Source organism: Dendrobates tinctorius, unplaced genomic scaffold (genome assembly GCF_039654945.1).
Source record: "Dendrobates tinctorius isolate UK_male_01 unplaced genomic scaffold, ASM3965494v1 ptg000003l, whole genome shotgun sequence".
Taxonomy (NCBI): domain Eukaryota; kingdom Metazoa; phylum Chordata; class Amphibia; order Anura; family Dendrobatidae; genus Dendrobates; species Dendrobates tinctorius.
In genome coordinates, this window is record NW_027361671.1 from 18,827,579 (window position 1) to 18,899,667 (window position 72,089).

Sequence of the window (72,089 nt, forward strand, 5' to 3'; positions counted from 1 at the left end):
GCCTTGGTATGACTATACTAGGCCGTGGTATTTCACATATTACTATACTACTAGCCCCAAGGCCTACTATACTCATATTTGAAATACCACGGCCTAGTGTAGTCATTACAAGGCCTAGTGTAATAACTCGAGTTTTACCAACTAGAATCTGGTTTCATGAAAAACAAACTGTTGAAACTTGTCAAGTTTCACCAGTTTTTTTTTCGTGAAACAAGATCCTAGTTGGCAAAAATCGAGTAGGCCTTGGTATGACTATACTAGGCCGTGGTATTTCACATATGACTATACTAGTAGGCCCAAGGCCTACTATACTCATATTTGAAATATCACGGCCTAGTATAGTCATTCCAAGGCCTAGTGTAATAACTTGTAAGTTGGAATGGAGCAGATTACATTCATCCACTCAATGCTGACTTGTATTCCCCATGGACTTTCATTGGGGTTGGGTTTTGAGGGTTGTGTTTTGAGAAAATCACATACTTTTTTTTCAACTAGTTGCACAATTTTCTCTTGAAAAAAATTGGTTTCCTGATTCATGGCCTGCAGCTTTGCTCGTTCCAATATATTTTTATTTAATTGGAGTTTAAAAAATATAGTGCACTCAGTAATGGTATCAAATAAGGTTTTTTATTACCATAAACAAACAAAAACATTACACCATTTCATCTTGCCAGTGCATCCGTCCTACATCAGAAATAAAGTAGGCCGCAAATTGGTCCCTCATTTGGCCAACTTCAACGGATGACCTGAGAGTGTGCTGAGTGAATTCAGGCAATGGGTTAGGAGCATCATCGTCCAGTTCAAAGGTCGGGTGCTCTTTAGCCATCACAAAGTTATGTAGAACCACACAGGCCTTCACCACCTCATCGACTGTTTCAAGTTTAAGATTAATGGCCGTGCCCAGAATTCGCCATCTGGAGACAAGAATCCCAAAAGCACACTCGACAGTTCTTCTGGCCCTGGTCAGCCTGTAATTAAATATTTTTTTGGTGTGGTCCAAGTCCCGACTGGAGTAGGGTTTCAGTAAGTTTCCGCACATTTGAAAAGCCTCATCGCCAACCATTACAAAGGGCAGTGGCGGAGCTTCGGTGTGAGGAAGAGGCCGTGGCATAGGGAAATTAAATTGGTTGCCATACAACCTCCGGCCCATGTCTGAGTTTTTAAAAGCCTGTGAGTCATTACCACGGCCAAATGCTCCAATGTCCACTGCTACAAACATACATCCGGCATCCGCAATCGCCATGAGTACTATTGAAAAGTACTTTTTGTAATTATAGTACTCAGATCCCTTTCTTTGGGGTTTGATGATCCGTATGTGTTTACCATCAACAGCTCCCAAACAGTTGGGAAAATTGCATACTGTCCAGAATTTGTCAGCAATTTCCATCCACTTTTCAGCGGTGGGCAGGGGCATAAATTCTGGACAAAGAACATTCCAGAGAGCCCGGCAGGTGTCAGCAACAATTCCAGACAAGGTAGAGATTCCAATACGGTACTGGAAGTGTAGTGAAGATAGGGTTTCTCCAGTCGCCAGGAATCTGTGAACAGACAAAGAAGTAAAATTAATATTTATGTATATTATTTTAAAAAACTATAAAATAAAATATTAGTACATTCACGAAAACTAATTACCCAAGGTTTTGAATACTAAATTTAAAAAAAAAACATCAGACCGCACCCCTTGGTTTTTAAAACATACCGTAATGTCACCAGTAGCCGTTCCTCAGGAGGAATCGCACGACGGAGCTGTGTGTCCTGTCTCCGGATGGATTGTTGGACACGAGCAAGCAAATCCATGAAACTTTCGTGGGACATCCGGATATAATCTGTAAATTTCTCCGGGTTTGACTGGAGCTCGCTGTAGAGGGTGTGGTATGCCCCACGGCTCTCCCGGAGTTCAACAATCGGATGTATCCACATACGCCGCCGTCTTCGCTGCCTCTCTCTCTTCCTTTGTTCATGGCAAGCAACTGCATACGCCTGAACCATCGCGATGTCCAAATCCAAGTTGAAGTGAAAACTCTTCCAGCGCAGATCCATGGTCACGAGAAGAATCAAGCAAATGTGAAGAATACTGTAGACAGGGTCTATATATTAACATACCACACCCACAATCAAGTCCCATTGGTCTTGTGTGTTGTTGAATGGTTGTTTTTTCTTTTTTTTGGGGTTTTTCCAAAGTCTGTAAAAAAACGCAAACGCACAAAAAACGCATACAAACGCACAAAAACGCTGCGTTTTTTTCCTGCATGCGTATAAAAATGCTTGAAAAAAACGCAGCGTTTGTATGCATTTGTATGCGTTTTTTTGCGGGAAAAACGCGCTGCAAAAAAAAGCAAGTGTGAAACTAGCCTTAGTTAGGGAAAATGAATAAAATTTAAAAAATGTATTTATTTCCATTTTCCCATTAGGGCTAGGGTTAGGGCTAGGGTTAGGGCTGAGATTAGGGTTAGGGGTGTGTTCGGGTTAGGGTTGGAGTTAGAATTGGGGGGTTTCCACTGTTTGGGCACATCAGGTGCTCTCCAAACGCAACATGGCATCTGATCTCAATTCCAGCCAATTCTGCGTTGAAAAAGTCAAATGGTGCTCCTTCCCTTCCAAGCTCTGCCATGCGCCCAAACAGTGCTTTGCCCCCACATATGGGGTATCAGCCTACTCAGGAAAAATTGCAAAACAACTTTTTGGGTCCAATTTCTCCTGTTACTCTTAGGAAAATAAAAAATTAGGGTCAAAAATATCATTTTTGTGGAAAAAAATGATTATTTTATTTTCATGCCCGGGTGTTATAAACTTCTGTGAAGCACGTGGGGGTTCAGAGTGCTCACGACACTTCTAGATAAGTTTCTTACCGGGTCTAGTTTCCAAAATGGTGTCATTTGTGGGGGGTTTCCACTGTTTAGGTACATCAGGGGCTCTCCAAACGCAACATGACACCCGCAGACCATTCCATCAAAGTCTGCATTCCAAAACATCACTACCTTCCCTTCCGAGCCCCGACGTGAGCCCATACAGTAGTTTTCTCCCACATATGAGGTATCAGCGTACTCAGAACAAATTGGACAACAACTTTTGCAGTCCAATTTCTCCTGATACCCTTGGGAAAATAAAAAAATTGGGGACTAAATTATCATGTTTGTGGAAAAAATACGATTTTTTTATTTTCACGCCCCGGCATTATAAACTTCTGTGAAGCCCTTGGGGGTTCAAAGTGCTCACTACATATCTAGATAAGTTCCTTAGGGGGTCTAGTTTCAAAAATGGTGTCATTTGTGGGGGGTTTCCACTGTTTAGGTACATCAGGGGCTCTCCAAACGCAACATGACACCCACAGACCATTCCATCAAAGTCTGCATTCCAAAACGTCACTACTTCCCTTCCGAGCCCCGATGTGTGCCCATACAGTAGTTTTCTCCCACATATGAGGTATCAGCGTACTCAAGACAAATTGGACAACAACTTTTGTGGCCCAATTTCTCCTGGTACCCATGGGAAAATAAAAAATTGGGGACTAAATGACCATGTCTATGGAAAAAATACGATTTTATTTTATTTTCACGCCCGGGCATTATAAACTTCTGTGAAGCCCTGGGGGTTCAAAGTGCTAACCACACATCTAGATAAGTTCCTTGGGGGGTCTAGTTTCCAAAATGGTGTAATTTGTGGGGGGTTTCCACTGTTTTGGTGCATCAGGGGCTTTCCAAACGCGACATGGTGTCCGATCTCAATTCCAGCCAAAAAAGTCAAATGGCGCTGCTTCCCTTCCGAGCTCTGCCATGCGCCCAAATAGTCATTTACACCCACATATGGGGTATCAGCATACTTTTAGGGTTCTGTTACCTTTGGGAAAATAAAAATTGGGGGTGAAAAGATCATTTTTGTGGAAAAAATATGATTTTTTAATTGTACTGCTGTACGTTATAAACTTCTGTGAAGCCCTTGTGGGTTTAAAGTTCTCACCACATATCTAAATAAGTTCCTTGGGGGTCTAGTTTCCAAAATGGGGTCACTTGTGGTGGGTTTCCACTGTTTAAGTACATCAGGGGCTCTCCAAACGTGACATGGCATCCGATCTGAATTCCAGCCAATTTTGCATTGAAAAAGTGAAACGGCGTTCCTTCCCTTCTGAGCTCTGCCATCCACCGAAACAGTGGTTCCCCCCACATACCAGGTATCAGCGTACTCAGGACATATTGCACAATAACTTTTGCTGTCCAATTTCTCCTGTTACCCTTGGTAAAATAAAAAAAATTGAACCTGAATTATTTTTTTTGTGAAAAAAAGTTAAATGTTCATTTTTTTTTTTTAAATATTCAAAATATTCCTGTGAAGCACCTGAAGGGTTAATTCACTTCTTGAATGTGGTTTTGAGCACTTTAAGGGGTGCAGTTTTTAGAATGGTATCACTTTTGGGTATTTTCTATCATATAGACCCCTCAAAGTGGCTTCAAATGGGATGTGATCCGTAAAAATAAAATGGTGTTGCAAAAATGAGAAATCACTGGTCAACTTTTAACCCTTATAACGTCCTAACAAAAAAAAATTTGGGTTCCAAAATTGTGTTGATGTAAAGTAAACATGTGGGAAATGTTACTTATTAAGTTTTTTGTGTGCCATATCTCTGTGATTTAAGGGCATAAAAAAGTTGAAAAATTGCGAAATTTTCAAAATTTTCACCAAATTTCCATTTTTTTCACAAATAAACACAAGTTATTTGAATGAAATTTTACCACTAACATGAAGTACAATATGTCATGAGAAAACAATGTCAGAATCACCGAGATCCATGGAAACGTTGCAGAGTTATTACCTCATAAAGGGTCAGAATTGTAAAAATTGGCCCGGGAGTTAACGTGCAAACCACCCTTGGTAGTGAAGGGGTTAAGTCCTCTTGACTCTCTGGCCTATATATCCCATTGGGAAAATACAGCTAAACCTTAATATCAACTTAGAGGATCATTGCCATTGGAAAAACCCATACAGATTAACATAGCACTTGATATATGCACTGCCATTAGTGTTGAGCATTCCGATACTGCAAATATCGTGTATCAGCCGATATTCGCGGTATCGGAATTCCGATAATGAGTTCCGATACTTTTTGCATATCGAATACCGGAATCGGAAGTTCCCATAATGCTATGAGCCAGTTTGATTTTATTCAGCCAATGAGGAATCCTCAGAAGTGTGGGCACATCCTGTTAGGCATGTAGGCATGTTAACTAATGCATGGCTGTGATTGGCTGCTGAAATGATGTCATGATGCACTATAAAAGCCGCCGCCGCCGCCATTTAGAGTTTACTCTGCTGTGAATTCAGTTAGGGACAGGCTGCTGTTCAAGACTCTGAGGGACAGTTAGAGATAGCGATTTGCTATATAATATTGTGCTTTACTCAGGCTACATTATCAATCACTGTAGCTTTTTTTTGCCTTGCAGCACTGTTCACAGCTGTCTGCAAGGTCTGTGTGAGTGCAGCTCACGCTGTAGTGTGTCCTGTAGCCATCTCTGGTTGTAGGCCGCTCAGCGTGCGTCACTGCGTCATACATATTTACTTTTGTTTTATTGCTGCTCATTTTTCATTAATTCTCCTATTAGTGTGCATCCATCCGTATCCATCTACATTGGTTGCAAACACTATAGGAGTAGACAGCGGAGCCTTTCTGCAGCCTTTCAGTGCTAGTGCCCAGTTCTCTGCACTGTTCACGGCTATCTGTGAGGTCTCTGCGTGTGAGTGCAGCTCACGTTGTAGTGTGTTCTGCAACCACCTCTGGTTGTAGTCCGCTCAGCGTGTGTCACTGCCTCATACATAGTCCTTTTTTTGTTTTATTGCAGCTAATTTTTCCTGATTTTTTTCTCCTATTAGTGTGCTTCCATCCGTATCCATCTACATTGGTTGGTTGCAAACAATATATAGGAGTAGATAGAGGAGCCTTTTTTCTGGCTTGTGCCCTGCAGCCGCAGCCAGATTAGTATTAGCCTATATTTTTTGGAGCCTCATCTATTGAATTGTAGGTTACCTTCCTGCATTGTAATAGCTCCAAAAAGTTTGTGATACTATCTCTTTCACATCTTTGGTTACATCCATTTTGTTTTTTTTGAAAAAAAAACACGTAAATAAAGTTCACTAAACACTCCACTTGACAGTTGTGTAGGCCACATTAGCTCATATTAAAGTGTAGTCCACACACTTTATAAAATTAGTGTTTCTTATACCTGTTAGCAGCTCTTCAGGAATAAGCACACTAAGCCCCCCCTTTGTACTTTTCTGCCTATCTTTATCAGTCTACCAAGATGAAGAAGGCAGGGAGTAAGGCACGTGGTCGTGGGCATGGAGTTTCAGCAGGGAGAGGATGTGGGGATTTTGTGCCCGCTGCGGGCACCAGTGACTCAGCATCCCCCAGTTTTACCAGGCAACAATCCTTAATGCGCAGCTTTGTAGGACCTCGCCGTACCCCACTGCTGCGGGACGAACAAATTGAAGCCGTTGTCGGATGGATGGCAGCTAACGCATCGACTTCAATTACTTCCACATGCTCTCAGGGCCAGAGCACTGAAGAGCAACCATCTGTCTCTTCACCACCTGCCAAATTGCCCAAGCAGTCAGAGAGCCCTGGACAGGAGCCAGCTCTACTTCTGTTCTCTGAATCTCTTGGCTTGGAAACAGGGGGCCAGCCAAGCAGCATTCTAGAATGTGAAGAAGAGGGAGTGTGCCGTGATGCGCAACTGCTTTGTCCCTCTGAATCTGAAGAGGCAGGTGGGCCAGTGCCTATGGTCAGCACACCTCAGTACGAATCAGATGATGAGACTCAGGTGCCACTTTCTGGTGCGTATTATGATGCCGAGACTACCCAGGAGAAGCAGGTGTTTGAAGAGGGGAGTGTAGATGATGAGGTCCTTGACCCATCATGGCGTGAGGAACGGGAAGGTGGTGGGAGCAGCTCTGAGGAAGAGATTCCCCGAATGGCCAAAACAGGAGGGAGAGGGAGGGGGCAGACTTGGTTGCCTGTAGCCTCCACTTCGGCACCCGTTAGGTGCATTCCTCTTCCAAAATCCGAAACGGGCGCTCCAGGACTTGCAGTGCGTGGTCCTTTTTTGACACAGTTGCAGAAGACATTTGCTTTGTCAAATGCAAGCTGTGTAATCAGAAAGTCAAAGGAGGGAAAAGTGTCAGCAACCTGAATACCACAAATATGTGGAAACATGTGCGGACCAAGCACGTGGTGGAGTTACAAAGACACACTGAAGACGTAGGCCAACCTACAGCATCACCTACCACCTCTTCAGCTCGTGTTGTAGCCTCTTCCTCCAGCTCACACACAGCTGGTTCGGCTTCCTCACAGGATCGCCATGGAAGAACCTCTGGCACTGTTGTCCAGAGACCCAGTAACATTCCACCCACAGCACCACGTTCCCTGTCATCCTCACAATCCCAGACCACTCTACAGCCATCGGTAGGACAGGCATGGGAGAAAAGGCGGCCATACTCGGCAAACCATCCCTGAGCACAGGCTCTGAATGCTGGCATTGCAAAACTGCTGGCCCTTGAAATGCTCTCATTCAGGCTGGTGGAGACTGACATCTTCCGTAGCTTCATGGCTTTGGCAGTGCAGTCCCACAATACACCATGCCCAGCCGCTTTTATTTCAGCAGGCAAGCCGTCCCTGCCCTGCAAAAGCATGTGGAGGGAAAAATTAAACATGCGCTACTAAACGCCGTCAGTAGCAAGGTCCACCTGACCACCGATGCGTGGACCAGTAACCATGGACAGGGACGATACCTTTCCCTCACTGCCCATTGGGTCAATGTTGTGGAGCCGGGTACAGATCTTGAGAGTGGCGCTGTATGTGTTCTGCCAACTCCAAGGATTGCAGGAATCCAGTCTGTACACATTGACACCTCCTCATATTCCAGTTCCTCTGAATCAGCACTGCAGGAGCCTGTTACGACCAATATGAGCACAGCCGTGGCCAAATGTCAACAGGCCGTACTGAAATTAATTTCTTTGGGGAATCGAAGCCATACAGCGCAGGAGCTCTGGAATGCCATCAAGCAGAAGAGCGAAGTGTGGTTTGTGCCAGCGAATTTCCAGCCAGAGTTGGTAGTGTGTGACAATGGCCGAAATCTCGTGGCAGCTCTGGGCCTAGGCAACCTCACTCACATCCCATGTCTGGCACATGTGCTCAACTTGCTCGTGCAGAGCTTTCTGAGGGACTATCCGGATCTTGATGCACTGCTGCACAAGGTCCGCATAGAGTGCGCTCACTTGCGGCATTCCGGCATGGCAAGATCGCGCATTGCAGCTCTGCAGCGCCGATTCCATCTTCCGGAACATCGCATCATATGTGACCTACCCACCAGGTGGAATTCAATGTTACATATGTTGGAGCGGTTGTGTGAGCAGCAGGCAGCAGTAATGGAGTACCAGCTGCATCAGGCGCAAACAAGTTGCACTGTGCGCCGGTCTCTCTAAAGCACCACTGAGTGGGCCTCTACTGTATGAAGGACATCTGCCACGTTTTGCGTGCCTTCGATAATTCCACGTGGATGGCGATTGCAGATGATGCACTAGTCAGCATGACTGTCCCCCTTATCTGCCTGCTTCAAAAAACACTGCAAGCACTAAGGGAGGAGGTTTTGGAAGAGGTGGAGGATGAGGAGTCACAAATGCCATCTGCTTCTGGACAGTCTGCGCAACGTGGTTCCTCACAAAGGCCTAGGCAGGGGACACTTTGTGAGGAGGATGAGGAAGAGTCAATGGAGGAGGAAGACCACTCTCCAGAGGAGGGAGGTACACAATGCTCTAGTGGTCAGTATGTAGAGCGAGGGTGGGGTGATGCAGAGCAGACAGAGATGACGCCTCAAGCAGGGGACAGCGTTTCTTGGGTAGTTGGGAGTCTGCAGCACATGGTTGATTTCATGCTGCAGTGCCTGAGAAACAACCGCCGCATCGCCCACATTCTCAACACGGCTGATTATTGGGTGTACCCCATCCTAGATCCTCGCTACCGGGACAACTTACAAAGCCTCGTAACACCGTTGAACCGGGAGCGTAAAATGCGGGAGTACCGAGACACACTGGTGCATTCCATCATGTTCTCCATTCCACTCGAGAGCAGTGCTGCTAGTGCTTTACAAAGCAGCTCTGTGCATCGAGGCAGTGGAGGAAGCTCTGCACAAAGAGGGAGCAGAGGCAGCGCCTCAGCACAAGGCAAGACCAGTATGGCCCAAATGTGGCAAAGTTTTGTGTGCCCGCCACAAATGTCTACACCATCACAGATGGCTCCAGTCAGCAGGAGGCAACGTTTCCGTCAGATGGTGATAGACTACATGTCTTGCCCTGTCAGTGCACTCCCAGATGGCTCTTCCCCCTTCAAGTTTTGGGTCTCAAAGCTGGATAAATGGCCAGAGCTTAGCCAGTATACATTGGAGGTGCTGGCTTGCCCTGCTGCTAGTGTATTATCGGAACGCGTCTTTAGTGCCGCAGGTGGTGTACCAACAGACCGTCGCACGCGACTATCCTCCGATAACGTTAACCGGCTTACTTTTCTGAAAATGAACAAGGCCTGGATCTCGCCGGAATTTGCCAGTCCTCTTCCAGAATAAATAATTGATTGGCAACAGTATCCAGGTCTCCTGTTGTGTTCATGTTTCTACCACCTGAACTGTAATCCCTGGGCTCCAACACCGCCAGTTGTTGCTCAGAAGTGCCGTCTGCACAGAGAAAAACACATGCTCCAGTGTTAGTGGGGTTCAGTAACGCCAGCTGCTCCCCTGCTGTGTGTCAGGCAAAGTCTCCTGCTGCCTCCACATTCAAAATACATCAGATGTAAAACTTGCTCCAATTAGGCCTAAGCCTAAACCCTGATTGAACCTGGGCTCCAACATTGCCAGTTGTTGCTCAGAAGTGCCGTCTGCACAGAGAAAAACACATGCTCCAGTGTTAGTGGGATTCAGTAACGTCAGCTGCTCCCCTGCTGTGTGTCCGGCAATATCTCCTGCTCCCTCCACATTCAAACTACATAAGATTTTACACTTGCTCCAAGTAGGCCTCAGCCTACTCCATGATTGACCCTGGGCTCCAACACTGCCAGTTGCTGCTCAGAAGTGCCGTCTGCACAGAGAAAAACACATGCTCCAGTGTTAGTGGAGTTCAGTAACACCAGCTGCTCCCCTGCTGTGTGTCCGGCAAAGTCTCCTGCTGCCTGCACATTCAAACTACATCAGATATAAAACTTGCTCCAATTAGGCCTCAGCCTAAACCCTGATTGAAACTGGGCTCCAACAATGCCAGTAGTTGCTCAGAAGCGCCGTCTGTACAGAGAAAAACACATGCTCAAGTGTTAGTGGGGTTCAGTAACGCCAGCTGCTCCACTGCTGTGTGTCCGGCAAAGTCTCCTGCTGTCTCCACATTCAAACTACATCAGATTTTACACTTGCTCCAATTAGGCCTCAGCCTAAACCCTCATTGACCCTGGGCTCCAACACTGCTAGTTGCTGCTCAGAAGTGCCACCTGCACAGAGAAAAGCACATGCTCCAGTGTTAGTGGGGTTCAGTAACGCCAGCTGCTCCCCTGCTGTGTGTCCGGCAAAGTCTCCTGCTGCCTCCACATTCAAACTACATCAGATATAAAACTTGCTCCATTTAGGCCTCAGCCTAAACCCTGATTGAACCTGGGCTCCAACAACGCCAGTTGTTGCTCAGAAGTGCCATCTGCACAGAGAAAAACACATGCTCCAGTGTTAGTGGGGTTCAGTAGCGCCAGCTGCTCCCCTGCTGTGTGTCCGGCAATATCTCCTGCTCCCTCCACATTCAAACTACATCAGATTTTACACTTGCTCCAAGTAGGCCTCAGCCTACTCTATGATTGACCCTGGGCTCCAACACTGCTAGTTGCTGCTCAGAAGTGCCGTCTGCACAGCGAAAAACACTCGCTCCTGTGTTGGTGGGGTTCAGTAACGCCAGCTGCTCCCCTGCTGTGTGTCCGGCAATATCTCCTGCTCCCTCCACATTCATCCCAACATCAGATATTAAACTTGCTCCTATTCGGCCTCTGGCTCCATTCTGTCTCTAGTATTTACCCTGGCCTCCAACACCGCCAGTTGCTGCTCAGAAGTGCCGTCTGCACAATCAACACTTGTTCCTGTGTTACTGGGGTTCAGTAACGTCAGCTGATCCCCTGATGTGCAGGAGACATTGCCGGACACACATCAGGGGATCAGCTGACGTTACTGAACCCCAGTAACACAGGAACAAGTGTTGATTGTGCAGACGGCACTTCTGAGCAGCAACTGGCGGTGTTGGAGGCCAGGTTAAAAACTAGAGACAGAGTGGAGCCAGAGGCCTAATTGGAGCACGTTTAAAATCAGTAGTAGTCTACAACAGATATTAAAATTGATGAAATTAGGCCTCAGCCTACACCCTGATTGACCCTGAGCTCCAACATCGCCAGTTGCTGCTCAGAAGTGCCGTCTGCACAGTCAACATATGCTCCAGTGTTATTGGGGTTCAGAAATGTCATCTGATCCCCAGCTGTGTGTCCGGCAATTTCTCCTGCTCTGTCCACACTCACACAACTACAGATTTTAAACTTGCTCCAATTAGGCCTCTGTCTCCACTTTGTTTGTAGTCTTTTCCCTGGGTTCCAGCACCGCCAGCTGTTTCCCGGCATTGTCTTTGGCACAGGTTCTCCCTTCTGCCCAGCCTGGTTCCAGCACGCCTGCTGTTTCCGGGTAGTGTCAATGTCACTTTGCCACCAATACGTTGTCCTGTCGTGTTGCGGTCGAGTTAGCCGAGTCTATGGTGCCTGCAGTTTATGGGCTTCCGGTATCGGAATCGGTGATATCCGATACTTTTTGGGTACCGGTCCGATCCAATCCGATCCGATATTTCACGATATCGGATGGTATCGCTCAACACTAACTGCCATTGATCTGCTATGATATTAAACTTTATGGTCTTCCTATGTGTGATCTGGCAACAAAGGCTCGTTCTGTAGTGCCAATAGGACAAGCACTCCCTGTAGGACTGTGGGTTTCGGTAACTGCGGCTGGTTCGCGGCCTTGCAACTTTGTTTTTCATGGGTACCTTCTGCTACCCATCTGGGTTCCAGTACCGTCAGCTGGTTCTCGGCAGTACCTTTGGCTTAGGTGCCTCCTTCTCAGTATCCGAGCTCCAGCAACGTCTGCTGGTCCTTGGTAGTGCTTTCTAGCACAGGTACCTCCTGCTTAGTAACTGGGTTCCAGCACCATCAGCTGGTCCTCGGTAGTGCCATTGGCTATTGTTCCTTGTGCTGCCCCTCCGGGTTCCAGCACCGTCAGCTGGTCCTCGGTTGTTCCATTGACTCTTGTAGCTTCTGCTACCCATCTGGGTTCTAGCACTGTCAGCTGGTTCTCGGCAGTTCCTTTGGCTTAGGTGCCTCCTTCTCGGTATCCAAGTTCCAGCAACGTCTGCTGGTTCTTGCTAGTGCTTTCTAGCACAGGTACCTCCTGCTTAGTAACCAGGTTCCAGCACCATCAGCTGGTCCTCGGTAGTGCCATTGGCTCTTGTTCCTTCTGCTGCCCCTGCGGGTTCTAGCACCGTCAGCTGGTTCTCGGCAGTGTCTTTGGCACGGGTACTCCCTCCTGCTCAGCCTGGTTCCAGCACGCCTGCTGTTTCCGGGTAGTGTCAACGTCACTTTGCCACCAATATGTTGTCCTGTCGTGTTGCGGTCGGGTTAGCCGAATCTATGGTGCCTGCAGCTTATGGGTTTCCGGTATCGGAATCGGCGATATCCGATACTTTTTGGGTACCGGTCCGACCCAATCCGATCCGATATTTCATGATATCGGATGGTATCGCTCAACACTAACTGCCATTGATCTGCTATGATATTAAACTTTACATACCGGCATCATAGATTGATGTGATTAGCCTGGAGAGCTTTGATAACTTTTCTGGTGGAAATAATCCTATAAGTTGATATGAAGGACTGACTTTTTTCTCCCCATGGCCGGGATATATATAACAAATGGTTCATTGTCATTGCTAAGTGACAATATCAAAGTATGCATTATTATATTGTAGTCTTATATGATTAACCCGAGTCTAATTTACCTATTCTGAGATTTGATTCATATAAATGTATATTCCTTTACTGCTGAACTACCTGTCTAATGCATGTTGAGATATTATTGTCTAATTGAATATTTGTTGCACCAATCACTATTGTCTGAACAATGATTTTTGGATTGATAAATTGAGCTTCTCCTTTAACAATAGAGTCAGGAGGGTCTGCCACCCACGAGTTGGAGCGCCAATTACACAATCATAGGGTGCCAACCTCTACAGCAAGGCAGGGATAGTACAGTGGTTAAATAGTCCTTTGCCTGTTATTGGTCAGATAAATATTTGCTGTTATGTGACCAATGCTGTTGACCCAACACCTATTGTGGCACCAATGTTTTATAATATGGATGGGAGAATTGGATCCGCTGATGTAAATGGTATCTTGGTTGGCATTGTGTCAATAAGTTTGACCTGAGGGTCATAAGGATGAGCCACCGGTAAGCACAATTGTACGGAGCAAATCTCTGCTGCAAGACAGGGCAAGTCAGCAGTAGCACAGGGTCAGGCACCCCCCACTGGCTTTACTCTTCATCTGCTGTCATTATTACATACATTTGATGGTGGCGGTTCTATTTTAGTTCACCTTTGTACAATTTTAATGGACTAATAAAGCTTGTATTTTAAGATATCTTAGAAAGTACAGAATCTTTGCGTTTAAACAGTTAAACAGTCGTGGTTTAATAGAATTTGTATTATAGCATCCTTCAAACTGTGAATTCCTTCTGCCACTATCAGAAGGGTAAACACCCGTGAATGGTGGCATTGCTGTAGGGTGTCAGCTCTCATAGAGAACTGACACCCGTATTTCATTGCGGAGGTGCACAGCATTAGTCTTCGTGACCGTGAAGTAGTATATATTTGGTGGTTTTCGGGAACACAGCTCCCGCAGTGCTGTATGTATACGACGAATGTCATGAAGAAGTTTAAGAAACTCAAAACAATGCTAATTCTAAACTGAAAACATGGGCCGGCACACCTTTTCGTATAAGTATAATCTGCAGGTGCACATTCACACTGTGGCCATTATAAGACAAATATAACCTTGAATAAAAACAATGCAGCCTGCAGTAAGCAATAAATAGCAGTAATAATGTAAAATATATTTGGTACATAGTTAACATTTTTTGGATCAAAAAAATCGTGCTAAGGTGCACCCAATCAAGATTATGTCTAGTACCAATGCTAACTGGTCAAGAACAATATTTGTTTGTAGCACAAAACGTTGGGTAGACAATTACTTAGACTTTGGGTTTTTTATCTAAAGCCACTCATGTACCTGAAGCCTTCCTGAAACCATTTTTCATACAATAAAATTGGGCATTTGTGGATAGCATTCCAAGGTTTTCATCATTTATTATTGGCCCGTTAGCCACGCACCTGAAACTAGTGTCAAAGAGCATATTTCAACATGAAAAAAGCAAATCGGGCACAATTTGATTTTGCCGGTTTGCATAATTTTCCCAGGTAAGACGATTCACAGAAAGGTTATTCTCCTCGAATTTAATTTCTCTTATTATGGTCAGGGGTCTTTGGTCTATTTAGGATTATAAAAAATAAAACAAATCCTTACGCCCATCTCTCTACCCCCATAGGTCTTCACCTATGCAGTCCTCACCGCATCTTATCTCCGAATTCTCTGAACCTCTCATGCTAGGCCGTGAGATCCTGCTCCGTTGAAGCCTCAGACATTTCTGTGCAAGTCCGCATACAGTTAAGATGTAATGATGTCATTACGGTGAGGAGCAGAGGGGTTGGAGATGTGAGCGGTAAGGGAAGTATAAGTATTTTTTTACTTTTTTAACCTTTTTATGGCCCATTACAGTTTAGAAAAATTGTAGCCAGCTTGCTGGTAACAAAGAAAAAAATTGTAATTTGGTGAATGCAGATTTTAATAATATTGGAGTGCAATTCGATTTCCATTCCACTTATTCGCACATCTGTATAGTACGTGTCTTATGAGGGGAATACTATGTTTGTGGTCCTATGGTTTACTAGCTCAGTAAATGTGCAGCTGTTGATAACACCAGCTTTGCCTGTGAAGTAGAGATTGCTTATGCTGTTCATTTCCCTAGTCTAGTCCTACACAATAATATATGAATGAGATCACCATCAAGCTGTTTCATGGGGCTGCACACTTTGATCAAAGATTATTCTAAAAACCTCATACATTTCTGAAATAATATTAGATTCATATTTATATTATTGATATCGCAATTTAAATTTATTGGGTGCATTTGGTACACTTCAGTGCTTGCCGAACAGTTTTAGGAACAATTCCTACACCTTTTTTCTAACAGTGTTATTGTTAAATTTTCAATGAACAGATAAATTACACTCCTTTTAGGGTCCACGCATAAGGCATATTTCTATTAAAAATTTTTATAAAAAAAAATGGGCCTCAATTTGCCTATGAATTGGCATCGTAAACATGATAACTTATAAGAGCACAGAACGAACCTAAAACTACGTGTTCCCTTTTAATGGAATGCAATCAATATTTTCCATCCATGATTTTAAGTTCTTTTTAAAGCATCCAAAAGATAATTTGTAACAGAATCGAAAAGCAATTTACCATATAACGTTGCGTAGCTATCACCGCTAGTTTGACTGTTGGAGGCCTTAAGATCTTTGTATTAAAAGTCTTACATAATATTAAAGCATTTCATAGAACCATGTGCAGACAATTTACTCAGTGTGTACAATTTTTTGGCTGAAGTTCAACAAATGGGAGGTAATTGCGCTCTCCGACATCTGCATGACGTTCACTTTGAAACGAAGGTGAATTGTTTGAAAATATAACTATTCAGGTTACAGTAGATATGCTACTGCTCTTCAGGACCAAGCTTGACAGCAAAAGTTTAACAAACGTGACAAATGCTGTAATATATCCTACAAATATAAAAAGAGAACTGTGCATATGAAGGTAAAAAAATGCTTAAAAAATATATGTGTACACTCATGGCCGAAAGTGGCACCCTTGAAATTGTTCCTAAAATAAAATATTTTTCTCAGAAAAGACAACTTTTGCTATACACGTTTATTTATTTTGTGTTTCTTGGAACAACACAAAAAACTGAGGGGAAAAAAGCAAATTAGACATACTGTATATACTCGAGTATAAGCCGACCCGAGTATAAGCCGACCCCCCTAATTTTGCCACAAACAACTGGGAAAACTTATTGACTCGAGTATAAGCCTAGGGTGGAAAATGCAGCAGCTACTGGTGAATTTAAAAAATAAAAATAGATGCCAATAAAAGTAAAATTAATTGAGACAGCAGTAGGTTAAATGTTTTTGAATATCCATACTGAATCAGGAACCCCACATAATGTTCCATACAGTTCATGATAGCTCCATGAGATGCTCCATACCATATAATGCTGCACAAAGGTTAATTATGGCCCCATTAGATGCTCCATAGAATAATATGCCCCATATGCTGCTCCATAAAGGTTATGGCCCCATAAGATGTTCCATAGATTATGCCCCCATAAAATGCTCCATAGATTATGCCCCCATATGCTGCCCCCATAAGATGCTCCATAGGTTATGCCCCATAAGATGCTCCATAGATTATGCCCCCATATGCTGCCCCCATAAGATGCTCCATAGATTATGCCACCATATGCTGCCCCCATAAAATACTCCATAGATTATCCCCCCATATGTTGCCCCATAAAATGCTCCATAGATTATTCCCCCATATGCTGCCCCATAAGATGCTCCATAGATTTTTACCCCATATGCTGCCCCCATAAGATGCTCCATAGATTATGCGCCATATGCTGCCACTGCATTTAAAAATGAAAAAAATGACATACTCACCTCTCCGTCGCTGGGGGCCAGGTGCCGGTGTCACTGCTGGCACCTGAGATATTCACCTGTCCTGCATCCATGGCTGCTTGCTGCTGTCTGGCACATCATCTGTCAGTGATGTTCAGACTGCAGGGTGCGTGGGGCACACTAACCATGTCACCGCACCCTCTGCTGTCTAAACGTCACTGACAGATGACGTGCCAGACAACAGCAAGCAGCGATGGACCCCGAACAGGTGAGTATCGCTAAACATACCCGTCCTGGAGCTCTCTTCACCCCCCAGCTTCTCAGCGATCTTCCTTCCTGCCTTCAGTGGTCACGTGGTACCGCTCATTAAAACTCATGAATATGCGTATATTCATGAGTTTAATGAGCGGTACCATGTGACCATTGAAGGAAGGGAGATCGCGGAGAAGCTGGGGGCTGCAGAGATAGCACCAGGACAGGTAAGTATGACCTGACACCCTCGCCACCCCTCCCCCTCTGACCCCCTGGTGTATATGACTCGAATATAAGCCGAGAGGGGGACTTTCAGCCCAAAAAATGGGCTGAAAATCTCGGCTTATATTCAAGTATATACGATAATTTCACACAAAAACAGAAAGGACCAGGTGTGGGCAATTAATTTTCCCCAGGGGTCACATGAGAGACCATGACTGTTGTGGAGGGACGAATCACTAGCTTAAAATTAATTCTATTCAACATTAATTTATTAATATTAATTGTATCTCTTAGTATTGAGCAGAATTTAGTATGCCGACACCCCCTATACATCTTTGAACCCCCCACACAGCCCCTTATATACAGCATGAGCCTCACACAGCCCTCAACATATGCGGTATGAGCCCCACACAGCCTCCCTATATACGGCATGAGCCCCACATAGCCTCCCTATATGCGGCATGAGCCCCACACAGCCTCGACCAATCAGTGCATTCGAACAACGCACGCCTCCGTCGGGATAACTGCGGCGTGGAGGGAGAGCGAGAGCGAGAGAGAGACTCTAGAATACCCGATGCATTAGAATCGGGCCACCATCTAGTGCCAAATAAGCATGAGAAAAAAGCATTGGGCAGAGTGCATACCGGATCAGATAGCACTCGGTAAAATATTGTATGTACCCCAATATGGTATCAATAAAAACATCAGTTCTCCATGCAAAAAAAACAAGCCCTAACACATCTTCATTGACAGAAAAATGGAAACGTTATCGGTCTCTGAAGATGGTCACACAATTTTATTTTTTAACTTCTCAATATTTCTCAACATTGGAGTAAGCTCCAATGCGCATATTATTGGTCCAAGTTATAATATGCAATGAGCAATTTTTTTAAGCACTCGAATGTGAAAGTGAGAAAATTTGCAGCATACACTAGTGTCTTCCATATATCAAATCAAACTTGTCCTTTCAAGTCTATGGATGTGCAGAAAAAAATGGATCCCATAAAGAACATTCATACAGCATCTGATATTTATGGATAGGTTTCAATTAGTTATTATGGGAAAAGTGTCAATAGTAAATTGGGAGGGGTGGATTGTCATCAGATAGACATATTTACTACAATTGTTATGCGAGCTAGCAGTACACTTGGTTTTCATGTCAAATATGAGCAGCTGCTCCCCCTTGTGATTAAAAGCTGAAAATAACAAAACATTTAAAGGCATTTTTCTTACCATAAAAAGTAGATATTTTTTATTTTAAAAAAAATAAAACAATAATTCCTAATTTTTATTAATTGTTTCTCTTTTTTATGATAACATAGTAACATAGTTAGTAAGGCCGAAAAAAGACATTAGTCCATCCAGTTCAGCCTATAAAATTCTGTCAGAATAAATCCCCAGATCTACGTCCTTCTAAAGAACCTAACAATAACTGTAAGATACAATATTGTTACGCTCCAGGAAGACATCCAGGCCTCTCTTGAACCCTTCGACTGAGTTCGCCATCACCACCTCCTCAGGCAGGGAATTCCAGATTCTCACTGCCCTAACAGTAAAGAATCCTCTTCTATGTTGGTGGAAAAACCTTTTCTCCTCCAGAGGCAGAGAATGCCCCCTTGTGACCGTCACCTTCCTTGATATAAACAGATCCTCGGAGAGATATTTGTATTGTCCCCTTATATACTTATACAGGGTTATTAGATCGCCCCTCAGTCGTCTTTTTTCTAGACTAAATAATCCTAATTTTGCTAATCTCTCTGGGTATTGCAGTTCCCCCATCCCCTTTATTAATTTTGTTGCCCTTCTTTGTACCTGCTCTAGTTCCATTATATCCTTCCTGAGCACCGGTGCCCAAAACTGTACACAGTACTCCATGTGCGGTCTAACCAGAGATTTGTACAGAGGCAGTATAATGCTCTCATCATGTGTATCCAGACCTCTTTTAATGCACCCGATGATCCTGTTTGCCTTGGCAGCCGCTGCCTGGCACTGGCTGCTCCAGGTAAGTTTATCATTAACTAGGATCCCCAAGTCCTTCTCCATGTCAGATTTACCCAGTGGTTTACCATTCAGTGTGTAATGGTGATATGGATTCCTTCTTCCCATGTGTATAACCTTAAATTTATCATTGTTAAACTGCATCTGCCACCTTGTTGAAGAGAATAGGTCCCAACACCGACCCCTGCGGTACCCCACTGGTCATAGCAACCCACTTAGAGAATATACCATTTATAACCACCCTCTGCTTTCTATCACTAAGTGTTGTGAGTTCATTTTTCCCTTCACCATTGAGGTCTGATGAACTCCCTCCTCTGGTGAAGGAAGGTAGTGAGGCTGATTACCAAACACCTGGGCAGCTAGATGATGACTGGGTGGCTGGAATTGAGGACTGGCTATAAGGCAGCCGACGCCCTTCTGCCTTGCTGGTGATCCTGCTGGATTCTTGGAGACCAGTCTGATTCCTGCGTCTCAAAGCTAAGTTTTTCTGCTCTGCTTTGTACTCTTCAGTTTTGTTTTTGTTTTGCCTTGTTTTTTGGGAGTTCTGCCATCCCCGGCCGGGGGTGAGCTGAATTCCATTTTTGTCTCTGATCTGTTGATTTTTGCTCTGTCTTCAGAATATGCCTGAGTGCTGATATAGTCTTTTGAAGCCTAGCAACTTCAGGACCTGTTTTTCCTATCAGTCGGTTGGCTCATTTTGGATTGGGCTTTTGCGGATGGCAGACAGCAGCTTTCCTATCCTGTCCTATTTAGTTAGCTTGGGCCCCATCATTTGCTCAACCTATCTTTCTATCTGTGTTAGTGTTTTCATCTTGCTTCACCGTCATTATATGTTGGGGGCTGCCTATTGCTTTGGGGTCTGCTCTGGGGCAGTTTAGTTTTTCCCCTTTCTGTCTTTAGGCTATGTAGTTCTCCGGCTGTGATCGAGGGGTCTAGGGCACCGTAGGTACCCCCCACGGCTACTGCTAGTTGTTGTGGATAGGTTCAGGGGTCTGCAATCCGATAGCTGCCAACCTCTCTGGTTTTTCTGGACTTAGCTAGTATTTTGTTTTTTCCTCCTTCGGTGACTCATCATAACAGAATCACCAGCCATACCGCAGATACTAGGGTACTCAATAGCAGGAGAGAATTGTAAAAAAAAAAAAAGGAAAAAAAAAAAGTGTGTCAGAATTTTTTTTTTTTGGGGCATATTTTTTCCTCTATATCTCTGAGGCCGTAGGGGGAATTTTTTTCTCAATGGAGATGAAGCAATTGTCTGATCGTGTGGAGCAGCTCGCTGCTGAAGTGTGGGGAATTTCCGCCTATCTTGCTCATTCACATGCTGCTGAACCAAAGATTCCTACTCCTGATGTGATTTTTGGGGATGGGTCTAAATTCTTGAATTTCAAGAATAATTGTAAATTATTTTTTGCCTTGAAGCCTAACTCGTCGGGGAACTCCGCGCAGCAGGTTAAGATTGTCATCTCTTTGCTGCGCAGCGATCCCCAGGATTGGGCGTTTTCTTTGAAACCTGATGATCCTATTCTGAATAATATGTTTAATAAACTCTAATAACTCCCCTGATGAGTCCTTAATGGATGAAACGCGTTGGAAGAACGATGTGGGAATAAAGCCATCCAGATGAATGAAGGCATGAGAATGTGCTGAGGCTGGGGGGCCACCTCATATCAGGAGCGTTTATACAAGCATTGGTGTACAGGATATATACACCTGAAGATGAGTATATAAACATACATTTTGTTTGAACATGAGATTACTTTTGATGCAGTAATATGTTAAGGATTATTTATGGTATTCCATGGATACGATGTATGTTTCATTTTGACCTGGGAGATATGCTGGTATAGCATTATGGAATGATGTGGAGCAATAGATACTCCGACTATCGCCTATTAATTGAATATGTTTGATGTTATGTGATACAGAATTAAGAAGAATTTTGCAGGAATTTCTGTTAAGATACTGAAAATTCTAAAAAGTGTCATTTTATATGCTGAAGTGTGTTTGGCCAGTATATCTGGAATATTAATACTCAGATCGATAAGACACTAAAGAAAAATAATCTGTTCACTACTCTGACATTAATAGGGTGTTACCTGGCACAGGTTGCCTTCGTTCTTTTTCTTTTATTGACACTTATGCACGAGCACTTTTTTATCTGGTATTTGCGCTATATAAGATTTTAATATCTGATTAAAGGTTAAGTTTTAAGTATATCCATACCAAGCTGCTACATATATCTTGATCGGGATTGGTGAAATAGACCCTTGCTTATAGGGCACTCAATAGCAGGAGAGAATTGTAAAAAAAAAAAAAAAAAAAAAAAAGGAAAAAAAAAAAGTGTGTCAGAATTTTTTTTTTTTGGGGCATATTTTTTCCTCTATATCTCTGAGGCCGTAGGGGGAATTTTTTTCTCAATGGAGATGAAGCAATTGTCTGATCGTGTGGAGCAGCTCGCTGCTGAAGTGTGGGGAATTTCCGCCTATCTTGCTCATTCACATGCTGCTGAACCAAAGATTCCTACTCCTGATGTGATTTTTGGGGATGGGTCTAAATTCTTGAATTTCAAGAATAATTGTAAATTATTTTTTGCCTTGAAGCCTAACTCGTCGGGGAACTCCGCGCAGCAGGTTAAGATTGTCATCTCTTTGCTGCGCAGCGATCCCCAGGATTGGGCGTTTTCTTTGAAACCTGATGATCCTATTCTGAATAATATGAACGCATTTTTTCAAGCCTTGGGGTTGTTGTATGATGAACCTAATGCTATTGATCAGGCTGAAAAGACCCTGTTGGCATTAAGCCAGGGTCGGGATTCGGCAGAGTTGTACTGTCAAAAATTCCGAAAGTGGGCGGTCCTTACTACCTGGAATGATGGTGTCTTGGCAGCCCTCTTTCAGAAGGGTTTGTCAGAAACTGTAAAAGATACTATGGTGGGATTTCCTGTTCCCTCTGGTCTTGACGATTCTATGTCATTAGCCATTCAGTTGGATCGGCGTTTACGTGAACGCAAAACTACACGAGAGATGTTGCCACCTGTTGTACAAATGTCTGAACCTATGCAATGTGATAGAGTTTTGTCTAGAGCGCAACGTCAGGAGTTCAGAAGGCGTAATAAGCTGTGTTTTTTTTGTGGAGATGCCTCGCATATTATTTCTGTCTGCCCTAAACGAGAGAAACGTTGTGCACACACGTTTTCTGTGGGTGGTGTTCAACCTAAGTTTCTTCTGGCAATTACTCTGATCTGCTCCCTGTCCACATTTTCCGCCAAGGCTTTTGTGGATTCGGGAGCAGCTCTGAACCTGATGGACTTGGATTTTGCTAAACGTTGTGGATTTCCTATGACACCTCTGCGGATGCCTATCCCTTTGAGGGGTATTGATGCTACTCCTTTGGAGAAGAATAAACCTCAGTTTTGGACCCAGGTGGTAATGCGGGTCGCCCCAGACCATCAAGAAAATTGCAGATTTTTGGTGTTGCATAATTTGCATGATACCATTGTTCTGGGGTTTCCCTGGTTGCAAATCCATAATCCAGTTCTGGATTGGAAATCTTTGTCTGTGGTGAGTTGGGGTTGTCGGTGTGCCCTTAGTGATGCTCCTGTTTTCTCCACCTCTCCCCAGTCGCATGATGTTCCTGACTATTTGGCGGACTTTTATGATGGATTTAGTGAGAATGAGTCTGCATCTTTGCCTCCTCATAGGAGTTATGACTGTGCAATTGAGCTGATCCCGGGGTGTAAATTCCCCAAGGGTCGGCTTTTCAATTTATCTGTACCCGAGCACGAGGCTATGCAATCCTATATTAAGGAGTCATTGGAGAAGGGTCATATTAGACCATCCTCTTCACCCTTAGGTGCTGGGTTTTTTTTCGTGGCTAAAAAGGATGGTTCATTAAGGCCTTGTATTGACTATCGTGCCCTCAACAAAATTACTGTTAAATATCAGTATCCGTTACCCCTGATTTCTGATCTATTCTCCAGAGTTAAAGGTGCTTGCTGGTTTACCAAGCTTGACCTCAGGGGGGCGTATAATCTTATTCGCATTAAGCATGGGGATGAATGGAAGACGGCGTTTAATACTCCGGAGGGACATTTTGAGTACTTGGTGATGCCTTTTGGGCTCACTAATGCCCCTTCTGTCTTCCAGTGCTTCATGAACGATATATTCCGAGACTTTGTGAATAAATTTTTGATTATCTATCTGGATGATATTTTGATCTTCTCCAAGAATTGGGACTCTCATGTGGAACATGTTCGGACTGTGTTCTGGATCTTGAGGGAGAATTCCCTGTATTTCAAGGGATCGAAATGCCTTTTTGGGGTACAGAGGATTTCATTTTTGGGATTTATTTTGTCTCCGTCAACTATTGAAATGGACCCGGCCAAGGTACAGGCCATTTATGATTGGGTTCAGCCCACTTCTTTGAAGGCCCTCCAGAAGTTTTTGGGTTTTGCTAATTTTTATCAGAAATTTATAGCTAATTTTTCTGGTATTGCCAAGCCATTGACGGATTTGACTAGGAAGGGTGCTGATGTGCTGAATTGGTCTCCGGAAGCTGTTTCTTCCTTTCAGAAGCTGAAGCGAAGATTCACTTCTGCTCCGGTTTTGCGGCAACCTGATGTCTCACTCCCGTTTCAGGTGGAGGTGGACGCTTCTGAGACTGGTGCAGGAGCGGTGTTGTCCCAAAAAGATCCTGTGATATCTAAAATGAATCCTTGTGCTTTCTTTTCCCGAAAGTTCTCCCCATCCGAACGTAACTATGATGTGGGGAATCGGGAACTGTTGGCCATGAAATGGGCATTTGAGGAGTGGAGACATTGGTTGGAGGGAGCCAAACACCAAGTCGTGGTCCTTACTGACCACAAGAATTTGATTTACCTGGAGTCGGCCAAGCGCTTGAATCCTAGACAGGCTAGGTGGGCCTTGTTTTTCACATGTTTTGATTTTGTGGTCTCTTTTCTTCCGGGCACTAAGAATGTCAAGGCAGATGCCCTCTCTAGGAGTTTCCTTGCTGATTCTCCTGTTGTGACTAAGCCTGCTACCATCTTAGGCGAGGGGGTAGTTCTTTCTGCCATCTCGCCCGATTTGAGACGTGCTCTGGAAGATTTTCAGGAGGACAAACCTGAGCGTTGTCCCAGTGGAAACTTGCATGTTCCTGACCAGTGGAGGAAGAGAGTGATGTCTGAAGTTCATTGCTCTGCATTGGCTGGTCATCCAGGTATTTTTGGTACTAGAGATCTGGTGAGTCAGTCTTTTTGGTGGCCCACCTTGTCTCATGATGTCAGGAATTTTGTGCAGTCCTGTGGGACTTGCTCCCGGTCTAAACCTTGTTCTCGCTCTAGTGGCTTGTTGATGCCTTTGCCGGTGCCCAGGAGGCCATGGACCCATATTTCAATGGATTTTATCTCTGATATGCCTGTCTCTCAGAGAATGACTGTTATTTGGGTGATTTGTGATAGATTCTCTAAGATGGTCCATCTTGTACCACTCCCTAAGTTGCCATCTTCCTCTGAGTTGGTGCCCTTGTTTTTCAACAGGTGGTTCGCTTGCACGGGATTCCTGAGAACATTGTACCTGACAGAGGAGTTCAGTTTGTGTCTAGATTTTGGAGGACTTTCTGTTCCAAGCTGGGAATTCAGTTGTCCTTCTCCTCTGCGTTTCACCCTCAGACCAATGGGCAGACGGAGAGAACAAACCAGACTTTGGAGTCGTATTTGAGATGTTTTATTTCTGCCGATCGGGATGATTGGGTTTCATTTTTGCCCTTGGCCGAATTTTCTTTAAATAATAGAGCTAGTTCTGCCACTTTGATGTCACCTTTTTTTTTAACTTTGGGTTTCACCCTCGATTTTCTTCAGGGTAGGTGGAGCCTTCTGCCTGTCCAGGTGTTGACACTGTGGTGGAGAGAATGCACCAGATCTGGGACCAAGTAGTGGATTAGTTGTCTCTCTCCCAGGAAAAGTCCCAGCAGTTTTCCAACCGGCGTAGGACCGTTGGTCCCCAGTTTAAGGTGGGTGATATGGTTTGGTTGTCATCAAAAAATATCGCTATGAAGGTGGCTTCTCCTAAGTTTAAGCCTAGATTTATTGGACCTTACAAGATTTTGGAGATTATTAATCTGGTCTCTTTTCGGTTGGCTCTTCCTGTCACATTTAAAATTCATAATGTGTTTCATAAGTCCTTGTTTAAGAGGTTTGTTGAACCAGTAGTTCCTGTGGTGGCACCTCCTGACCCTATATTGGTTGAAGGTAACATGGCATATGAGGTAGAGAAGATACTGGATTCCCATCTGGCTAGACGGAGACTCCAGTATTTGGTTAAGTGGAAGGGTTATCGTCAGGAGGATAATTCCTGGGTCTCTGCCTCTGATATTCATGCCGAAAGATTGGTTTGTGCCTTTCATCGGGCTCACACGGATCGCCCTGCTGGCATGGATGAGGGTTCGGTGACCCCTCCTCAAGGGTGAGGTACTGTTGTGAGTAGTGTTGAGCATTCCGATACCGCAAGTATCGGGTATCGGCCGATACTTGCTGTATCGGAATTCCGATACCGACTTCCGATATTTTTTCAATATCGGAATTCGGCATCGGAATCGGAAGTTCAAAGTTGATTGACAGCCTGACGTCATCATGATGCGCGGTGTGTGCGCATCATGATGCGCCGTCATTTCGGGCCTTCCGGGGGTCTCTGCCGGCCTGCCGGGGGCTGTGTGGACTGCCCGGGGTCTGTACCGGCCTGCCGGGGGGCTGTGCCGGCCTGCCGGTGGTCTGTGCACCCTGTGGGGGTCTGTACCGGCCTGCCGGGGGCTGTGCCGGCCTGCCGGTGGTCTGTGCACCCTGTGGGGGTCTGTACCGGCCTGCCGGGGGGCTGTGCCGGCCTGCCGGTGGTCTGTGCACCCTGTGGGGGTCTGTACCGGCCTGCCGGGGGGCTGTGCCGGCCTGCCGGTGGTCTGTGCACCCTGTGGGGGTCTGTACCGGCCTGCCGGGGGGCTGTGCTGATGTCCGGGGGTCTGTGCAAGCATCGTCCGATGGGACTACAAGTCCCATCTGGCGATGCCTGCTACCATGACAGTGATTGACACATTAGCCAATGATGGGACAGTAGTAGTCCCATCATCCGGCTAATGTGTTAAATGTTAAAAAAAAAAAAAAAAATACTACATACATACTACATACATACTACATGCATGCTACATACATACTACATGCTACATACATACTACATATATACTACATGCATGCTACATACATACTACATGCTACATACATACTACATATATACTACATGCATGCTACATACATACTACATGCTACATACATACTACATATATACTACATGCATGCTACATACATACTACATGCTACATACATACTACATGCTACATACATACTACATGCTACATACATACTACATGCTACATACATACTACATACATACTACATATATACTACATGCATACTACATACATGCTACATACATGCTACATACTGCATGCTACATACATACTACATACATACTACATACATACTACATGCATGCTACATGCATGCTACATACATACTACATACATGCTACATACATACTACATGCTACATACATACTACATATATACTACATACATGCTACATGCTACATACATACTACATATATGCTACATGCATGCTACATACATACTACATGCTACATACATACTACATATATACTACATGCATGCTACATACATACTACATGCTACATACATACTACATGCTACATACATACTACATACATACTACATATATACTACATACATGCTACATACATGCTACATACTGCATGCTACATACATACTACATACATACTACATACATACTACATGCATGCTACATGCATGCTACATACATACTACATACATGCTACATACATACTACATGCTACATACATACTACATATATACTACATACATGCTACATGCTACATACATACTACATATATACTACATGCATGCTACATACATACTACATATATACTACATGCATGCTACATACATACTGCATGCTACATGCATACTACATACATACTACATACATACTACATGCTACATACATACCACATATATACTACATACATGCTACATGCTACATACATACTACATACATACTACATACATGCTACATGCTACATACATACTACATATATACTACATGCATGCTACATACATACTACATATATACTACATGCATGCTACATACATACTGCATGCTACATGCATGCTACATACATACTGCATGCTACATGCATGCTACATACATACTACATGCTACATACATACCACATATGTACTACATACATACAATACATTCATACAATACATACATAGACATACAGTACATATAACATAGAGTAACATACTTACCAATACTTGTCACATTGTTCCCCGAAGCCATTGTCTTTTCCGGAATAAATCTTAACATAACAAACCACAAAAATACTCACCCACGATCCGAAGCAGTCCACGAGTGTGTCCCACGACGATCTTGGGTAGAGAACTGCAGCATCAGATGATGCTGCCGTTCTCTACGGGCTGCAGGAATCCAATGACGGAAGGTAGGTATCCTTCCGCACTGTATTCCTCCGCCACTTAAAAAAAAAAAGTCCCTAGTCTCACTTTATGCCATTGCTGCGTGGGAAATTCCCACACAGCAATGGCATAAAGTGAGACTAGGGACTTTTTTTTTTTTTTTAAGTGGCGGAGGAATACAGTGCGGAAGGATACCTACCTTCCGTCATTGGATTCCTACAGCCCGTAGAGAACGGCAGCATCAGCTGATGCTGCAGTTCTCTACCCAAGATCGTCGTGGGACACACTCGTGGACTGCTTCGGATCGTGGGTGAGTATTTTTGTGGTTTGTTATGTTAATATTTATTCCGGAAAAGACAATGGCTTCGGGGAACAATGTGACAAGTATTGGTAAGTATGTTACTCTATGTTATATGTACTGTATGTCTATGTATGTATTGTATGAATGTATTGTATGTATGTAGCATATATGTGGTATGTATGTAGCATGTAGTATGTATGTAGTATGTATGTAGCATGCATGTAGCATGCAGTATGTATGTAGCATGCATGTAGTATATATGTAGTATGTATGTAGCATGTAGTATGTATGTAGCATGCATGTAGTATATATGTAGTATGTATGTAGCATGTAGTATGTATGTAGCATGCATGTAGTATATATGTAGTATGTATGTAGCATGTAGTATGTATGTAGCATGCATGTAGTATATATGTAGTATGTATGTAGCATGTAGTATGTATGTAGCATGCATGTAGTATATATGTAGTATGTATGTAGCATGTAGTATGTATGTAGCATGCATGTAGTATATATGTAGTATGTATGTAGCATGTAGTATGTACTGTATGTAGCATGCATGTAGTATATATGTAGTATGTATGTAGCATGTAGTATGTATGTAGCATGCATGTAGTATATATGTAGTATGTAGCATGTAGTATGTATGTAGCATGCATGCAGTATGTATGTAGCATGCATGTAGTATGTATGTGGTATGTATGTAGCATGTAGTATGTATGTAGCATGCATGTAGTATATGTGTTATGTATGTAGCATGTATCATGCATGTAGCATGCATGTAGTATGTATGTAGTATGTATGTAGTATGTATGTGGTATGTATGTAGCATGCATGTAGTATATATGTAGTATGTATGTAGCATGTAGTATGTATGTAGCATGCATGTAGTATATATGTAGTATGTATGTAGCATGTAGTATGTATGTAGCATGCATGTAGTATATATGTAGTATGTATGTAGCATGTAGTATGTATGTAGCATGCATGTAGTATATATGTAGTATGTAGCATGTAGTATGTATGTAGCATGCATGTAGTATCTATGTAGCATGCATGTAGTATGTATGTGGTATGTATGTAGCATGTAGTATGTATGTAGCATGCATGTAGTATATATGTGTTATGTATGTAGCATGTAGCATGCATGTAGCATGCATGTAGTATGTATGTAGTATGTATGTAGTATGTATGTGGTATGTATGTAGCATGCATGTAGTATATATGTAGTATGTATGTAGCATGTAGTATGTATGTAGCATGCATGTAGTATATATGTAGTATGTATGTAGCATGCAGTATGTATGTAGCATGCATGTAGTATATATGTAGTATGTATGTAGCATGTAGTATGTATGTAGCATGCATGTAGTATATATGTAGTATGTAGCATGTAGTATGTATGTAGCATGCATGTAGTATGTATGTAGCATGCATGTAGTATGTATGTGGTATGTATGTAGCATGTAGTATGTATGTAGCATGCATGTAGTATATATGTGTTATGTATGTAGCATGTAGCATGCATGTAGCATGCATGTAGTATGTATGTAGTATGTATGTAGTATGTATGTGGTATGTATGTAGCATGCATGTAGTATGTATGTAGTATATATGTGGTATGTATGTAGCATGTAGTATGTATGTAGCATGCAGTATGTATGTAGCATGCATGTAGTATGTATGTAGTATATATGTAGTATGTATGTTGCATGTAGTATTTATGTAGTATGAATGTAGCATGTATGTAGTATGTAGTATGAATGTAGCATGTATGTAGTATGCATGTTGTATGTATGTAGCATGTATGTAGCATGTAATTTTTTTTTTTTTTTTTTTTTTTACATTCAACACATTAGCCGGATGATGGGACTACTACTGTCCCATCATTGACTAATGTGTCAATCACTGTCATGGTAGCAGGCATCGCCCGATGGGACTTGTAGTCTGTAGTCCCCCGAAGCCTGCACAGACCACCGGCAGGCCGGCACAGCCCCCCGGCAGGCCGGCACAGCCCCCCGGAGCCTGCACAGACCACCGGCAGGCCGGCACAGCCCCCCGGCAGGCCAGCATAGCCCCCCGGAGCCTGCACAGCCCCCCGGCAGGCCGGCACAGCCCCCCGGCAGGCCGGCACAGCCCACCGGAGCCTGCACAGACCACCGGCAGGCCGGCACAGCCCCCCGGCAGGCCGGCACAGACCACCGGAGCCTGCACAGACCCCCTGGCAGGCCGGCACAGCCCCCCGAAAGGCCCGTACAGACCTCAGAGAGGCTGTACAAGGCAAAAACACGGTTTTTCTTATTCCGATACCGGAAGTCCCATAGACTTGAATGGGACTCCCGGTATCGGAATCGGCGATACCGATACTTTTTTTAAAGATCGGCCGATCCATTCCGATCCGATACTTTGAAGTATCGGACGGTATCGCTCAACTCTAGTTGTGAGTTCATTTTTCCCTTCACCATTGAGGTCTGATGAACTCCCTCCTCTGGTGAAGGAAGGTAGTGAGGCTGATTACCAAACACCTGGGCAGCTAGATGATGACTGGGTGGCTGGAATTGAGGACTGGATATAAGGCAGCCGACGCCCTTCTGCCTTGCTGGTGATCCTGCTGGATTCTTGGAGACCAGTCTGATTCCTGCGTCTCAAAGCTAAGTTTTTCTGCTCTGCTTTGTACTCTTCAGTTTTGATTTTGTTTTGCCTTGTTTTTTGGGAGTTCTGCCATCCCCGGCCGGGGGTGAACTGAATTCCATTTTTGTCTCTGATCTGTTGATCTTTTGCTCAGTCTTCAGAATATACCTGAGTGCTGATATAGTCTTTTGAAGCCTAGCGACTTCAGGGCCTGTTTTTTCTATCAGTCGGTTGGCTCATTTTGGATAGGGTTTTTGCGGATGGCAGACAGCAGCTTTCCTATCCTGTCCTATTTAGTTAGCTTGGGCCCCATCATTTGCTCAACCTATCTTTCTATCTGTGTTAGTGTTTTCATCTTGCTTCACCGTCATTATATGTTGGGGGCTGCCTATTGCTTTGGGGTCTGCTCTGGGGCAGTTTAGTTTTTCCCCTTTCTGTCTTTAGGCTATGTAGTTCTCCGGCTGTGATCGAGGGGTCTAGGGCACCGTAGGTGCCCCCCGTGGCTGCTGCTAGTTGTTGTGGATAGGTTCAGGGGTCTGCAATCCGATAGCTGCCAACCTCTCTGGTTTTTCTGGACTTAGCTAGTATTTTGTTTTTTCCTCCTTCGGTGACTCATCATAACAACTAAGCCAGTTACTTACCCATTTACACACATTTTCCCCCAGACCCAGCATTCTCATTTTGTGTACCAACCTCTTGTGTGGCACAGTATCAAACGCTTTGGAAAAATCAAGATATACCACATCCAATGACTCACCTTGGTCCAGTCTATAGCTTACCTCTTCATAAAAACTGATTAGATTTACCAACAATAGAGGTTAGACTTACAGGCCTATAATTTCCAGGTTCACTTTTAGAGCCCTTTTTGAATATTGGTACCACATTTGCTATGCACCAGTCCTGTGGAACAGACCCCGTCGCTATTGAGTCTCTAAATATAAGAAATAATGGTTTGTTTATTACATTACTTAGTTCTCTTAGTACTCGTGGGTGTATGCCATCCGGACCCGGAGATTTATCTATTTTAATCTTATTTAGCTGGTTTTTCACCTCTTCTTGGGTTAGATTGGTGACCCTTAACATAGGGTTTTCTTTGTCTCTCGGCATTTCACCTAGCATTTCATTTTCCACCGTGAATACCGTGGAGAAGAAGATGTTTAATATATTAGCTTTTTCCTCATCATCTACAACCATACTTTCCTCACAATTTTTTAATGGGCCTATACTCTCACTTTTGATTCTTTTACTATTGATATAGTTGAAGAACAGCTTAGGATTAGTTTTACTCTCCTTAGCAATGTGCTTCTCTGTTTCATTTTTGGCAGCTTTAATTTTTTAGATAAAGAATTTTTCTCCTTATAGTTTTTTAGAGCTTCAACGGTGCCATCCTGCTTTAGTAGTTTAAATGCTTTCTTTTTACTGTTAATTGCCCCTCTTACTTTTTGTTTAGCCACATTGGGTTTTTCTTATTTCTTGTCCTTTTATTCCCACGAGGTATAAACCGCTTACAGTGCCTATTAAAGATGTTCTTAAACATTTCCCATTTATTTTCTGTATTCTTAGTTCTGAGGACATTGTCCCAGTCAACCAGATTAAGGGCATCTCTAAGCTGGTCAAACTTTGCCTTCCTAAATTTCAGTGTTTTTGTGACTCCCTGACATGTCCCCCTAGAGAAAAGACAAGTGAAACTGTAAAATATTGTGGTCGCTATTTTCTAGATGCCCAACAACCTGCAGATTTGCTATTCTGTCAGGTCTGTTAGATAGTATTAGGTCATAGAATCATAGAATCATAAAATCATAGAATCGTAGAGTTGGAAGGGACCTCCTGGGCCATCTAGTCCAACCCCCTGCTCAAAGCAGGATTCGCTAAATCATCCCAGTCAGATGTCTGTCCAGCCTCTGTTTGAAGACTTCCATTGAAGGAGAACTCACCACTTCTCGTGGCAGCTTGTTCCACTCATTGATCACTCTGTCAAAAAGTTTTTTCTAATATCTAATCTGTGTCTCCTCCTCCTAAAAGTGCTGCTCCTCTGGTTGGATTCTGCACCAATTGTTAAAGATAATTATTCTTGGCTATTAGCAGAAACCTATTGCCTTTATGGGTTTCGCAGGTCTCTGTTTCACAGTTAATATCCGGGTAGTTAAAGTCCCCCATAACAAGGACCTCATTATGGGTTGCAGCTTCATCTATCTGCCTTAGCAGTAAACTTTCCATGATTTCTGTTATATTTGGGGGTTTGTAACAGACCCCAAAGAGAATTTTGTTACTATTTTTCCCTCCACGTATTTCGACCCATATGGACTCGACATCCTCATTCCCTTCGCTAATATCTTCCCTTAAAGTGGACTTTAGACAAGACTTTACATAAAGGCAAACCCCTCCTCCACTCCGATTTTTACGATCCTTTCTAAACAGACTGTAACCCTGTAAGTTAACTGCCCAGTCATAGCTTTCATCTAACCATGTCTCGGTTATTCCCACTATGTCATAGTTACTTGTAGATATTTCTGCTACTAGTTCTTCCATCTTGTTTGTCAGGCTTCTGGCGTTTGCGAGCATGCATTTTAGAGAATTTTGCTTTGTTCCAATCTCCTCCCTGTTGATTGTTTTAGAAATTTGTGTTTCCCAGGTTTGTTGAGGTGTAATCCGTCTCTGGCGAGGAGTCCATCGTACAGGTAATTCACACCGTGGTCCAGGAATCTGAATCCTTGTCTGCACCATCGTCTTAGCCAGTTGTTCGCATCAAGGATCCTGTTCCATCTCCTGGTGCCATGCCCGTCTACTGGAAGGATAGAAGAAAAAACTACCTGAGCATCCAGTTCCTTTACTTTCTTCCCCAACTCTTCAAAGTCCTTGCAGATTGTCGATAGGTCCTTCCTTGCCGTGTCATTGGTGCCAACATGTATCAGAAGAAATGGGTGGACGTCCTTGGAACTGATGAGCTTTGGTATCCTATCGGTCACATCCTTGATCTTCGCATCTGGGAGGCAGCATACTTCTCTTGCGGTTATATCCGGTCGGCAGATGGCTGCTTCTGTGCCTCTAAGTAGTGAGTCTCCCACCACTACCACTCTTCTTCGCTTCTTGGCTGTACTTTTTGTTGCCACTTCTGGGTGTTGCTGTGTGCCCTTTACTTCTTTACTTGCTGGTTGTGCCTCATCCTTAGGTGTACCATCGTCATCCTCCGCAAGGCCTTGGTATCGGTTTGTCAGTTGTGTGGTTAGTAGAGTTGAGCGATACCGTCCGATACTTCAAAGTATCGTATCGGATGGTATCGGCCGATCTTTAAAAAAAGTATCGGTATCGCCGATTCCGATACCGGAAGTCCCATTCAAGTCTATGGGACTTCCGGTATCGGAATAAGAAAAACCCTTTCCTGCCCTTGTACAGCCTCTCTGGGGTCTGTACGGGCCTTTCGGGGGGCTGTGCCGGCCTGCCAGGGGGTCTGTGCAGGCTCCGGTGGTCTGTGCCGGCCTGCCGGTGGTCTGTGCAGGCTCCGGGGGGCTGTGCCGGCCTGCCGGGGGGCTGTGCCGGCCTGCCGGGGGGCTGTGCCGGCCTGCCGGGGGGCTGTGCAGGCTCCGGGGGGCTGTGCCGGCCTGCCGGGGGGCTGTGCCGGCCTGCCGGTGGTCTGTGCAGGCTCCGGGGGTCTGTGCAGGCATCGTCCGATGGGACTACAAGTCCCATCGGGCGATGCCTGCTACCATGACAGTGATTGACACATTAGCCAATGATGGGACAGTAGTAGTCCCATCATCCGGCTAATGTGTTAAATGTAAAAAAAAAAAAAAAAAAAAAAAAAAATACTACATACATACTACATATATACTACATACATACTACATACATGCTACATACATACTGCATGCTACATACATACTACATACATACTACATACATACTACATGCATGCTACATACATACTACATGCATGCTACATACATACTACATCATGCTACATGCATGCTACATACATACTACATGCTACATACATACCACATACATACTACATACATACTACATACTACATATATACTACATGCATGCTACATACATACTACATGCTACATACATACCACATACATACTACATACATACTACATACATACTACATGCTACATACATACTACATATATACTACATGCATGCTACATACATACTACATGCTACATACATACTACATATATACTACATACATACTACATACATGCTACATACATACTGCATGCTACATACATACTACATACATACTACATACATACTACATGCATGCTACATACATACTACATGCATGCTACATACATACTACATGCATGCTACATGCATGCTACATACATACTACATGCTACATACATACCACATACATACTACATACATACTACATACTACATATATACTACATGCATGCTACATACATACTACATGCTACATACATACCACATACATACTACATACATACTACATACATACTACATGCTACATACATACTACATATATACTACATGCATGCTACATACATACTACATGCTACATACATACCACATACATACTACATACATACTACATACATACTACATGCTACATACATACTACATATATACTACATGCATGCTACATACATACTACATGCTACATACATACCACATACATGCTACATACATGCTACATATATACTACATGCATGCTACATACATACTACATATATACTACATGCATGCTACATACATACTACATGCTACATGCATGCTACATACATACTACATACATACTACATGCTACATACATACCACATATATACTACATACATACAATACATTCATACAATACATACATAGACATACAGTACATATAACATAGAGTAACATACTTACCAATACTTGTCACATTGTTCCCCGAAGCCATTGTCTTTTCCGGAATAAATATTAACATAACAAACCACAAAAATACTCACCCACGATCCGAAGCAGTCCACGAGTGTGTCCCACGACGATCTTGGGTAGAGAACTGCAGCATCAGATGATGCTGCCGTTCTCTACGGACTGCAGGAATCCAATGACGGAAGGTAGGTATCCTTCCGCACTGTATTCCTCCGCCACTTAAAAAGAAAAAGTCCCTAGTCTCACTTTATGCCATTGCTGTGTGGGAATTTCCCACACAGCAATGGCATAAAGTGAGACTAGGGACTTTTTTTTTTTTTAAGTGGCGGAGGAATACAGTGCGGAAGGATACCTACCTTCCATCATTGGATTCCTGCAGCCCGTAGAGAACGGCAGCATCATCTGATGCTGCAGTTCTCTACCCAAGATCGTCGTGGGACACACTCGTGGACTGCTTCAGATCGTGGGTGAGTATTTTTGTGGTTTGTTATGTTAATATTTATTCCGGAAAAGACAATGGCTTCGGGGAACAATGTGACAAGTATTGGTAAGTATGTTACTCTATGTTATATGTACTGTATGTCTATGTATGTATTGTATGAATGTATTGTATGTATGTAGTATATATGTGGTATGTATGTAGCATGTAGTATGTATGTAGCATGCATGTAGCATGTAGTATGTATGTAGCATGCATGTAGTATATATGTAGTATGTAGCATGCATGTAGTATATATGTAGCATGTATGTAGTATGTATGTGGTATGTGTGTAGCATGTAGTATGTATGTAGCATGCATGTAGTATATATGTAGTATGTATGTAGCATGTAGTATGTATGTAGTATGTATGTAGTATGTATGTGGTATGTATGTAGCATGTAGTATGTATGTAGCATGCATGTAGTATATATGTAGTATGTAGTATGTATGTAGTATGTATGTGGTATGTATGTAGCATGTAGTATGTATGTAGCATGCATGTAGCATGCATGTAGTATGTATGTAGCATGCATGTAGTATGTATGTAGCATGCATGTAGTATGTATGTAGTATGTATGAAGTATGTATGTAGTATATATGTAGTATGTATGTAGCATGTAGTATGTATGTAGCATGCATGTAGTATGTATGTAGCATGCATGTAGTATGTATGTAGTATATATGTAGTATGTATGTAGCATGTAGTATGTATGTAGCATGCATGTAGTATGTATGTAGCATGCATGTAGTATGTATGTAGTATGTATGTAGTATGTATGTATCATGTAGTATGTATGTAGCATGTATGTAGTATGTATGTAGTATGTATGTATCATGTAGTATGTATGTAGCATGTATGTAGTATGTATGTAGTATATATGTAGTATGTATGTAGCATGCATGTAGTATGTATGTAGTATGTATGTAGTATATATGTAGTATGTATGTAGCATGTAGTATGTATGTAGCATGCATGTAGTATGTATGTAGTATTTTTTTTTTTTTTTTAACATTTAACACATTAGCCGGATGATGGGACTACTACTGTCCCATCATTGGCTAATGTGTCAATCACTGTCATGGTAGCAGGCATCGCCCGATGGGACTTGTAGTCCCATCGGACGATGCTTGCACAGACCCCCGGACATCAGCACAGCCCCCCGGCAGGCCGGCACAGCCCCCCGGCAGGCCGGTACAGACCCCCACAGGGTGCACAGACCACCGGCAGGCCGGCACAGCCCCCCGGCAGGCCGGTACAGACCCCGGGCAGTCCACACAGCCCCCCGGCAGGCCGGCACAGCCCCCCGGCAGGCCGGCAGAGACCCCCGGAAGGCCCGAAATGACGGCGCATCATGATGCGCACACACCGCGCATCATGATGACGTCAGGCCGTCAATCAACTGAACTTCCGATTCCGATGCCGAATTCCGATATTGAAAAAATATCGGAAGTCGGTATCGGAATTCCGATACAGCAAGTATCGGCCGATACCCGATACTTGCGGTATCGGAATGCTCAACACTAGTGGTTAGTGATGTCTCTATGATCTTCTTGCTTCTTTTAGTCACAGGCTTCCACTTGTCTGCTTTTGGAGGTTCTCTGACACTTTCTTCACCTTCTGTGACCAGTAGAGATGCTTCTGTTCTGTCTAGGAAGTCTTCATTTTCTTTGCTGAGTTTCAAAGTTGCAATTCTTTTTTCCAGACCACGCACCTTTTCTTCTAAAAGGGCCACTAATCTACACTTCTGGCAGGTGAAGTTGGATTCTTCTTCTGGTCGATCTGTGAACATATAGCACATGTTGCAGCTCACCATGTAGGTTGTCACATCTGCCGTGTTGCTCCTTGATCCTGCTGACTTGCTGCGTGTCTTCCTTCTTGTGTAATCTACTCAATCAGGCAAGCTTTCTTGCAATAATGCCCTAGAGGCAAAAATTTGCGCCATAAGGCGCACGGTTCAGTGATGCTTTCCAAGCAGCTGGTCCCGGCTGAATCCAACGATCCTCTTGCTTAGGGAGACTCTTCGATTTTCCCAGAAGGCACCTGGAATATGCAAATTATCTTCTTCAAGCTTCAATCCCTGGTTCGGCGATGCTTTCCAAGCAGCTGGTCCCGGCTGTATCCAACGATCCTCTTGCTTAGGGAGACTCTTTGCTTTTCCAAGAAGGCACCTGGAATATGCAAATTATCTTCTTCAAGCTTCAATCCCTGGTTTGGCGATCTTTTCCAAGCAGCTTGTCCCGGCTGTATCCAATGATCCTCTTGCTTAGGGAGAATTCGCTTTTCCTAGAAGGCAGCTGGAATATGCAAATAATCTTCCTCAAGCTTCAATCCCTGGTTCATTCATTTTAAGCAATAGGAGATACATATATAATGGCCATTGCTGTCTTGTACCTATTTATTACACTGTCAGCAGTTTACTTTGGTGGAAATTGTAATTCATCCAATTTAGGCAGAGTGTCTATATTTATGCACACAACCTCATACACACCACAACACCAGACAGTAAATCAGTCTATTATTGTCTTGTGCAGGTAGAGCCTCTATAAGGGCATTACTACTCGATGGGCCCCAGGGTCAGGATTTGCCAGCTCGCTAAAAACTGAATGCCTGTCCTGGGATGCACATTCAGTTGAAACCTATTGCTGTGCAGGACTGCTTCTTGCACTGCAGTAGGAGCCACTAGCCAATCAGAGGCCGGCATCTGATGTCAAAACACACGTTACCGGCATATGACATTACTATCATGCGTCAGCGAGTCCGCGCCTCAAATGGTTGAGGAAGAGGACACTCCTGGACCCCAGCCAGGTTAGGAGAAAGTTTTTTTTAACTGAAATCCGCAATATGGGGAGACATACAATATATGGGGGCAGGATGGAAGCATATGAGGGGTCGGGATGGGAAGACATATGGGACAGGGTGGACACATATGGGGCCAGGATGAGAAGACATATATGGGAGCAAGACAGAGACATATGGGGCCAAACTGAGAGGACATGTATGGGGGTACAGTATGGAGACATATAGTGGGGTCAGGATAGAGACATATGAGGCCAGGATGAGAGAACAGATATGGGGGCAGGATGGAGACATATGGGGCCAGGATGAGAGGACATATATGGGGACAGGAAGGAAACATAAGGGCGGAGATATATATGGGGTGGTGTTATGAGTTCATTTTCCCCTTCACCATTGAGGTCTGATGAACTCCCTCTTCTGGTGAAGGAAGCTAGTGAGGCTGATTACCAAACACCTGAGCTGGTAGAGGATGACTGGGTGACGGGAATTGCTGACTGGATATAAGGCAGCCAACGCCCTTCTGCCTCGCTGGTGAGTTCTCTGAGGGATTCTAGGAGACCAGTCTGATTCCTGCTCCTCAAAAGCTAAGTTTTCTGCCTTGCTTTTTGCATTCGTGTTTTGGTTTTATTTTTCCTTGCTTTTCTGGATTCTGCCATTCCCTGCTGGGGTGAGCTGAATTCCTTTGTGTCTTTTTGCTCTGTCTTCAGAAAATACCTGAGTACTGACATAGTCTTTTTGAAGCCTAGCGTCTTCAGGGCCTTTTTCCCTGTCAGTCTGTTGGCTCTTGTTTTGATAGGGTTTTTGGTGGATTGCAGACAGCAGCTTTTCTATCCTGTCCTATCTAGTTAGCTTGGGCCCCATCATTTGCTCAGTCTATCTTTCTATCTGTGCTAGTGTTGTTTTTTCTTCTTGCTTCACCGTCATTATATGTTGGGGACTGCCTATTGCTTTGGGGTCTGCTCAGGGGCAGTTTAGATTTCCCTTTCTGTCTTTAGGCTATGTAGTTCTCCGGCTGTGATCGAGGGGTCTAGGGCATCGTAGGAACCCCCCACGGCTACTGCTAGTTGATGTTGATAGGTTCAGGGGTCTTCAATCCGATAGCTGCCAACTTCTCTGGTTTTCTGGACTTAGCTAGCATTTCTGTTTTTGCTTCCTACGGTGACTCGTTCATAACAGGGTGGGCAGGATGGAGACATATAGGGAGCAGGATGGAGACATAATGAGAGAGCAGGATGGAGACATATGGGGCCTGGATGGGAGGATATATGGGGGACAGGATGGAGACACATGGGGCCAGAATGGGAGGACATATGGGGGGCAGGATGGTAGGACATATGAGGCCAGCATAGGAGGACACATAGGGCCATGATGGGAGGACATACGGGAGCAAGATGGAGATACAATGGGCCGGGAATGAGACACGTGGGGAGCAGGATGGGGATGTTATTACAGGAAGGTGCCAGGATGTAGGACATTATTACTGTAGGGGCTAATTAAGGGATATTATTACTGCTGTGATATATTTTATTTTTGAGGATACTGTTTTCAGCGGGGGAGGTCCTGTTACTGTGCAGAGCGGCACTATCGCTTTTTTCTTCATCTGGCATATTGTTGATGCTGGGAAAAAATTGCGGAATGTGCACTAGATAACTGTGTTATTTTCTGCAGAGACGAGTCCTGGCTAGAACAATTGATGGCAGTCTGCACTGGATGAAGAAGAAAAGCGAATATGAATATCTTCAGCTAGAGATGTCACTCGTGAGTCAGTGTGTTACCTGTACACTTACGCTATACACTGACGCTATATACAGAGCTTTTGTGTATAATATCAGTAGTCAGTGTATTACCTGTACACTGACACTATACACAGAGATCCTGTGTATGTCACTGGTGATTACTGTATTACCTGTACAATGACACTATACACTGTATATCTATGTACAGAGCTCCTGTGTATAATGTCACTGGTGTTCCCTGTATTACCTATACACTGACACTATACAGTGTATACTATATACAGAGCTCCTGTGTATAATGGTATTTTTGGTAATATTAGTATTGTGTTTTTTATTAATGATCAATACTCTAGTATTCAGTCACTATGTGGGGGTAAAATGTCATTTAGTCATGGTGTGGCGGCATTTGTTCCTTTTATGTGGTATTATTCGGTCAATATGTGATGGCAATATGTGGTATGGTCATGGTGTGGTGGTATTTGTCCCTGTATATGGCATTACTCATTTCCTATGTGGTAGTAATATGTGATCTGGTCACAGTGTGATGGTATTTGTCACCTGTATGTGTAATTATCCGTTCACTATGTGGGGGTAATATGTGTTCTGGTCATGGTGTGATGGTATTTGTTCCTTGTATGTGGTATGATTCGGTCACTGTGTGGTGGTAATATGTGGTCCAGTCATGGTGTGACGGTATTTGTCCCTTGTATTTTGTACACATATATGCCTAAAAAGAGTATAATAAATACTGACATAAAAACTGAGCTAGATACAAAAAACAGAGGAGACACACTCGACAAACAGACATGTTAAACCAACTGAAAATACCCAGAGTGCTACACACGTCTCATGAAGAAAATTTTATTGATGTAAAAAAAAATGAGTAAAAATTTTACAAAAGAAAAATACTCCAATGGAGTGGTACCAAAGCTCATATGGATATATGTTATAATATATTTATCAAAAGGTCACGTGCAAGATGCAAATATACAAAAATATATAAACAGGTAAATAGAGCCCTTACCAAAAAATACCATAAGTCATACATGCAAAATACTGAGACTGCCTCTTAAATAGAGGGAAAACATAGTGTACTTGCATCAAAATGATGTGCCAGTAAAAAAGGGGGTAAGGTGCATGTGCTCTGGTCCACCAGCCCAACGCACATTTCACCCACAGACTTCATCAGGGGCATGATTCGGTCACTATGTGGTGGTAATATGTGGTCCAGTCATGGTGTGACGGTATTTGTCCCTTGTATGTTGTACACATATATGCCTAAAAAGAGTATAGAAAATTTTAAGAAATGTTTAATAGGCTAGAGTAGAGTAATTGTAACGCTAATGCCGGTGTCCTTGCATGTTTCCCCTCCTCCAAGCAGGGACGCTGACATGCTCACTGCAGCATAGCAGTATCTGCATTCCCTGAACATCTGGTTCCCTGTGCCTGCGCATGACACACAGGTCTCCTGGCAGCATGCCTAGTGCATGCACTTCCCGATTCTTAAAGGAGCAGTGCACACACTTTCAAAATACTCCAAGCCAAAAGCTGGGAGGCATCTAATATTTAAGGCATGCTTCCCTTTAGGGAGATGCCTGTAGAATGCCCTATTTAGTGTTAGTTTGTGTTTGTCTTTGCTAGTTAGTTGTTAGGTCCGTGAACCTATTCTTATACCTATTCCTGAACCTGTTCCCTGAACCTCTTCTGTTGGATCCAGAACCTATTGCTATACCTGCCTAGTTTGAACCTGATCCTGTTTTCCATGTTACCTGAACCTGAAACCACTCCTGCAGTACCTGAGCTTGAAACCGCTCTGGTGATGAGCGAGTCTGAAATTGTTCCGGTGGTGCGTGATCCTGAAGCTACTCCGGTGGTACATGATCCTGAAGCCACTCTGGCAATATGTGAGCCTGAAACCGCTCCAGGAGTAAGTGAGCCTGCAGACGCTCCAGCAATACATGAGCCTGCAGCCACTCTGGCGGATTCTGCACCAGTACCAGTGTCCGTTCTGTCAAGTGTTCCAGAATCTGCCCTGTCTGAACCTGTATCAGAATACGTCCTGCCTTGGACTCCAAGAAAGTATCTGTGATCCTTCCCTTGGGGTCAGCTGCTGCAGTAAAGGTGACTGGCCTTGGAGTGGTATCTAGCGGCGACCTGCAGCTCAAGCCTAACTCCACCATTACATATTCTAGCAAAAACCATGCGGTCGCTCAGCCCCCCCCTCCAAAGACAATCCCGGACCATAGCACAGTGGATCCACAATCCACGTACATTACACCAACCTAATGACACCAAAATCATCCACCAAAGTTCACGCAAAGGGGTCAAAGTATGGTGCAAGCAAAAGCCCTTGGTGTCAGTGTTAGTGAAAAAACTGTACATGATGGAATTTTTTTCAATATTTTTAGTGAGTTCAGCTATCAAAAGTATATAAAAATCACCTCTTACTTTTCCAATAATTTTGCCCTTGCAGACCTGAGTTATTTTTTCTGTACTGATAAAAAGTCATGATTATCTTTATAAGTACCCTGTTGTGACATAAAATAATTTACTGATACAATTCTACTACAATGTATGAGTTTTTTCTTTTAAATTCTCCATTGCTTCTGAACTTTAAAGTACTGTAACGTTATGTATGCTGCTGACTGCTGTAATTATATTGAAGGTATTTAGTTGATTACTTTCCTGAGTAAGAAATGATAAGAATTATCTTAATTAACATAACACAATAGAAAATTCTGCTTATGATAGATTTAATGTAATTTGATCATATTATGATTTAGATTTAATGTAAAATTAACTTAAATGATTTTTAAGACCATTTTAAGTTAAGAATAAACCTATTAGAAGTAGAAATACAACAAAATAGAAGGCTTCTTAAATCTTTAGATGTCAAATATACATTTAACAGAGATGTATCAGCTTTGGTGGTGATGACAATATACTACTTTTTGGGGGGATAAATCAGCATTTAGGCATAACAGACGCAATAAGTGGCGGCTGGGTATGAATAACAGAGGTAATATAATCTGCGCTGGATTTTATGTGGTTCTTTCATTTAAAAGTTAATATGACATTTGTACTATACTTTTACGCCATAAAGTTTTATTTCTGTGTATAGCCTTTTCACACGGTTAGATTTTGCCTGAAAGTCTAGGGGTACGTGCACATCAAATTTATTTTTGTCAGCTAAGCCACCAAAATCTTTCTAGGCTAAGCCTCTTCAGAAAAATGCAGGGGACTTTTTCTTGAAGAGGCTTCACCGGCAGCCTTGCCATCACTTTTTGTGGTTCCGTAGAATGTACATGCTACTTCATTTAACAGCTTCAAGGTTTCTCAACTTTGAAGTAGTTAAATGAAGGATCAAAAGATTAAACAAGTGTGATGTCATTTTTACATTACTGTGCACGATGCAGGCAGAATCTGCCTGAAAAAAGCATCATGAGCACATACCCTTGAAGAGATTCCCCACCTCAAGTTTGTGCAGATTTTTCTGGGAAATTAGACTTGTATAGAAAAACAAGTTATTCTATGTCTCTTACTATGCTTTGGGGTGTCGGCAGACCCCTGAGCTTAATAAATGTAAGATGTAGAGTTGAGCGAAACAGGTCGGTCAGATTAAAAAATTGCCGACTTTCGCCAAAGTCGGGTTTCGCCGATCGAAACCCGACCCTAGCGTGAGGTAGGCCATGAGGTCGCCGATCAGCGATCCAAAGTTGCGTTTCAAATGATGCTTTCAGCGCCTTTTCTCACCCAATGATGGAGGATGCACACTGTGGGCAACGTGATGACAAGCGCAGCGGCCAGCACCATCTTAGAGAAGGGCATTGAAGTGATTGGCTGGCTTTGTGTGGCGTCACAGTGGGTATAAAAGGCTGTGAATGCTGACCGGCATCTTACTTCTGCCGATCTTACAATAGGGAGAGGTGCTGCTGCTGATTCTGAACAGGGAGAGCGTTAGGCTGGGAAGAAGAAAAAAAAACTGCTTCTGCTGATAGTGCTTTTCACTGTACAGTTAGTGTGCAGTAAAAGGGGAGGATTTTTGTTGTGTGCAGCAGCGCCGGTGGTGATTAGGTTGCCTTTTAAGGCTACCTGATAGCTGCATTGCTGTGTGCACACTGCTGTTCAAAGCACTCCAAATTTTATTATTTTGTCCTGGTGAGTTACTGAGCGTTCATTTTTTCACACACCGTCTAGCGGTGTATGCTCCTCACACATTACCGTGTACCAGCTGGTATCACGGACAAATAGAAGCTTTCTGGGTGTGAGTCTGGAAGAAAAAGCCGAGGAGTTTGTCCATTTTTCAGACCTACACCATAGAGTTGTGTCCGTTTTTCAAACAGTTTTGTATATCTGCTGTTTGATTACAGTCAAAACTAGACAGAGACAGCGTGTGTCAGTCCATATTCAAATACACAGAGCTTGACAATTTTCCATACAGACACCGTCTAGCGGTGTACGCTCCTCACACACTACCGACTACCGGCTGGTATCACGGACAAATAGAAGCTATCTGGGTGTGACTCTGGGAGAAAATGCCGAGGAGTTTGTCCGTTTTTCCAGACCGTTTTTCAAACAGTGTCGTATATCTGCTGATGATTACAGTCAAAACTAGACAGAGACAGCGTGTGTCAGTCCGTATACAAATACACGGAGCTTGACAATTTTCCTTACACACATCGTATAGAGCTGTCCAATTCTCCAACAGTATTGTATATCTGCCATTCGCATTACAGTCACCTTTATACCTAGTGAGCGTGTGTGTGACACTCCGTAAATACATATACGGAGATTGTTAGTTGTACAAAAATCGTATACAGCTGTACACTTCTGATACAGTTCCGTATATCTGCTTGTTGGATTACGGTCTAATACATACTGTGAGAGCATCTGTGACTAACATAATATATACATTGATTTAATTTGTTTAATACACCTTACACAGCTGGACACTACTCATAAAGTACCATCTCTCTGCTGGTATTTTTGGTACATTTTCCCAAATATGAGGAAGTAAGGTGGTAGAGGCCGCGGATGTGGGCAGGGGACATAGCTGGTAATGATGGTGGTGGTACATCGACCGGTTCTGGCAAAAGCACAATAGCAGCTAAGGCAGGAGGTGTTGAGCCTACGTCATCCTCTGGCCCAAGAAGGCCTCTAAGGTTGCCTTTTTTGGAGTAGGAAAACCGCTTTTAAAGTCGGAGCATCAGGAACAGGTTTTGGTGTATATTGCCGAAACAGCCACCAGCTCTATTGCCTCCTCTTCTGAGTGGTCGAAACCTGCAAGCACGGAGTCATCAGTGCAGGGTTCTGGTCATAAAAAACCCCTTTCCTTGTGTCCTTCACCCCCACCAAAAGTTAAGGATGCGGCAGCCCACACTTCAGATTTCTCTATGGAGCTCTTTTCACATACCATGCCTGGGTTATCCAGTCAAATCCTGAATTCCCCAGTCCAAGATGAATCTTACATGGAGTGCACTGATGCACAGCCACTGCTAGATGATTCTGCTGGTACATTGACCCACAGCACTACATTGCCCTCGCAGTCTATTGAGCCAGAATCTGACACTGATGAAACCCAGATGCCCCTTCCCGCATGCTATACCACCTTACACGGTGACACAGAGGAAGGTAAAGAGGAAGGTGCAGATGACTTTGAAGAGGAGGTGATGGATGACCCAATTCTGGACCCGGATTGGCATCCATTGGGGGAGGAGGGTGGCCCTGGCAATAGTTCAGATAAAGAGAAGGATCCGCAGCAGGCATTGACATCGCAGCAGCGGTTATCTAGCAGGCCCGTAGCTGTCCTAAAATGTGGAATAAAAACTAAAAGAGTTGCAGGACAGCTTGACCAGATGGTCAACTTAGCACAGCGTGCAAGGCCAGAAAATGTTTACCATAGTAGGAAGAGTGCAGTGTGGCACTTCTTTGTCCAAAATCCTACTTGTTGTGAGTTCATTTTCCGGTCCACCAGTTGTGAGTTCTCCTTCCAGGCTCCCTCTGGTGGTAACTGGAGGTAGTGAGGCTGATTTAATCAGTAGATATCTGCCACCTGATAATGAGGATGACCTCAGGAATCTCAGACTGGATTTAAGACAGCTGACGCCCTAGTCTGGTGCTGGTGATTCCTTCTGGCTTGTCAGGTCTTTGTTTTCAGCTCTGTTCCAGTCATCTAAAGCTAAGTTTTTCTGCTTATGTTCACACTTGATTTTGTTGGTCTATTCAGTTTTTTGCATGGTCAGCCAGCCCCGGCTGGGGCTGCGCTAAATTTCCACTCTTATTTATCTGTATTTGCCAATTTGCTTTTTGTCCCTTATTAGATTGGCCTCTTTTTGCTCTGTCTCAGAATATTTCAGAGCGCTGATATAGTGGGAGAAGTCTAGTGACTTCAGGGTTAATTTTGCTATCAGAAGGGTTGGACTTTATTTTTGTAGGGTTTTTTGCAGATTGCAGACAGTGTCTTTCCTTTCCTATCCTTTCTAGTTAGTTTGGGCCCCATCATTTGCTCAGCCTATTTTACTGCCTGTGTATGTGTTTTCATCACCATCAATACATGTGTGGGGGCTGTCTTTCCTTTGGGGTCTGCTCTGGGGCAGTTAGTTTTCCCCTTTTCTTGCTTCAGGCTTATTTAGTCTTCCGGCTGTGACGAAGCCTCTAGGACCATCGTAGGTACGCTCCACAGCTGCTGCTAGTTGTGTGGTTAGGATCAAGGATCTGCAGTCTGCATAGTTACCAACCTCTCTGGTTTTCTGTGACTTAGCTTGTTTTGTTCTTTTCTCCTCGGTGACCCATTCATAACACCTACTGATGAGGCAAAGGTTACCTGTAAGAAGTGCGGAAGGACCTTTAGCCGAGGTAAACAACTCAGAAATTTGAATACCAGTTGCATGCTTAGACATTTAATCAACATGCACTTGCAAGCGTGGACGGACTACAAAACCTCAGGTAGCACATGTCCACCTGCTCCGACTGAAGGTAGCCAACAACGCTCCATCGCTACCCCCACTGTAAGACCACCGCCACCATTAAGCACACCACCAGAACTAAATGTGGAGGTGTCGTTGCAAGGCCAAAGCACTCAGGGAATCACAATGGTTTTGCAACACAACACTAAATCTAGACCATCACCACCAATACCATCACCAACCCCCTCTCACTCCATCCGGTCCACCGCTACTTCCCCCATATGCAGGTCTCCAGTCCAGCTCACCCTACCAGACACTCTGAGTAGGACAAGAAAGTACTCATCCTCTCATCCGCGTACACTGTGCTTGAACGCCTACATTGCCAAACTAATCTCAGTAGAGATGATGCCCTACCGTTTGGTTGAAAGCAAAGCTTTCTGCGATGTCATGGCCTATGCCGTCCCATGCTATGACCTACCCAGTCGGCACTTCTTTTCTCAAAAAGCCATCCCTGCCCTCCACTGGCATGTGAAAGACCACATTGTCCATGCACTAAAACAGTCAGTGAGTGGACAGGTGCACCTCACAACAGATGCATGGACCAGTAGGCATGGACAGGGCCGTTACGTGTCCATCACTGCGCACTGGGTTAATGTGGTGGATGCAGGCTCCACTGGGGACAGCGGCGGTGGAACAGGGCTGCCTAGCCCACGGTATAGGAAACAGTTGGTTGTAGGCTTTCGCTCCTCCTCCTCGTCTATCAGCGAAAGCTCGTCCACAGAGAGCAGTCGCACGAGCGCTACATCCGCAGCTGACATTGTTGCACACGAGGTGTCCCACTATCGAACAGCTAGTGGTAAGCGTCAGCAGGCTGTGTTTAAAGATGATGTCTTTGGGCGACAACAGACACACCGCGGAGGTACTGGCTAACTATTTGCAGTGACAAACAGAGTCATGGCTGAGCAGTCTTCATCTTGAGGCAGGCAAGGTAGTCAGTGATAACGGCCATAATTTTGTGGCAGTCATAGCCCGTGCAAAACTCACACACATACCTTGCCTGGCTCACACTTTGAACCTGGTGGTGCAGTGCTTCCTTAATAATTATCCAGAGTTAACATCCCTGCTTCATAAGGTGCGAAGACTGTGCTTGCACATCCGTCGCTCGGCTGTACACTCCAGTCGTATGCAGAAGCTGCAGCGATTGCTCCACCTCCCATAGCACCGCCTAATCATAGACGTTGCAACAAGTTGGAACTCCACCCTGCACATGGTTGAGAGGCTGTGCGAACAAAGGCAGACTGTAATGCATTTGTGGGAGGATACACGGGCAAGCAGTTTGAGGGAAGCATTGGAATTGTCGGGTGTGCAGTGGTCAAAGCTGAAAGACCTCTGTAAAGTCCATCAGTGTTTTGAGGAATGCACACAGCTGGTAAGCGCAGACGACGCCATCATAAGCATGAGCATCCCACATATGCATCTGTTCATGCAAAGTTTGACGCACATTAAGGATCAGGCGTCTGCAGCGGAGGAGGAGGAGGGAAGCCTTGATGACAGTCAGTCATTGTCTAGTCAGGGAACTGTCCTGGACAAGGTGGAGGAAGAAGAGGAAGAGGAGGAGGATGAGGATGAGGGGGATGATTATTTTGGGCAGGAGGATGTTTCTCAGGGAGCAAGAGAAAATGTTGGCATTACAAGGTCAGGGACAGTGTTTGTGAGTTACTGCAGGGATGTGGATTTGCCAGAAACTGCTCCTCCACCCACCACGGGCAGTGCATCTTTGACACCTGGAGCATTGGCCCACATGTGCGATTATGCCTTGCGGATCCTAAAAAGGAACCCCCGCATTGCCAAAATTATGAGGGATGACGACTACTGGCTGACCAGCATCCTCGATCCACGATACAAAGACAAATTACACAACATCATGCCACAGGAGAACCTAGAGATATTATTGGCAAACAAACAAGCAACTCTGGTAAACCGTTTGTTTGAGGCTTTCCCAGCACACAGCAGTGGTGCTGGTTCTCCCACGAGCCGTAGTGGGCACAATGGAAGAGTTGTTCGTGGTGCACACAGCAGAAGTGGCGTTGGAGACAGGGGTTTAATTACCATATTGTGGAATGATTTCTCAAGTACCGCTCACACAACTGCTAATACTGCATCGATTAAAAGTGACAGGAGGCAGCAGTTGTCAACTATGGTTACAAACTACTTTTCCTCCCATATCGATGTTCTCCCTCACAGGTCATTCCCCTTTGACTATTGGGCCTCTAAACTGGACGCCTCGCCTGAATTGGCACAATATGCCTTACAGGAGCTCGCTTGCCCTGCTGCTAGTGTGTTATCTGAAAGAGTCTTCAGTGCTGCTGGATCAATCCTGACAGAAAAAAGGACCCGTCTGTCAACTCAAAATGTTGATGATCTAACCATCATTAAAATGAACCATGCATGGGTTTCAAATGATTTTGTCCCACCTTCCCCTGATGACACATAGGTTACCAGAAAAGTGCCTTGGTTTTTTCCTCCTCTTCCTCGGACTTGCCCAATTACGCCCTTTGCAGCAGCTGAATGTCCAGCCAACACATCTACATATGCCAATTTTTAAACCTCCCTAACTGGGCTGCCCATCCCTCCCCCAAAGGCTGGGGTCAAGACCTGGCGCACCCGGGCAAGTGCAGTTGCTCTGAACAGGTGGATGGGCCCACTGATGGCCGACGGCAATGGCACAGGGCCCCTCATAGTACAAAACAGTGTCTCAGATGGTGGAAGGGCCCACTCGCCATCAGACACACCAGCGTACTATGAGGGGCCCTGTGCCAGTACCGTCGACCACGAGTGTGCCCCCCTGCTTGGTCATAGCCACAGCACTTGCAAGTTGCAATACTTACCTCTCCCTGCTCCACCGCTGTGTAGTCTGGGCAGTTAAATCCTTCACAGGGACGGCCACTAGAAATTTGGTGTATTGATCAATGATGGTTAAGATGTAGCTATGGCCTGTCCTGTTAGCCTCTACCTTCAGATGATCAATGGCTACCATTTGAAATGGACGTCAACTTACAAGCGGATGCAGTGGTGGTTTATGATCACCTTTCACAGTTGTGATAGTCACAGACGTGTGACATTCCTGCCACCATTTTTCAATGTCTCCTCTCGTGCCAATCCAATAGAATTGCCTACAGCCTGTGGTTTCTGTCTTTTGCACTCCAAAATGACCAGACACATCATGATAGGCAGTGAGGACCATGGGTACATCTCTCCCTGTGATCACAATTTGATGGAGACGAGTAACAGTGATGTGATGCACGCTACTGCGATAGAGCAATCCTTTCTTCACAAAGAACCTTTTTCGCTTTCTCCACAGACACAGTAATTGAGGGTCTGCATCGCCTCTGCAACATCTACCGGAAGGTTTTCCCGCGATGAGTAATTCCCAAATTTCTGCTAACACTCGACTTTGCGTCTATACTTGTATCCATGTAGTTTCCAGTAGCGGAGATTCTTGACTGGCTTACTGAGATTGAAATATATACGAAGATTTAAAAGTACCACAACATTGTATACTGGTGTACGCTATGAATACCTTTCCCTTTTTCTACTTTTTTAATTCTAGTGTAATACATAGTGAGCATGTGAGTGTGTGTCTGACTCCGGAAGTATAGACAGAAATTTAACCCTAGACTGGATATACCTGTTATGTGCTGATACAGTACCTTGTTTCAAAAATTTCTATTAAGGTATCATCTGTAGGATAACCAACTAACTGTGGGGGGGGGCCCTCTTCTTGCCACAGACAAACATGAGACTGAGACAGAGTTTGTATTGAACAGGTCCATTTTTAGTGCCCATCCTTCTGTCAACAACAGCAATTCACCACAGTCGCTTCACATTTTTCTGTACACAGGCCCCGATACCTTCACTTTCTTTGTAACTATAATCGTGGCGTCCTCTGTGGCTCTTCCACTGTGGCTGGCCTAGGCCCAACCACCACAGCACTGCACCAGTCTGAGCACACCGTCCGTATGATAGCCCCAGGCCGTCTTCGTCTGCGGCTACGGTCCTCTGGCCTACCCCCTGTGACCGCCTCAACTGTCAGTCCTCTCTGGAGCCTTTCCACTGTCTCTATTTCCTCAGCAGAACTTCCTCTTTACTGTGCTCCCTTCGCTGACTGACTCTTCCAGAACCTTCCCTCAGCCTTTTATATTTCCAGTTCTGGTAACTCCGCCCACCAACACCTAACAGTTTCTCTGACCAATGGCAGTAATTCAGTCCCACTCCTATACTCTCCACTGCCCTCCAATGGGCAAGCTAAAACACTGCACCCTTTCTCTTTATCTTAGCAGTTTCACACCTACACTGCGCTACACCTCTGCTTCTCACTACAGGCTTGTTTGTCTGTTAGTCCACCTTCCCTACATCATCCATAGTGAGTGAGCGTGTGTGGGTTACGCCTTCTATATATACGGTGAATCGGAGAAACAAATTTTTACACTATATTCGATACAGCTTGTATCTTGTTATACAGTACCTTTGTTCGACATTTAGCATTACGATCAAATCCATACTGTCTAAGCGTCTGAGAGTGACTACGGGACTATTTATATGGAGATTTCAATTGTACCCTAAAAAATATATACTTGCTATCTTGTTATCCAGGACCTTTTTTACAACATTTTTTATTATGGTCAAAACCAAACTGAGTGAGCGTCTGAGGGTGACTACGGAAATATATACCGATATTTTCAATTTGGCCAACACTGCATACAGCAGAACGCTACTGATACAGTAACTTTTTTAGCTATTTAGTTTCTGGTGTAATCCATAATGAGCCTGTAAACGTCTGTCTGTTACTCCAGCAATATATTTGGAACGTTAAGATTACCCCAACACTGTATACAGCTGTACGCTTGTGTTACATAACCCATTTACAGCTTTTCATATTCTTGTGTAATCCATACTGGGCCTGAGAGCATTTGTGTCTGCCTCCTGAAATGTATACGGAGAATCAGAATGTTTACACTATACTATATATACCTTGTATCTGGTGATACTGTACCTTTTTCAACTTGTTATTTTATTGGGTAATCCATACTGAGCCTGTGAGCATCTGTGTATGCCTCATGAAATATATACAGAGATTTTCTGTTATCCATAGACTGTATAGAGCTGTACGCTTCTGATACAGTGCCATATATATGCTGGTATTTTGGGTCCATTTTCAAAAACATGATAGCAGCTAAGGCAGGAGGTGTTGAGCCAGCGTCATGGTGTAGCTCTGGAAGGCCTGTAAGGCTCCCTTTTCTGGGAGTAGGTAGACTGCTTTTAAAGCCGGAGTATCAGGAACTGTTTGTGGCTTACATTGCTGAAACAGCCTCCAGCTATATCGCCTCCTCTTCTGAAGTTGTGAAAAATGCAAGCACTGAGTTGTAACTGCAGGCTTCTGGTCAGGAGCAACCCCTTTCCTTGTGTCCTTCACCCACACCAACAGTGAAGGATGTGGAAGCACACACCTCAGATTACTCCATGGAGCTCTTTTCACATACCATGCCTGGGTTAATTAAAAATAGGGCCCATCATGTCCTGGAGCAATGTAAATGGGGCAGATCAGACACTGGAGCAGCATCTAAGGGGCACATTATACACTGGAGCATTACAAATGGGGCCCATTATATATGGAGCATTATTGGAGCCCATCATACACTGGAGAATCATCCATGAGGCCCTTCATGTACTGGAGCAATGTAAATGGGGCAGATCAGACACTGGAGCAGCATCTAAGGGGCCCATTATACACTGGAGCATTACAAATGGGGACCATTATATATGGAGCATTATTAGGGCCCATGATACACTGGAGCATCATCCATAAGGCCCATCATGTACTGGGGCAATGTAAACGGGGCAGATCAGACACTGGAGCAGCATCTAAGGGGCCCATTATACACTGAAGCATTACAAATGGGGCCCATTATATATGGAGCATTATTAGGGCCCATGATACACTGGAGCATCATCCATGAGGCCCATTATGTACTGGAGCAATGTAAATGGGGCAGATCAGACACTGGAGCAGCATCTAAGGGGCCCATTATACACTGGAGCATTACAAATGGGGCCCATTATATATGGAACATTATTAGGGCCCATGATACACTGGAGCTTCATCCATGAGGCCCATCATGTATTGGAGCATTGTAAATGGGGCAGATCAGACACTGGAGCAGCATGTAAGGGGTACATTATACACTGGAGCATTACAAATGGGGCCCATTATATATGGAGCATTATTGGAGCCCATCATACACTGGAGCATCATCCATGAATCCATGAGGCCCATCATGTACTGGAGCAATGTAAATGGGGCAGATCAGACACTGAAGCAACATCTAAGGGGCCCATTATACACTGGAGCATTACAAATGGGGCCCATTAAATATGGAGCATTATGTGGAGCTCATCAGATACTGTATGGAACATTATATGTGACTAATTATTTGGTATGGAGAAATATATGGGGCTCATTATTCTGTATGGCGCACAATGTGGTGGCCATAACACCGTATGGAGTAATATACTGTCCTGTTTTTGAGCTATTGTACAATTTAAAATAGATCAGTCATGTCATGTAAGCAGTGAAGTATGTGTCATTGTACTATACCTATATTTCTGTGGCGTATCGGAGCATCATTTGTTGTGGTATGTGTTAAAGGGACGCACTGACATTCTTTGGCCCAGGGCACACGAAAACCTGGAGCCAGCCCAACCCCCCCCCCACAACTTTAGCCAAATAACCCCTAGTTTTCAATGCGTAACTATTATTAGGAAGTAAATTAAGGTTGACAAGCTTCAGTTATAAGAATTGATGTTTTTGGCATTGAAATGGGCACTGTTTACTGTCTTCCACTTCCTGCCGACTTTGCTTCCCCATTGATTTGCATTGGGTTTCGTGTTTCAGTCGGCTTCCGACTTTTCCCTATAGTCAGCCTATTTCGTTCGACCCGACTTTTGCGAAAGTAGGGTTTCATGAAACCCGGCTCGACCCGAAAAAAGGCAAAGTCGCTCATCTCTAGTAAGATGTAAAAATAAAAAAAAATACTTATACTCATCTGACCTCTCAGCTTTCCTGCCACACCTGCTGCTCCTGACCCTCTGTCCTGACCTTTATATCTGCGTTGTGCTGCATCTACAGTCTGGTGCTCATTTTCAGCTGGGGCTTTCAGCCAAAAGCAAGCCCCAAAAGTGCAATGAACTCTGGAGGCTATTCTTGGCCAGAAGCACTAGCCTAGAGGGAAAACCAGTCCAGAGATGCAATGTGACACACCGTGGGGAAAACAAGTATTTGATACACTGCTGATTTTGCAAGTTTACATTTTCTTGCATGAATTGCATGAAATAAGTATTTGATACAATAGAGAGAAATATCTTAATATTTGGTACAGAAACCTTTTTTGAAATTACATAGGTCAGACATTTCCTGTAGTTCTTGACCAAGTTTGCACACACTGCAGCTGGGATTTTGGCCCACTCCTCCACACAGATCTTCTCCTGATCTATCATGTTTCTGGGATGTCTCTAGGCAACATTGAGCTTCAGCTCCCTCTAAAGATTTTGTATTGGGTTCAGGTCTTGAGACTGGCTAGGGCAATCCAGGACCTTAAAATGCTTTTTACGGAGCCACTCTTTAGTTGGTCTGGCTGTGTGTTATGGGACAATGTCATGCTGGAAGACTCAGCCACTATCCATTTTCAATGCTCTTACTAAGGGAAGAAGGTTGTTGAACAAAATCTTGCGATACATGAACCCATGCATCCTCCCTCCAATACGGTGCAGTCATCCTGTCCCCTTAGCAGAAAAGCATCTCCAAAGTATGATTGTTCCCCTATCATGCTTCATCATTGGGATGGTGTTCTTTGGGTTGTACTCATCCTTCTTCTTCCTCCAAACATGGCGAGTGCAGTTGATTTCAAAAAGTTTTATTTTGGTCTCAATTGATGACATGATCTTCTCCCATGCCTCCTCTGAATCGTCCAGATGGTCATTGGTGAACTTCAAATGGACCTGGACATGTGCTGGCTTGAGGAGGGGGACCTTGCGTGCCCTGCAGGATTTTAATTCATGACAACTTAGTGTGTTACTAATGTTAATGTTTGAAAATGTGATCCCAGCTCTTTCTTGACCAGGTCCCCCCAGTGTAGTTCTGGGCTGATTCCTGACCGTTCTCAGAATCATTGTTACCATACGAAGCGGGGGGTGTTTGTTCTATTTTCCAATAATTGTGCCAACAGTTGTCGCCTTCTCACCAAGCTCCTTGCCTATTGTACTGTAGCCCACCCCAGCCTTCTCCAGGTCTACAATTTTGTCCCTGATGTCCTTAGACAGCGTTTTTATCTTGTCCATGGTGGAGAGGTTGGAGTTTCATTGAGTGTGTGGACAGGTGTCTTTTATACAGGTAATGAGTTCAAACAGGTGCAATTAACACAGTAATGAGTGGAGTAGGAGGACTTTTAAAGATAAACTAACAGGTCTATGAGAGCCAGAATTCTTGCTGGTTGATACAGTATGTGATGAAAAACTTGTTTCATGCAATAAAATGATATTTAATTATTTAAAAATCATACAATGTGATTTTCTGCTTTTTTATTTTTAGAATCTGCCTCTCATAGTTGAAGTGTGCCTACGATAAAAATGACAGACCTCTCCATTCTTTGTAGGTGGGAAAACTTGTAAAATCGGCGGTGCATTAAGTACTTATTTTCCCCACTGTAGGTATAGAGGACTGGATAGTGGACAGAGAGCAATGCGGATGGTCAGAGTGGTGAGCAGTGAGGTAGTTTAAAAAAAAACCTTTTGTCAGCCAACTGCTGTTCAGCAGGACTGGAGCTGCAGCTCGCTACCATCTTGCTGTGTTCGCTCAGAACAAATTGCAAAAAAAATCTGTATTCTCCAGAACGCAGAGTTTTGTAAAATCTGAGTAGTATTCAATTCCACTCAAATAAATTTGCCCACCTCTACTTAATAGGCACTTAGTATGGCTAGAAATCTAGCTGTGTTAATGAGACTTCGATAATAGTATCCTGCCATCATTGCTCCTGTATATTAAAATACTTTTTCCTTCTGTTTTACCCTCTTTTATGACATTTGATCTATTACATATATACTTTAAATACCGTATATACTCGAGTATAAGTCGATCCGAGTATAAGTCGACCCCCCTAATTTTGCCACAAAAAACTGGGAGAACTTATTGACTTGAGTATAAGTCTAGGGTGGGAAATGCTCCATAGATTATTCCCCCATATGGTGTCCCCAGAAGAAGCTCCATATTGATCCCCCATATACTGCCCCCATAAGAAGCTCCTTAGATTATGCCCCCCATATGCTGCCCCCATAAGAAGCTCCATAGATGATTCCCCCATATGCTGCCCCCATGCTGCTGCTGCATGTAAAAATAAAAAAATGACATACTCACCTCTCCGTCGCTGGGTGTCAGATTCTCACCTGTCCTGCGTCCATGGCTGCTCCCCGCTATCTGCCACGTCATCAGTCAGTGACGTTCAGACTGCAGGGGGCGCGGCGCGCACTAGCCACGTCACCACGCCCTCTGCTGTCTGAAGTCACTGACCGATGACAGACACAGACAGCAGCAAGCAGCCATGGACGCAGGACAGGTGAGTATCGCTATACTTACCCGTCCTGACGCTGTGTCTTGAGCCCCCAGCTTCTTCGCGCTCTCTCTTCCTGCCTTCAGCGGTCATGTGGTACCGCTCATTAAAACTCATGAATATGCGCACATTAGCAGGATGGATAATGTATTGGAATAAAACAGTTCTTGTATCAATGCCCTCTGAAAATGGTCTGGATCCATCTGAACCTGTTCAGGGTCCATGGCTATAGAAGCTGTGGGAGTGTTGAGCACAGCACCAACTCTCTGCTTCTAAATGTGAAACAAGATGTCATCAGGGGGCAGAGATAGAAGCAGAGTGCCGACACTGCATTCACCTCTCCCTTAGAGTCAATGGGTCAATAACATCTTCAGAGGGCGGCGATGCAAGAAACTATAGTAATTGCAGTGCCGCCCCCTGATGATGTCTCGTTCCAGTGGGGGGGTAGGTGCTGCACGGAAGTGAGTGCAGTCCCAGCCTCCTGTGACATCACATTTGAGATTCAAAACACTTTTAGGAATTAGCTTTTTGGGAGAAGTGTGGGGGATTTTGTAATTAAAGGGGTTGTACGGGCTTTTCACATAATCTCAGTACATATCTGGGCTGCAGAATTATGACAATAAGTAATTTACTTTCTGTCACTAGTTTGCACGGTTTTCTAGATATTCTGAACAGAACGTCCAAAGGGGGGGTGTTATGGCATTGAAATGAGAACTAGTCGTAACCTCCTACTCTACTCCAAACATGCCCTCTATAGCAATAACCCCACCCTCCATTGCTACAGGCCCTCCCCGTCCACATGAAGAAGCCCTCCTCACACAGTAACAAATCCTCCCCCTCTAGCAGCCTCATCAGTGCAGAGAGCAGCTGCTCCTCCCCCAGACACATGCTGAACAGTGTTCTATGGAAAGTGAAACTAGTGAGGAGGGAAAATCGTCCTGTATTTTGGGCCACTCCATGACTACAATACATAACTCATTATCAGTAATTACTTCCCTCACTGTCCCAGGCTGCTGGCAGCAGTGAGAACAGACTGCGTGATGGCTAGTGATGGGGGTCTGCAGCTTCTAATCTGCACAGGGGATGGCAGTCACTGATGTAATCTGTTGTGTGACAAAACCTCTGCTGTGTGAATGAGACAGCTCTGTGTCACTGATGTCTTCACACAGCAGCAGATTTGGTGCAGTGTATGTGTGAGCACAGTGTCTCTAATGACACAAATACTGATGGGAGCAGCCTGTCCCAGGATACAGGACAATTTTCCCTCCTCACTAGTTTCACTTTCCATAGATCACTGTTCAGCGTGTGTCTGGGGGAGAAGCAGCTGCTCTCTGCACTGAGGCTGCTAGAGGGGGAGGATTTGTTACTGAGTGATGAGGGCTATTTCATGTGGACGGGGAGGGCCTGTAGCTATGGAGGGTGGGGTTGTTGCTATAGATTGCATGTTTGGAGTAGAGTAGGAGGTTACGACTAGTTCTCATTTCAATGCCATAACACACCCCCCCTTGGACATTCTGTTCAGAATATCTAGAAAACCATACAAACTAGTGACAGAAAGTAAATTACTTATTGTCATAATTCTGCAGCCCAGATATGTACTGAGATTATGTGAACAGCCCGGACAACCCCTTTAAGCGAATTACAAAAGTGGTTAGGGTGTAAAGATGGCTAAAGAGGACATTTTTGGTGCCGGACCAACCCTTTAACGTGTCTTAGAGCTTTCTATTCATATTGTAAAAATTGTAAAAAGTTTTGTTTCATAATTGTAGCTAAGTAGTTATTATATTCAACTACTGTATGTTCTGTTCATCTAAATCTGTTATTTAATATTAAAGATTTGTTCCCACACAGCGTTTTTAATGTATTTTTTTTTGCAACCTAAACCTGCTGTCTTGACAGTAAAAATGCTGCGTTCAAAGGACACATTTTGCTGCATTTTCAGCATTTTTTTGCAGTGATTTTCAGGTGCGGATTACATGTGTGTTTTGTCTACAGTACATGTTTAACCCCTTCACCCCCAAGGGTGGTTTGCACGTTCATGACCGGGCCAATTTTTACAATTCTGACCACTGTACCTTTATGAGGTCATAACTCTGGAACGCTTCCATGGATCCCGGTGATTCTGACATTATTTTCTTGTGACATATTGTACTTCATGTTAGTGGTAAAATTTCATTCAAATAACTTGCGTTTATTTGTGAGAAAAACGGAAATTTGGCAAAAATTTTGAAAATTTCGCAATTTTCCAACTTTGAATTTTTATGCCCTTAAATCACAGAGATACGGCACACAAAAAACTTGATAACTAACATTTCCCACATGTTTACTTTACATCAGCACAATTTTGGAACCAAAATTTTTTTTTGTTAGGAAGTTATAAGGGTTAAAATTTGACCAGCGATTTCTCATTTTTACAACACCATTTTATTTTTAGGACCACATCACATTTGAAGCCACTTTGAGGGGTCTATATGATAGAAAATACCCAAAAGTGACACCATTCTAAAAACTGCACCCCTTAAGGTGCTCAAAACCACATTCAAGAAGTTTATTAACCCTTTAGGTGCGTCACAGGAATTTTTTTGAATATTTAAAAAAAAATGAACATCTAACTTTTTTTCATAAAAAAAATAATTCAGGTTCAATTTTTTTTATTTTACCAAGGGTAACAGGAGAAATTGGACTGCAAAAGTTATTGTGCAATTTGTCCTGAGTACGCAGATACCTCATATGTGGGGGGGAACGACTGTTTCGGCGCATGGCAGAGCTCAGAATGGAAGGAGCGCCGTTTGACTTTTTCAATGCAAAATTGGCTGGAATTCAGATTGGACGCCATGTCACGTTTGGAGAGTCCCTGATGTACCTAAACAGTGGAAACCCCCTACAAGTGACCCCATTTTGGAAACTAGACCCCCCAAGGAACTTATCTAGATATGTGGTGAGAACTTTGAACCCACAAGGGCTTTACAAAAGTTTATAACGTACAGCGGTACAATTAAAAAATCATATTTTTTCCACAAAAATGATCTTTTCACCCCAATTTTTATTTTCCCAAGGGTAACAGGACCCTAAACGTTATTGTGCAATTTGTCCTGAGTACGCTGATACCCCACATGTGGGGGTAAACCACTATTTGGGCGCATGGCAGAGCTCGGAAGGGAAACAGCGCCATTTGACGTTTTTGGCTGGAATTGAGATCGGACACCATGTCGCGTTTGGAAAACCCCTGATGTACCAAAACAGTGGAAACCCCCCACAAATGACACCATTTTGGAAACTAGACCCCCTAAGGAACTTATCTAGATGTGTGGTGAGAACTTTGAACCCCCATGGGCTTCACAGAAGTTTATAACATAAAGCCATACAATTAAAAAATCATATTTTTTCCACAAAAATGATCTTTTCACCCTCAATTCTTATTTTTCCAAGGGTAACAGGACCCTAAAAGTTATTGTGCAATTTGTCCTGAGTACGCTGATACCCCACATGTGGGGGTAAACCACTATTTGGGCGCATGGCAGAGCTCGGAAGGGAAGCAGCGCCATTTGACGTTTTTGGCTGGAATTGAGATCGGACACCATGTCGCGTTTGGAAAACTCCTGATGTACCAAAACAGTGGAAACCCCCCACAAATGACACCATTTTGGAAACTAGACCCCCTAAGGAACTTATCTAGATGTGTGGTGAGCACTTTGACCTCCCCAGTGCTTCACAGAAGTTTATAATGCCCGGGCGTGAAAATAAAAAATTCGTATTTTTTCCACAAACATGATCTTTTAGTCACCATTTTTTTATTTTCCCAAGGATACCAGGAGAAATTGGACCTTAAAAGTTGTTGTCCAATTTGTCCTGAGCATGCTGATACCCCATATGTGGGAGAAAACTACTGTATGGGCACACGTTGCGGCTCGGAAGGGAAGTAGTGATGTTTTGGAATGCAGACTTTGATGGAATGGTCTGCGGGTGTCATGTTGCCTTTGGAGAGCCCCTAATGTACCTAAACAGTGGAAACCCCCCACAAATGACACCATTCTGTAAACTAGACCCCCCAAGGAACTTATCTAGATGTGTGGTGAGCACTTTGAACCCCCCAGTGCTTCACAGAAGTTTATAACGCCCGGGCGTGAAAATAAAAAATTTGTATTTTTTCCACAAACATGATCTTTTAGTCACCATTTTTTTATTTTCCCAAGGGTACCAGGAGAAATTGGACCTTAAAAGTTGTTGTCCAATTTGTCCTGAGTATGCTGATACCCCATATGTGGGAGAAAACTACTGTATGGGCACACGTCGGGGCTCGGAAGGGAAGTAGTGACGTTTTGGAATGCAGACTTTGATGGAATGGTCTGCGGGTGTCATGTGCGTTTGGAGAGCCCCTGATGTACCTAAACTATTGAAACTCCCCACAAGTGACCCCATTTTGGACACTAGACCCCCCACGGAACTTATCTAGATGTGTCGTGAGCACTTTGAACCCCCAAGTGCTTCACAGAAGTTTATAACACTCGGACGTGAAAATAAAAAAATCATTTTTTTCCACAAAAATGATATTTTTGCCCCCAATTTTTTATTTTCCTAAGGGTAACAGGAGAAATTGGACCCCAAAAATTGTTTTGCAATTTGTCCTGAGTAGGCTGATACCCTACATGTGGGGGTAAAACACTGTTTGGGCGCATGGCAGAGCTTGGAAGGGAAGGAGCACCATTTGACTTTTTCAACTCAGAATTGGCTGGAATTGAGATCAGACACCATGTTGCATTTGGAGAGCCCCTGATGTGCCCAAACAGTGGAAACCCCCAATTCTAACTCCAACCCGAACCCCAACATGCCCCTAGCCCTAACCCTAACCCTAGCCCTAACCCTAGCCCTAACCCTAACCCAAGCCCTAACCCTAACCCTACCCTAACCCTAACCCTAGCCCTAACCCTACCCCAACACACCCCTAGCCCTAACCCTAGCCCTAACCCTAATGGAAAAATGGAAATAAATACATTTTTTTTATTTTATTATTTTTCCCTAACTAAGGGGGTGATAGCGGGGGGTTTGATTTACTATTTATGGCGGTTTTTATTTTTGGCAGCTGTCGCACGCTAAAAGACGCTTTTTATTGTAAAAATAGTTTTTGCATCACCACATATTGAGAGCTATAATTTTTCCGTATTTTGACCCACCGGGTCATGTGAGGTCTTATTTTTTGCGGGACGAGTTGACGTTTTTATTGGTACCATTTTCGGGCACGTGAAATTTTTTGATCGCTTTTTATTCCGATTTTTGGGACGCAGAATGAAGAAAAACCAGCGTTTCATGAATTTCTTTTGGGGGGGTGCGTTTACACCGTTCCGCGTGCGGTAAAATTGATAAAGCGGTTTTATTCTTCGGGTCAGTACGGTTACAGCAATACCTCATTTAGGTCGTTTTTTTATGTTTTTGTCGGTTTTATGCAATGAAAACTATTTTATATAAAAAATAATTATTTTTGCATCGCTTTATTCTGCGAGCTATAACTTTTTTATTTTTTCGCTGATGATGCTGTGTGGCAGCTCGTTTTTTGCGGGACAAGATGACGTTTTCAGCGGTACCATGGATATTTATATGCGTCATTTTGATCGCGCGTTATTACACTTTTTGTTTGGCAGTATGATACTAAATCATTATTTTTTGCTTCGTTTTTTATTTTTATTTTTTAAGGGGTTCGCTAAAGGGGTTAACTAATGGGACAGATTTATAGGACGGGTCGTTACGGACGCGGCAATACCTAATATGTGTACTTTTATTGTTTTTTTTTTTATTATTTCCAAAAAATGGATTTATTGGGGAATATTTTTTTTTTTTTTCTAATTTATTTGGCGATTTTTTTTTAATTATTTTTACACTTTTTTTTATTTATTTTTTTACTTTATTAAATAGTCCCAGGTGGGACATCACTGTCCTGTGACAGATCGCTGATCTGTCACATCACAGATCACTGTGACAGATCAGCGATCTGACACAGGCACTGCAGAAGGCTTCCTCATGCCTGCGCTTTGCAGGAACTGAGGAAGCCAGCTTCCTCAGGCCCCCGAAGGCCCCCGTTGCCATCTTGGATTCGGGGGCCTGGAGGAAAGGAGTCCCCCGCAGCAGCGCTGCACATTGCGCTGCCGTGGGGGGCTCAGGGAAGCACGGAGGGAGCCCCCTCCCTGCCGATGCTTCCCTTTAACTCCCGGTACACCGCGATCATGTTTGATCGCGGTGTGCAAGGGGTTAACGTGTCGGGGGCGGTCCGTGATCGGACCGCCCCTGACACATTGTGCCGGGTGTCAGCTGTGATAATCAGCTGACACCCGGCCGCGATCAGCGGCGCTCACCACGTGGGCGCCGCTGATCGCGCCCGACGTACTATCCCGTCCATGGGCATAGGGGCCCAGGTCCCATGGATGGGATATACCGTCGGATGTTGGGAAGGGGTTAAAAAAGTTAAGTGCTGCCAAACTTTTGTTTAGTTTTTTGTAGTGTTTTTTCACTTTCTCATTGGGTGAAAAAACTTTGCAGAAACACTGAAAGAATTAACATGCTGCCAATTTCAAAAATGCTTTCATTATCAAATTCAATCAGGAAAAAATAAACAAAGCTTGCGCATTAGATTCTGAAATCTCATATCTTTTACTGGTACTGTAAAAAGCAATTTTTAATTTGCATTAAAAAAAAAAACATTGCAAAAAAAAATTTGCAAAAACGTTGCTTGTGAACATAGCCTAAAAGGAAAAGTGTATCGTTAAAGAAAATATTGACAATTCCACAAATAAAACATCTGAAAAGTCCAAGTAGTCGACTAGATAAAATAATTGTCACACATTGTAAAGTAAAATTTCTAATACAGCAGACAGTACTTTGAAAAACTTTCTGGAATATAAATACTCCTGATTTGAGTCTGGACTGATTCAGCCTTAGCTATCATCTATAAAGCTTTACATCATATATTTGGCAGAAGCCCAAATTCTCTCCTACGCAGGAATCTATTTTTCTTGTGGCTTACCGAAAATAGAGAGTCACACATAAAGTGTAGGTAGTGTGCCGAGGATTACAGGGAGCTGTGTTGTCACAAACGGCATTGTCTTCGAGAGGGACCTTTGTACATCGGCCATAAAGAACATATTTGTTGCTTCAGATTATACATTGAAAAGATTAAGCAATTATAATGTACTACAGGATTGAAAGTTTTGTAACCTCCTTGCTTCTATTTCGGTCAGATTCCTGTTGTGAGTCCTCTATGTTTAGATGGCGGATATTCTTTTTTTTTTTTCATCATCACCCATACCCAATTCCAGACATAAGTATTCATTTCATAATTGTGCAGGTATAATTTATGCTATTTTTACAGCACAAGTACAGCTCAGACCATCGGTTCGGCATTTCTGGAGCAGGATGTGTTTTTTTGTGGCATTGTACAGTCGTGTGCGATGTTTTGACAAGAAGCTAAAGTAAATAAAGTGGAGGATGTGGGAATTAATTTTATGATTTCATCCCACCTAGAACCAGTGACCTCTTCCCAGGACATTACTTTGTGACTGCAAGCAAAAAAAAAAAACAGCAAATTCCAGCTGTTGCCTACAGCGTTGCTTCTGTGCAGAGGATCTTGACAAGTGACAAGAAGGCACTGAGGGCGACATATACATTTATTTAAAGAATAGGAAACCTAGATAAATATTAACCATTAATATACTGATCTGTAATGCTGGAAATATTTATATGAATCCTTTAAAAAAAAAAAGTAAAGAATCAGATAACAAACAATTATGTCGCATTATGTAATGTGCTGTAACAACTCCAGCATCCTACGTTGATTCATTTTATAATATTACTTAATAATAGATGAGTCTCAGTTTTTCCTGACACTGAGCTTCAAATCCCTTACTTTTCTACACATCGAAACAATAAGATAAAAGTGCTTTTCATGAACATTCCAATCTAATGTGGCCATATAAGTCTTGGTTTTCCAACTCTATGACTTGCCATCCATTCTTTTTGAGTGGGCAGCACCTCCTCGTCATCATTCTGCATATTCTATAGGTGAAGGAGCTCCCTTACCTTCACTCCTTCTGCACATATGCCCAAATGGCTCTTCTACCCTAAACTAAAAAAACCCCTCTTAGTTATGCTTATATATAATTTGATAGGTAAGATGGCAGGGGCCAGAGAGACTAAAGGCCCCGTTACACATAACGATTTCCCAGCAATCCCACCAACGATCCAACATGATGGGATCGCTGGGACATCGTTAGGCTGATCGCTGGTGAGCTATCACGTAGACAGCCCCTCCAGCGATCAGGACCAGCGACGCTGGATGCTGGTTTCTAATGTAAACATCGGGTATCCAGGAGCCGCGGCTCCTGGATACCCGCTGTTTACCTTGGAAATCGGTGTACACGCTGGTTTCCAAGGTAAACATCGGGTATCTAGGAGCCGTGCGACTCCTGGATGCTCGATGTTTACATTAGAAACCAGCGTCCAGCATTGCTGATCGCTGGTCTCTCGCTGCCACATGCAGCGATGAGTGCTGGCCAGCGGGAGACCAACGATCGAATAATGGCCCAGGCCGATCGAGCACGATCAGCGATAACCGGCGGGGGGGCGGTCGCTGATCGATGTCACACACAGCGATCTCGCTGGCGAGATCGCTGATGTGTCACAAAATCAGCGATCTCGCTAGCGAGATCGCTGTGTGTGACGGGGCCTTAAGGCCTGCTACGATGTCCTCTAATCTGTCTTACCTTCTCAGCCGTAGGAGACAAAACAACAAGAGGTAGGTATAACAGATACTTAAAGCTTTTTTCTTTTTTTTGTATTGCAGAGGTTAAAAGAATTCAGAATTTTGTAAAAAAAATAAAAAAATAAAAATTGGTTTGTGCAGCCACTTCCATCAATGGGCTTGTGTGAATGTATGTTTCAAATATGTTGTTTTTTATTTCTTTATTTATTTGGGGAAGATTAGAGTGATTTAAACTTTTATATTTGGTAAATATTTTTTAAAACTTTTTTTATCCTTGCTTTAATGTTCAGGAACTTTGGATGACTTGAATCTGCAATTATTTGATCACTTAGTATTTCATGATATAGTAAAATTAGATTAACATGATGTTTTCTTATGAAGCTCAGATGCAGGCTGAGCTTCATAGAAAGACAAAGGCCTTTAGCATATTCCCAGCTGCCATGTTAACGCAATGGCACTCTACAATCAATGGATGCCTGTGAATATGCACACTGCCAACCCAACCATTGAAATGCCACTGTAAGTGATTGACAGCAGTATGTAGTTGGATAAACAGCAGAAATTTGACCAGTATGCTGACACAGCTATTCAAGGCAGATTCTGGCAGTATAAGGACTCAGGCACACCTCAGTGGCTTTCTTGTTTGTGAAAACTGGTCCAAGTTTTATCAGGAATGTTTTTTTACCAGAGTTTGGTCAGTGTGTCAATTTTTACCATCAAAGTTTGGACCAAGTTTTATAAGCTTTTCATGGATGAGTAGCAATAAAAAAAAACTCTCTATCTTTTCCTATATCGCAATCTGTGCAAAACAGACCGCACTCAGACTGCGTTCTAGTGCTGTCCAATGTTTTCATGGATCCATGCACTTGCCTTGACAATTTTGATCCAACAAAAAAAGTCTACAAAATGTTCCGCACAAAAGCATGGACATTCATCTTATAGGCATGAGTGCTATCCGTGAAAATATGGATAATAATGATAATTTTTATTTATATAGCACTAAAATATTCTGTAGCACTTTACAGTGGATAGCATTCGTGCGTGAAACACTTAAGCCCCAATGCTTCCTAAACCCGTCCTATACATTCACTGCACCCAAATGACTTAAATTTACAATATATGGTTGCAAGGGGGTTATTGGGATGGTTCTAAACTTAGGTTTAGCCAGTAAATAAACATGCAGATCTGGCAATACAAGTGTTTGTTGCGTTATTGCTCAAGGGTTACAACTGTTGCCATGCAGCAAATTGTTTTCCAATGAAATTTACCCAAGTGCGCGAAATAGATCTTGGACCCCATTGAGGACAAGGATTGATGTGAACACTAACACCTATGCACAGCACTACAGATTGCAATGGGAAATAAATAAAATAGTCTCTAAACATTGTCATAAATAAAGTATTTCATACGTGTAATCAACGAAGTTAAATGCACTTTGTGTTACCTTTCCCAGCAAAATCACGAAATGAGGACAATTTCATAAAACAGCTCGCAGATAATTGTTGGAATAAAACGAACTAAACACTGAATATTTAATTGTTAAACTTTTAATTTTGGAATTTGCTGTCAAAGTCGTCTTGTAAGTAATGTTTTTAATTACTGTACCTCTGTTTGAAATAGAACGGACAAAGTGTTACAATTGTTTCTAAAGTGGAACATCCTTACATAACATATTAGTGATAATAAACGCCTTAATGTGATTGGATATCTCATCGAACAAAAGGGCATGTATAATTAAATGTGCTAGTGACAGCTATAACCAAAGTAATAAAACTAATTAATGTAACTAGCACGAGAACAAAAAAAATGCTTCACAGAAGTTCCGATAGTTCAAGAAACAACTACTCTGATGTAATATTAATATAATAATTGCAAATATTTCTTAAGTTCTAAAATGCAGGGCATGGATTGTATGAGTTTAGTGCTTATTGCTTTACACTTTTACCACTAATAAATGTAATTGCATATCCCACATTATAAACACTGTGTCACTGCTTGCTTTTATAATAGAAATTGCAAAAATTGAGAGGCAGGATTTGAAAAACGTTTTTAGGTGCCTATATTTTGTGCCCCACAACTTAGGTAGCTTTGCCCCATACAAAATACGGAACCTCACGGTCTTCCCTTGGTGAATATTTCATATGGAACAAGCTTTCAGGCATGATTATGAAACCCAGAGAGGTGGAAAAACCATAAGTCCAGTGCCTGAGGGCTAAATCTGGAATGTGTCCACAACTAAGTCAGATCGCTTTCATTCCGACTAGTAGCCTAGTGCAATATTGCTGGAAATGTTGGATTACCTTCAGTCATCATAAGATGAATGTATGTGACAGATGAATAGATATCCACTTTAGTGGAGAGATCACTGTACTTGGGCTGTGCTTGTGGAAATGAAGAATCCTTAATGGTATAAAATGAAGGTTTTTATTACACTAACAGGTTTCGACGCCCGACTGGCACCTTTTTCAAGGTAAAAAACTAAATGTGCAAGGCACTCTGCCACTGAGCTTTAAAGAGGCTGAAATAATTGAAGAAATGCCCCTAAAGGGGAGGGAGAAAGGAGGAAGTGAGAGGAATGTGATAATCAATAAAACTAAAAAATGGGTTTGTGTGAAGATATTGCGAAAACAGATTGCAACTAGGAAATAAAAATCGAGAACTTGCAGAAGAGCTGATATGGAATTAAGGAAGCCAAGAAAAATGCAGGAGAGAAAACATGAAAAGATGTAGAAATTTAAGTTAGAAGAAAAAAGTGAAGTGTGAAAAATAGAGAAAAATAAATAAAGAATGAACAAATGGATGGATGTCTGTCGGTGAAGTCTGTTTTATTGCTACTAGTAGTCTCAACTATTTGTTGCAGAGGAATTATTTTTTGACTTTTGGAGGGCCAAACTGCTGTAAATGTAAGATATTATTAATCATAAGTCTATCTTTTTTCATGTTGTAGGTCATATTAAAATGGGAACAAGTCACCTTTTAGACTGATTTTCATTCGACATGATGAGAGGGGCACTATTACGGATCTCACCAACATAAGTCATTTATTACTGTCCATTATATGTTTAATATCTCTCTGTAGGAGGACTAAAGTGATCTTTTTGCTCCCCATTAGGCAGACTTGACAATGTAGTTTGTAGGAAGGCGACAGATAACACACCCTATTCCTCCTGCTCTTTTGTAACACCAAGGCCGGGGTCCCACTTGCGAGTGCAATGCGAGAAACTCAGGCAAGTCTCTCGCCTCAATACCCAGCACTGCCGCCAACACTCGGGACCGGAGCATTTTTATCTGCATAGAAATACATGCAGCAGCACACTCCAGTCCCTAGTGCCAGCAGCAGTGCTGGGTATTGAGGCGAGAGACTCGCGCAAGTTTCTCGCATTGCACTCGTAAGTATGACCCTTGCCTAAGGAAACAAATCAGTTATGAATGAGTCATCGAGAAGGAAAAAACAAAAAGCAAGCTAAGCCCAGAAAACCGGAGAGGTTGGTAACTAGCGGATTGCAGACCCCTGATCCTATCCACAACAACTAGCAGTAGCCGTGGAGCGTACCTACGGTGGTCCTAGATGCCTCGTCACGGCTGGAGAGCTAAATAAGCCTAAAGAAAGAAAGGGAAAATCTAAACTGCCCCAGGACAGTCCCCAACATGTATTGTCGGTGAAACAAGATGAAAACACAGACACAGATAGAAAGATAGGCTGAGCAAACGATGGGGCCCTCACTAACTAGAAAGGACAGGAAAGAAAAGCTGCTGTCTGCAATCACACAAAAAACCCTGCCAAAAAAAATGTCCAACACGTCTGATAGAAAAAGGTCCTGAAGTCGCTAGACTTCAAATCACTATATCAGCACTCAGGTATATTCTGAAGACAGAGCAAAAGAGATCAACTGATCAGAGACAAAATGGGGATTCAGCTCACTCCCAGCCAGGGCTGGCTGAACACAAAAACTAAGTAAACCAGGCAAAAACTCATGTGAGCATTAGCAGAGAAAACTTAGCTTTAGGAAGGCAGGAACCAAACTGGAAACCAGGAGCCACAGTCAGGAAAAATCACCAGCAAGAAACTAGGGAGTCGGCTGCCTTAAATCCAATCAGAAACTCCTGATGTCCAATCGCAGTCCTCTTCCTCAGGTGGCCGGTCTCTGCCATTTAGATCAGCTTCATTACCTCCCTTCACCAACAGAGGGAGTCCAGATAAAGAACTCACTACTCCTCTGTCAGCACAGCCAGCTCCATAACCCTCTCTAGAAGCCAGAGGCAAACCCGAAAATGAGCTCACAACACAAATCTATCTTGGTCTATGTTCAAAAATAATCTTAATATCTTAATCAGAGGTAAGGCAATTTATTTAATAGAATTCTTGGATTCTTCAAAAATCCGTGTTCTCTGGAACATTAATTATTTGTATTTCACTCTGGGCAAATTAAGCTACATGGCAGCCAGCTGCAGTCACCATTTTGCTAAACTGTAGAGGGACAGGCAAATAGTTAAAAAAATAATTATACTCACCTCTCCACTCTGTCCCACCCCTCAGCCCACTCTCCCCAGCACCTCTCCTTTTCTCCCCCCCACACATGTCCTCTTTGCCCTCTTTGCTCTATGCCAAAACTTCTGACATGACTACACCTCTGACATCTCTGTTTGCTGTATGATCATGGCATACATTGTGATATCATGATATGTTACTCATCGCCTGAGCAATTCACAACACACAGAGATGTTAGAGATCTAGTTGTGCAAAAAGTCCTGGCCTGGAGTGAAGAGGCCAAAGAGGATGCATGAGATGTGGACAGAAGAGGAGTATTGAAGGACCAGATGTCAGGCTGTGGGGGTGGTGGGAAAGGTGAGCATAGAGGAGAGTATTGTTTGTTATGTTATTATGCTTAGGGGTGTTGAGAGAATAAAGGCCCCGTCACACTAAGCGATATCACTAGCAATATCGCTATAACGTCACTGGTTTTGTGACGCAGTAGAGATATCGCTATGTGTGATACTTACCTCCGACCGGCTCCCCCGCTGATTATCGCTGATCGTGCGTCAACAGCCTGGGCCGTTTCTCGTCGTCAGCTTCCTGCTGGGCTTCCTGCTGTGGAGACGAGCGACGAGTTGACGCGGGCGGAAGGACATCTTCATCGCCTCGTCTGACAGGTAAGTAGCGACCGCCGACCTCTGCTATGTCGCTGGTGAGATCTGCCTGTTTGGCAGCTCACTAGTGACCACTTAGCGATGCACCAGTGATCCTGACCGGGTCATATCGTTGTCGGGATCACTGATGCATCGCTAAGTGTGACTGTACCTTAAGTTCAGAGGTCTCACAGAGACAAACTGCGATGCAAATAGAATTTCCCTGTAAAACCAACATGATTTACCAAACTTGAATCTCTGCAGATCCACTCATCTCTATTACATCTTTAAAAGGCTTAATATTTCATGTGTGTAAGAGTGTCAGGGAACCTCATAGGAATCGTTGGAGTTTATGTACATCTTTTCAATTGTTTTTATATGCTAGGTCCTTTTAATTGCTGTTTTGAATAAAGCCAGAGGTATTTTATATTTACCTGGTTGTTTTTGTACTTTATTCTTTTTACCTATGCCCTTTCACACACCGTTTTTTTTTTTTATATTTGACATAATAACTTTAGGCATGATGTGAATATAAATTTTAAATGAAAAAAATGTTTGAAATATACATTTTCTGCCAAAATGGTCTAGCAACTGAAAATTAAAAACATTTACAAAGATTGCCTAAACACTTGACCTAAAAACTCAATCAAATATCTGTTAAGAGATAAGGTTAAATTAAGCCTTTGCTTCCATGTCAAATATACTGTATATCTTCATACAGATTTCTAAAAGGCTGTTACAAATGTTTTTTAACAGGTTTGAATTTAATATATTTTAATCCCTTGCTTTATTTTAAATATATATATATAAATTTAGCATATGGCATTCATCCTTCTGTCTGTTCCTTATTTCTCAGTATTTTGTATTTTAAATCCCATGATAAAAAGGATCAGAGGCTAAGAGACATCACA